This window comes from Tasmannia lanceolata, unplaced genomic scaffold (genome assembly GCF_043159265.1).
Source record: "Tasmannia lanceolata isolate RefF3 unplaced genomic scaffold, GAP_Taslan_0.1 ptg000013l, whole genome shotgun sequence".
Taxonomy (NCBI): domain Eukaryota; kingdom Viridiplantae; phylum Streptophyta; class Magnoliopsida; order Canellales; family Winteraceae; genus Tasmannia; species Tasmannia lanceolata.
The window spans coordinates 11,469,415-11,530,362 of NW_027518690.1; the positions used below are offsets into that span (position 1 = coordinate 11,469,415).

At 38.9% G+C, this 60,948-nt stretch overlaps 3 protein-coding genes across 4 annotated transcripts; 1 reads left to right on the top strand and 2 right to left on the bottom strand.

The window, feature by feature from the left end:
- Positions 1 to 34,738: 34,738 nt before the first annotated feature.
- Positions 34,739 to 37,270, bottom strand: LOC143889784 (uncharacterized). The gene is made up of 2 exons (XM_077394134.1): positions 36,680 to 37,270; positions 34,739 to 35,783 (listed from the first exon to the last, which is right to left on the bottom strand). The coding sequence occupies exons 1-2, from the start codon at positions 37,238 to 37,240 to the stop codon at positions 34,965 to 34,967; spliced, it is 1,380 nt and encodes a 459-aa protein (XP_077250249.1). The 5' UTR covers positions 37,241 to 37,270; the 3' UTR covers positions 34,739 to 34,964.
- Positions 37,271 to 46,795: 9,525 nt separating this feature from the next.
- LOC143890806 (serine hydroxymethyltransferase 4-like) lies at positions 46,796 to 52,682 on the bottom strand. 2 transcript variants are annotated; one of them, XM_077395485.1, is made up of 7 exons: positions 52,270 to 52,682; positions 51,388 to 51,652; positions 48,200 to 48,590; positions 47,995 to 48,096; positions 47,772 to 47,788; positions 47,331 to 47,356; positions 46,796 to 47,042 (listed from the first exon to the last, which is right to left on the bottom strand). In XM_077395485.1, exons 1-7 carry the CDS (start codon positions 52,680 to 52,682, stop codon positions 46,820 to 46,822), a joined length of 1,437 nt encoding a protein of 478 aa, XP_077251600.1. In that variant the 3' UTR covers positions 46,796 to 46,819. The 2 variants fall into 2 exon arrangements, with proteins under 2 accessions (XP_077251600.1, XP_077251599.1); XM_077395484.1 differs by lacking the exons at positions 47,331 to 47,356; positions 47,772 to 47,788 and having other exon boundaries at positions 46,796 to 47,058.
- Positions 52,683 to 53,434: 752 nt separating this feature from the next.
- LOC143890965 (uncharacterized) lies at positions 53,435 to 53,827 on the top strand. Its single transcript, XM_077395630.1, has one exon. The coding sequence runs from the start codon at positions 53,435 to 53,437 to the stop codon at positions 53,825 to 53,827; it is 393 nt and encodes a 130-aa protein (XP_077251745.1).
- The last annotated feature ends 7,121 nt before the right edge of the window (positions 53,828 to 60,948 follow it).

Here is a 60,948-nt window from a genome sequence, read left to right on the forward strand (position 1 = left end):
ATATATATATATATATATATATATATGAGGAATAAGATTGTGCGGTCGACTGCACCAAGCTTAGGTGCGGTCGAGGGCCCCAAACTCATGTGGGCCCACTTTGTTAGGATGATCCAAAGCATTCATTTGAAAGGTCTTTACATAGATGGGGTATGTACAAAAAATCAGCTTCATAGGATCATCCTAACCCATCCATTTGTGGATGTCAAAATGGATAGACACCGTTTGCAACAAATCTGCCCATTTTGCCCCCCACTTTTGGAGGGGTTAGGATGATCCAATGGACCTGATTTTTTGTACACACCCTATCTATGATGGGGCCTCGCAAATGAATGGTTTTGATCAACACAAAAAATCTAGGACCCATGTGTTTGGGCCCTCGACCGCAACTAAGCGTAGGTGCGCTCGACTGCACACTCCTTTTCCTACATATATATATATATATATATATATATATATATATATATACTAGTAAAAAAAAACCGTGCGATGCACGGGCCAACAAAGAACTGTACGGACCACATCATAGGTTGATCCAAACCGTCCATGTGATGGAACACAACATAAATAGGTTATGCCCCAAAAATCATTTCTATAGGCTGATCCTAGCCCTCCAATCTATAGAGGTTTCCATAATTCGTCTTAAATCGAATGGTAAAAGATCACCCTATAGATTTTTTATTAGAAAAGCTTAAAGGAGGAGGGTAAGATTGAAATTATGTGGCTTTAATGGGTGCCTTTGTTAAAAAACATAAAGGAGAGGGTAGGATTGAAAATATGTGGTTTGAATGGGTGCTTTTGTTAAAAAAATTCAAAAAAAAGTGATGTGTAATTCTCATAGAATTTTTAAAAAATTCTCTTCTTTTCTCTTCTGCTATATAGTATACTAGCAAAAAACCCCATGCGATGCACGGCTGACAAAGAATTGTACAGACCACATCATAGGATCTAAACCGTCCATGTGATGGAACACAACATAAATAAGTTGTGCCTGTAAAATAATTTCCATAGGCTGATCCTAGCCCTCCAATTGATAGAGGTTTCCATAATTGTTGTTCATCTTCAGGTGCCCGGAATCCGTCAATATTTTGCAAGTGTCATGCATGAGTATTATATAGTGGTTCTTTCCTCATTGTCATATTTCTTTACCTCTTCTTGGTAGTTTTTTTTCGTAATTGTCATAGACAGGTACCGGGTCGGTACTTTTCGTATGTAGATTACGATTTTACCCTCGAATAATTTCTCATAGAGATAGATGTTAGATAACAGCAAAGGGGTTAATAGTAAAAGAGTAATGCTGATGTGTAAATCTCACAGAAAAAGAAAAGAAATTTCTCTCTCTCTCTCTCTCTCTCTCTCTATATATATATATATATATATATATATATATATATATATATATATATATATATATAGCAAAAGATAAAAGGAGAGAATTTTGTCCATTTAACACGTCAATGTGATGATTTTTACTGTTTTTTGCCCTCCCCACATATCTCTATATCCTATCGATGTGAGGGTAAAAAATGTATGAATGTTCTCTAGCCACCTTCTCCAAACGCTATGTCTCGCCCATCCTTTGCAATTATATGTATTCAGAGATTTGTCTCATTAGATGTCATGAAAAACTGCACGGAAATACTATTTCTTGAAAGGTTACTAGCAATAATACCTAGAGAAAGAAGCTAGCAATAATAATCATTACGTAGTAAAGTTTGGGAGGGAAATTACGGACAATGGGTACCTGGATATGACAATTACAGAAAAAACTACAAAGAAGAGGTATCAAAATATGACAATTAAGAAAAAACTATTTTTCCTTATTGGATATTACGAATTCCGCACACCTGTAAAAATATTTACAAATTCCGGGCACCTTCAGACGAACAACAGATTATGGAAACCTCTATAGATTGGAGGGCTAGGATCAGCCTATGAAAATGATTTTACAGGCACAACCTATTGATGTTGTGTTCCATCACATGGACGATTTGGATCAACCTATGACGTGGTCCATACAGTTCTTTGTCGGCCCATAAATCGCACGGGGGTTTTTACTAGTATATAGGTAATATATATGAGAAAACGGTTCCTACACATATGTGTAGATAAGTTATCTACACACTAGCTTAAAATACAGTGGGGACCACATTATTTGGGTGATCCAAACCACTCATTTTTAAGGCCCTCACATAGATAGGGTGTCCATAAAAAATCAGATCCATTGGATCATCCTAACCATTCGAACTGTAGAGGCAAAAAATGGACTAATTTGTAAAGGTTTAAAGACATCCATTTTATCTCCACAAATCGTAGGGTTGGGATGATCCTATGGATCTGACTTTTTGTAGACACCCTATCTATGTGAGGGCCTTTAAAATGGATGGCTTGGATCACCCAAACAATGTGGGCCCCCACTGTATTTTAAGCTAGTGTGTAGAGAACTCTCTACACATATGTGTAGGAACCGTTTTCTCAATATATATATATATTACCTAATGATATTTATTTGATGTGTTTACTAAACAAGTTGAACTCGAACAAAACCAAGCTCAATCAAGTCTAGCTCGGATTGGCTCATTAAAATCTCGACTAGTAAACGAGCCGAGCTCGAGCTTTGTTAAATTTTGGTGAGCCGAATATATAGGAGCCCATAGCATAAACCTCGTCCCGAACACGAGCCGAGCCCGAACACACCAAAGTTCGGCTTGGCCCGGCTCATTTGCAGCCCTTTTAGCATGTGTGGGGGCAACCTTTGAGTTGGCCATCGTTAAGCAGCTTATGTTTTCATGGTTGGGCCCACCATTTAAGGTTCTTCAATTCCTAAAATTGAGGACCCTCACGTGAAAAACGCCAAGTTTCCTAAAATGGAAATGTTATCAGAACTAATATATTTTGATGAGGGCACTCCTCACTTTATTAAAAGTACGGTATGGCCCTCACCATAAGATGTTCCAAACCGTCCATTAGATGGGCCACAGTCTAAATAGGTTGTGCCCCAAAAATCATTTCCATAGGTTGATCTTAACCCTTCGATCTATAAAGGGTTAGGATCAACACTCTAACATTCAGATCAGAGGGTTAGGATCAACCTATGGTTTGGGGCACAACCTATTTAGGCTGTGGCTCATTTAATTGAAGGTTTGGATCATCCTATGGTGCGGGCCATATCGTACTTCTAAAAAAGTGAGGAGTGCCCTCATCAAATACAGTAGCTGATAACATTTCCCTTCCTAAAATGTAAAATGGTACTTGTCTGAGAAAAAAATGCCTCCGCTATCTACTTTTTAACAAAATTTCTTTCCCGAAAGCTCACTCCACTTCAATAACTTTTTCAGAATGACATCATCGGGTGCCCCATATTTGCTTTAGCTTGCCTTGTCATTGTCATTTGCTTTAGGTACTATGGCTATGCCGACTTTAATACAAGGTTTAAAATTTCGGTTTCGGTACCGTTTTCGGACCTTGAAATTTCGAAATTGAGGACCCTCTTTTCACGTGTAGAGCTGTCTTTTCCACGAATATCAATTCCCAAAGACCCACCCCACTTTAATAACTCCTTGGTGTGACATCATCCTGTGCCGTCATTGTAATCTGCTTTAGCTTGCCCAATACTCTTATTGTAAATTTGCTTTAGCTTCTCACGGAATTGATTGGTCTTTCTTTTGCCATACATGCTTTTCACCCTTTAACAAAAGTTAGGGGCCATTTGGATAACGCATTTTAGAATTTAGGTTTTTAGTTTGAAAACAGTGTAAAAGAGGGTTAATGATGAAGCTGTCCTGACAACGTTTCTTGGATTTTAACTGATAAAACCAGGTTTTAGAAATCTCTCCCGCATCCTGAGATTTATAAAACCTAGAAACATGGGATGATCTGCTACTCTCTTACTGACAGAAAGAAGGGTGAAAAGTCAAAAAACGAAGGCTGGTCCGCTTCTCTTGTCTTTTATCTACAACTTTAAAGAAATCCTGGATTCTAAAATCCGCGTATCCAAACGGTCCCTTAAATGATGAAGAAATTGCTCTGATTTTTTTCTAAATGAAGTGACACGTGAATGGCAATTATTTTAAATGATGAAGAAATTGTGATATTTTTCTCAAGTGATGCGTGAATGGCAATTTATTATAAATAATGAAGAAATTGTGCTATTTATCTGAAGGGAAGCGTGAATGGCAATTTATATTATTTGAGGCTGAGAAAAGTATGGAATGAGGGTATTAATTACCGAAAAATATGGATTTCGAGTACCATTTAAAGTAAGTATGAAACTCAGGCGATTCTTCAGAACGGGTGGAAAAAAAGACCCCAATACCCTTTTGACATGATCACACTCCAACGTCAATCATTATCTTTAAAGTTAGATTTGAATATTTTATTATTTCTCACGTCAATTTGTAATCACCTTTTTTTATATTTTAGTATTATCTTTGAGAGAAAATAGAGTAGCATTTAATGCATTTGACCTTAGCTGGTTCGTTTGAACATGTGTTTGAACCAAAAAAAGCTTAGGTTCATTTTAATCTTTGTAGTCTGCAATAAGCAGAGACCGTTGGATCCTTGACAAGTGCAAATATTTTTATGTACTTCAGATATTCCTCCGGCGGCGTACTCGATAAGTTTGGAACACTTGTTTGAACCCAGAAAATCATCAGGCAGCGTACTTGATATTCTGGTGGTGTCCTTGATATTCCGGCGGCGTATTCGAGATTCTGGCGGCGTACTCGATACGTTTGGAACACATGTTTGAATCCAGAAAATCTGGCAGCGTACTCTAGAATCCGACAGCGTATTCAAGATTCTGGTCGCGTACTCGATACATTTGGAACACATGTTTGACCCAGAAAATCCGGCAACGTACTTGATATTCCGGTGGCGTACTCTATATTCCTGCGGCGTACTCAATAATCCGGCAACGTTCTCAGCCAAATGAAACGTGAGAAATAATAAAATATTCAAGAACGTAGTCGTTCTAAGCAAAAAAGAGAAGTGAGAAATAATAAAATATTCAATAACGTAGCCGTTTTCAGCCAAAAGAGATGTTTGAAATAATAAAATATTCAATAACGTAGCCGTTCTCAACCAAAAGATATGTGTAAATAATAAAATATTCAATAACGTAGCCGTTCTCAACCAAAAGAGATGTGTAAATAATAAAATATTCAATAACGTAGTCGTTCTCAACCAAAAGAGATGTGTAAATAATAAAATATTCAATAACGTAGTTGTTCTCAGCCAAAAGAGAAGTGAGAAATAATAAAATATTACTTTAAAGATAATGATTGACGTTGGACTGTGAATGTGTCAGGAAGGACAACATACGAGGACTCTGATCATGTCAGAAGGGTACTGAGGTCTTTTTTCCACCCGTTTTTGAAGAATCAGCCGAGTTTCATATTTTAATTAATACCCAAAATCCGTATTTTTCAGAAATTAATACCCGCATTCCGTACTTTTCTCTTTGAGGCTTGCCTGGCGTTGTACGGGATAAAAGACCAAAATACCATCTTCTTCTGCTCTTACATTTTTTGTTTCTTCATCTCCGCGACCGCCAACTGCCAACGACCGTCATTGCAACTCAAAAGAGGTAGAAGGTAAAGAAAAATAAGAAGAAGAATAGAAATATAAAGAAAAGAGGCAGGAAAAAGAACAATTAGCGCAGGAAAATAATGGAAGACACTCGAAGAATAGAAAAGAGGAAGAAGAAGAAAAAAAAGGAAGAATCAACGTTGAAAAAAATAGAAGACATTGGAAAAATACAAAAGATGTAGGAAAAATTAAGAATCAACGCCCAAAATCATGAGAAATGTTTATCTTGCAATCCAAACAGATGATTTAAAGATCAAGGGCCCAAAATCATCCGATATAGGTGTACTTATCACAATTGACCCCCCTTGGATCAACGGATTTGATCACCAAGCTTAGAAGATGTGGTGCCTAATAAGACAAAATCAGTTAAAACTGAACCTATGTGGGGCTGATCTCATTCAAAAGTCAGATGTGAAATGGCTTTCCATGAAATTCCCTAGCAACTCCCAAAGGCTCTGTTCGGTTGCTTTTCGAGAAGCGGAGTTCGTTCTCTCCTCACCCATCTCTAACCCCAAGCGTTGTGGCTGGTGGCGGGCTCTTTCTTTCAAGATGGGCAATCGTTCACCAGAAAAAAAAAATGAAAGGATGGGCTGGCCAGCAATTTTTAAGAACCTGAAATGTCGAGGGTTACATAATAAGAATAATCGATGAAGAAGAATTTCTTTTAAGGCGGAAGGGATATGAATGTCTTTAAAAATTTATATGGATATGAATGTTTTTAAAAATTTGTTTTCACTTTTTTTATTTTTCTATTTTTTATTGGATTTGCTAGGCAATTTCACAGAAATTCACCTCACAGGAATTAAGGCCACGGTTGGATACCCACAAGATTTAGATTTGGATTTCTCACATTTGCAGTTGAGATTTGGAACTGGATCAGATCCTTAGATTTCCAAATCAGCTACAACAGTAAAAAAAACTCCGATTTTCAAATCTGTCCCGCAAGACATTATTTGGAAATCAATATTTGTGACAATTACCTTCACCCTAGCTGCTCCTCGACCTTGCTGTTGCAGCAGACGTGAGACGTCCCTCCCTCCCTCTCTTTCGTACAACATGAGCATGAGGATGACTGATGTATTTTGTATCCAAAACTCAAATCCAAATCCAAATCCAAATACAAAAGCATGACGTATCCAAACGCGGCCTAAATGAAAAAGGCAAAAACTGTCAAAATCAACCTGTGTGGCCATTCTCACATGCAAAAAGCCGGTCGCAAAATGGCTTTTCGTGAAATTGCCCAGCAAATCCCTTGTTGATTAGTTTATACTTTCTTTGAGTCTTTTTTGCCACATCAGTTTCTCAGATTTCCACAGAAACCCAAAATATATGATTTGGATTTTAAGAAATACTAAGGGGCCATTTGGATAAGCCGATTTTAGAATCCGGGATTTCTTCAAAATTGTAGCTAAGAGACAAGAGAAGAAGCGGACCAGCCGTCGTTCTTGACTTCTCGCCCTTCTTTCCGACAGCAAGAGAGTAGCAGATCCTCCCATTTTTCCAGGTTTTAGAAATCTTAGGATGCAGGAGAGATTTCTAAAACCTGGTTTTCTTACTTAAAATCCAAGAAACGCTGCCAGGACAACGGGAGCTGCTTACCATGAACCCTCTTTTACACTGTTTTCAAACTAAAAACCTGGATTCTAAAATCCGCGTATCCAAACGGCCCCTAAGTGTAAATGGGTTTCGGTCATTTCTTTGAAACCTTTTTTGGAAAAAGGGACACATTCGATGGAGATTCATGGGGGTGCAGTGGTAGTTGGAGTTGAAGAAGACGTATTCGTTTGTAGCTCTCTTGTTGATATGTATGCAAAATGTGGGTTCATACTCAAAGCTGTGCAGTTGTTCAATCAAATGAGAGAAGGAATACAGCTACTAGGAATTCTACTATCTTTAAATAAGCAATTCATGGATATCGCAATGAAGCAAATGATCTTTTCAGTCGGATGATGAGAAGTGAAGCCGGGTCATCTGACATTCACAACTGTTATTATGACTAGTTCTCATGTTGGAATGGTTGATCTTGGACAGAACTTATTCATTTTGATGCAAAATGTACATGGGATCAAACAGAGATTAGATCATTATGGTTGCATCTATACAAGCTCGAGTCAGAGAGTGCTGGGAGTCGTGTACTGCTATCAAATGGTGTCTAAGGCACGAGTCTACCATGCCTCTTTATGACAATCATTTTTCTTGTGTCTATGGTTGCAGTTTTCTCAATCTGAATTTATGATTGTAAAACATATATTGGGCCCACTTGTTTTCATCAAAGTGGTATGTATATATGTGAGCACTATATTATGTGCCTGAATACAACAATTGGTTCAGATGATGGTTGGAATCTAGTTACTTAAGTTTCTGTTGAGTTTTCATGCAATTGAATGCATCATTTACATTTTTTGTTTAGTTTCTGTGGGTTTTCGGAAGCTATCCAAGGATAGCTATATCACCAGGCTACGGGTGATTATATGCAATAATCTTTCTCAGAAGAGTCCCAACTGCATTCTACTTTCCTTGTTTTTGTCCTGCATTTGCTACGGTAGTCTTTGAGCCCACCATTCTGCTTAGTTGAATTATCAAATATAGTTTAGCAAAAAAAAAAAGTCCATCATACATTGAATAGGAAGAAACCCAAATCTGAAAAATTACTCCAAACAAAGGAGAATTTTACATAGAAAAGGATTCAAAGAATAACATGAATACCTAATAAAAATGAAGAGAAATAGATAAAATAATGGGATGCAGATATGACTAAGGATAGTATACTTAATCCTGGTACTTCATTGCAGACATTTGGAAGCCGGGCATGTCGAATGAAGCAGAGAATTTCTCGACTGTGGCTTTGAGGTTTTCAATGTCCTTGTTGTTAACTAGAACCTTGTTGAAGTCCGCCAAAGGCTTCCCATGTTCCTTTTGGATGCTCAGAGTGATGGTCACTGCCTGGTGAAGGAACTCTGCAATCTGTTCAAAATCCTTCTCAAGCAAACCCCTCGAAGTCATGGCACCTGGATAGCCAAACCCAAGCAATCAATTCACAACCCTACCGAAAATTTAGAATCTTCCATGATTGAATTGACCGATCGAATCGATCACTGGAAAAAACAGTTGGGCTCAATTGCACAAATTAGACTTCGAGAAATTGGAAGCATCAATTATAGTCGGGTATCAATATTCTGACCACAAATCCTTTTTTTTTCTTTTTTTTTGAAAACCAACCAAAAATTCCAATAGAAGAACAGGAGTGCCAAGTGCAATGATACCCGAATTCAAAGAAAACAAAGAAACATATAAAGAACAATGGAGCTTAGCAGAAAATAGTTCAATTTTATGTAGAAGTGTAACTCTTCCTAGATGGAGCTTCTAAGAGAGATGGTCAGTAAGTGTCGATGTTGACAGAGAGGTGGCTGTTAATCTTACAATTGAATGGCTAGGATCTTGGTACTTGTTAGATGAATGGTTCAGATTTCATATATCTTACAATTAGAATGGTTAGGATCTTCTAATAGGTATACTATTTGGCCTTGGCCAATCTGGTACGTATTGGATGAATGGTTTAGACTCTAGATATTATACAAATAGGATTGGATTCATTAGATGGGAGAGAAAACGGAGCAAGTATCAGACACTGCATCACATGTACAACCCAATTGTAGGGCCATGTCATTGATCCAAACTGGCCAATCTAACCCAAAAATTGAATTGGTGAGATGATGCTAACCATCTGATAAATCGCATCTTTTGATGGCCGTTTTGGTTTGGCCATCCAAAAGAAAGCAATAATTAATTGGATGATCTTAACTATCCAATAAATCGCCCCATGCATTGCATGAATTTCTTACTAGTATAAAGTACAATACAGAATAGCAGAAAATAGTGCAATTCAAAGAAAACAGATGAAACGTATGAAGTACAATGGTGCATAGCAGAAAACAGTTCCTTACCAATTCGAACGCCTCGAGGAGCCAACGCACTGCTGTCCCCGAGAACAGCATTCTTGTTCACTGTAATGTTGCATAGATCACAAAGCTTCTCAACTTTATTACCTGAAAATCAAGTAATCCATAGAAGGAAAAAAGAAGGGTTTAGCATATCAATGCCAATTTCCAACCAAAACAACTCAAGCGTTTGCATAAACAGAGCCATTACCTGTCAAGCCAAGAGGTCGGAGATCCCATAGAACAAGATGGTTCTCTGTCCCATCAGTGACAATCTTGTATCCCTTATTCATCAGGTAGTTCCCAAGGGCAACTGCATTGGCCTTGACCTGTTTGGCATAGGCCTTGAACCCAGGAGATGTGGCTTGTTTCAGGGCTACGGCCAATGCAGCTATCTGGTGATTGTGAGGCCCCCCTTGAAGAGCTGGGAATACTGCAAAGTTGATATTGTCTTCGTGATCATATACGGCATCCTCTGGTTGGCCCTTCTTGGGTGGCTTAGGCCCCTTCCTGTAGAAGATCATACCAGCCCTTGGACCCCTCAAGCTCTTATGAGTCGTGGTTGTGACCACATCGCAGTACTCAAACGGGTCTGCAGCTTCCTACATTACAAAGCCAGAATAATAAGGATTAGCAAATTTACAGGATCAACACAGAAAATTGAAGAATCCAAAAAGTAGCATTTATTGATTTATATGTCTCAATAAGCATTGAAAAGATCTAGAATTGAGATGTAGATGGAGTGGATCTGGACCAAGTATCCAAAGACCTAATAGCAGAAAATAGTTCAATTCAAAGAAAACACATATAAATGCTACTTATTAAGACATATGCAGCATTTATACAAAGAAATATATAAAGAACAATGCTGAATAGCAGAAAAAATAAATAAACATATAAAGAACAATTCAAAGAAAACAGAGAAACATATAAATGCTACTTATTAAGACATGCAGCATGTATACAAAGAAATATATATAGAACAATGCTGAATAGCAGAAAAAATAAATAAACATATAAAGAACAATGCTGATATTAGGTTTTTGGATGTAGAAAATTATAAAAATATACATATCTCAATAAGCCTTGAATTGAGATCTAAAATTGAGATGTAGATGCAGTGGAGCTGGACCAACCCCAATTATCTGGAAGACATTAAAAGGTAGATTGAAAGAAAAAACAAGCATAACACATTAAAAGATCTAAAACTCAGAAGCAAATCTTCATAATTCATGAAAAGAATCAAAACCCTTTTTTTTTTTTTTTTTGAAATGGCAATAATAATATATAGCAAATTTAGGAGGCCGAGATGGACCACCCATATCTACAATAGGAAGCAAGAAAGACACAGGAACAAAGAAAAAACAAAATACAGAGAAAACCCTTATCAGGGAGGAAGGTGGTCGAACCACAGAATAGAACCACCGGAGACACCACGCTTAGCTAGCGCATCCGCTTTTTCATTTGCTGATCTTCTAACATGTTGAAAGCCGATAGCGGACCCCGCAGTTAAGTCCTCAATCTCATCAAAAATGGAAAGAAATCTCCACGGAGGAGCCACCTCACCTTTCAGCCAACGAATCACATTTAGCGAATCACCCTCAACAATGGTCTGATCCATCAACCTTCTATCAATATTCAAAATGCCACAATGTGCCGCCCTTACTTCCGCATCTGAGGAATCAGACACACCAATAGAGCCGTAGTATGCCCACATAACATCCCCCTTATCATTGTGACAAACCCCTCCCACTCCTGCCGGACCCGGATTGCCGGAACTTGCACCATCGAAATTAACCTTATACATGTTTTGAGCAGGGGGCTTCCACCTATGCAAAATAAGATCTCTGCGCTCAACACTAAAGCACACCTCCCGCCAACCTTCCCAAAGATCAAAAGCCGATACAAACCGAAAGGATGGGAGGCATCTCACCCAAGATATAACCAAGGTGATGATCTTCAAGTAAATCCAATGAGGATTCATGGCTTTCCCCTCAAAGACTCTAGAGTTCCTCTCCTTCCATATAGACCACCACGTAGCAAGTAAACAAAAATTCCACAAGGTTTTTCCTTTTTCCTTCCAAGGAACCCCTCCCCATTGGTGCAATAGCGACGGAATAGATTTTGGAAAAACCCAACAAATCCCAAATCGCATGAAGATGAAATGCCATATGAGCCTAGTGAACGAACAATGCATAAACAAGTGATCCACAGATTCCCCATCATGCAGACATAGTGGGCAATGATCAATAAGCCACATACCACGGTTTCTCAGAAAATTGATAGTTTGTATTCTATCACGACAAACCGCCCAACCAAAGATACAAACTCTAGGTGGGCAATTAAATTTCCATACCTTTGCCGAACATGAAGGGTTAGAAATGGGCATAATACTTTTATAGAAAGATTTAACTGAGAAAGTCCCAGAAGGTTCCTCAATCCAAAGCCTTTTATCCTCCCCATTCCTTTTAATGTAACAACCCGCAAGAAGGGCCCGCAGGCTAGAGACCAATTCCACCTCCCACTCAAAAAATGATCTTCTAAACCCAGGGTTCCACACAAGAACACCCTCATTCCACTCAAAGCAATCGCTAACAAAGGCCTCCCTATTTGAAGCCATATTGAATAATCTCGGAAATCGACACTTAAAGGACACATCCCCACACCACACATCCTGCCAGAAAGATATTCTATCACCCCTATACACTCTAAATCTAACCTTTAACTTGAAAAGAGAAGAGATTTTTAGAATGTCTCTCCAAACCGACAACCCTTTTTTTTCAAACAAGTCCAAGGATTCCCATCTCCCCATATCACATCCATACTTACTTCTAATGACCTTGACCCACCAACGATCATGCTCATCCCCAAATCTCCATAACCATTTACCCAAGAGCGCATGATTAAAATCTCTAATTCTCCTGATACCCAAACCACCCAACTTGATGGGAATACAAACCTCCTCCCATTTGACCAAAGCAATTCCTCTCTTATCCTCATTCCCACCCCACAAAAATCTCCTCTGAATCTGTTCAATCCTGAGGGAGACACTAACAGGGCATTTAAATAAAGACATGAAGTATATAGGTATATTGGACAATACTGCCTTAACCAGCACAAGCCTACCACCACGAGAAACAAGATTCCTTTTCCATGAACCTAATCTTCTCTCGATCCTCTCAACTATAGGAACCCACATGTCTTTATTCGGTCTACCAACCCCTAAAGGAAGGCCCAAATATGAGGAAGGCAATGTGTCCAGCTGACATCCCAGAATCACAGCAATTTCCAGAGCCCTCTCCTCAGGAATATTCAAAGCAAAAATTTTAGACTTGTGGAAATTAGATTTTTGGCCTGAAATAAGCTCATAGCATCTCAAAATGGCTTTTAAGTTTCTCACTTGCCCAATCTCCGGCTCACAAAATAATAATGTATCATCAGCAAATTGCAAGTGGGAGACCTCCACCTCCTCCAAGCCGATCCTGAATCCTCTAAAAAGATCAAGACCGCTTCCCTTCGCCAGTAACCTACTAAGGGTTTCCGCCACAATGATAAACAAGAAAGGGGATAAAGGATCCCCTTGTCTAAGCCCTCTAGACGACTTGAAGAAACCCTTTGGAGATCCATTAATGAGAATAGAAAACCAAGCAGATGACACACAATTCTTCATCCACGAACGCCATAGACATCCGAATCCCATACGCTGAAGAGAGTAATCCATACATCCCCAATCCACTCTATCATAAGCTTTCTCCATGTCCAACTTACACAAGATGCCTTGCTTACGAAGTTTGCGATATGAGTCAATAGCCTCATTTGCAATCAAGGAGCAATCTAAAATTTGTCTTTTTTCTACGAAAGCACATTGATAATCCGATATGATTGATGGAAGTACCCTTTTTAAGCGATCCGCTAAAACTTTAGCCAAAACCTTATAAAGGCATCCCACAAGACTGATAGGCCTAAACTCTGATATCCTGCTAGCACCTTCCACCTTAGGAATTAGAGTAATGAAAGTAGCCCCCGAACCTCTATCCAACTCCATTCCTTGATGGAACTCATGAAAAAATACCACTAGGTCACCCTTGACATATTCCCAACAAGATTGGAAAAATGCCAAACAAAAGCCATCCGGCCCGGGAGCCTTATCTCTACTCAAAGAGAAAACAGCCCTCTCAATCTCGTCGACCTCAAACGGATCCTCCAATTTCCTACTCTGATCACATTCTAAATGATTAAAATCCACCCCCTCCGGAATAGGCTTCAATATACCATCTGATGTATATAAGGCATTATAAAAGCTCAATATAGCACTCGAAATATCTTCCTTTCCGGAAACCACCGCCCCGTCCACCATCAATGAGACAATCCTATTACCCCTTCTTCTAGCACTAGCCATAGCATGAAAGTAAGCTGTATTTTTATCACCTTCCTTCAGCCACTTGACCCTCGACTTTTGCCTCCAGGATATCTCTTCATGTAGAAGAATACTTTTATGTTCTTCAAAACCCTGATCCTAAAATCAATAAAAAAGAACGGATTTCGAATAGTCCCACCCTTCCCCATACAAATCCAACAACACTACCTTTTATGATTTGATTTAGTTTCTCATGCATCTTTTGTGATTTGATGTTATTTCCTTTATGTTTCAGACTAAGTAATAGACTTTCTTACTTAGCAGTTAGTAATTATGGGATGGTTGCCATCTTTCTCACGACAGAGGGAGGAAAGTTAATTTGTATTTATTCTCATAATTCAAGAAACAAAGGAATCTCTTCATTTTTGTCAAAATTTGGGTTACCAAGAGGGCACCCTTTCGCTCTCTCTATGGGAATTGCCATCTGATAGGTCTAGAACCTACCATTTGGTATCAACCTATCATTCGAAATCAGAGCAATCAATTCTTGGGCATGCCGCATGCCTAGGAAGAAACAAGGTGCCATCGATCCGGAAAAGATGGAGGCTCTTATTGATCGCATTGAAGTACAAGTGATTGAGTTGAAGGAGCAACTTGATGATAAGTTTAATCTCCTTCTACAGGCGATGGAGTGATTAACATTACGGATGCCTACTATTGTCGGAGACGGCGAGTTGAATGTTGCGAGTGAATGCGGATCAATTGTCAGTAGTCATGTTCACAATGTGCAAGGAGATGGGCGGATCGAAACGAGCTTCGCACGAATAGACTTTCCTAGATTTGATAGACATGATCCCCTTGAATTTATATACAAGGCGGAAAAATTCTTTAATTATCACAGGACAGCGGATCATGAAAGGGTTCTATTGGCGTCATTCCACACGGACGAGGTGGCTTCACATGGTTCCAATGGATGCATAAAACAACATCCATTTGCTCTTGGAAAAAAACTTACAAAAGCACTATTATTAGGGTTTGGTCTGACTATAGTTGGGTTGTTGTCCTAAAGAAACACACGGTCGGATACTGTCCAAGGTTATCAAGAAGAATTTGAACAGATTGCAAATTGGGTTGAGGGGTGGACAGACAAGGCGCTCATGGGAACATTGATACAAGGCTTGCAAGACAAGATCAGACAAGAGGTATTAATGTTCCAACTTTTTTTCCTTAAAGCATGAGATGAGTCTAGCTCGATGTTAAGAGAAGATGGAACGTTTACGGAAGTCAACACGCCAAGGTAAAAAATGTTGGGTCGAGTGTTAGAACCACCCCACCCCACCCAACTCAAAGAGTGGGTCCGGAATGATTACCGCCCCAGTAAAAAAGATCTCATCAGAGGAGATGCATAGTAGGCGCGCACAAGGTCTTTGATATTATTGTGATGAGCAATTCACACCCGGTCATTGATGAAAGAGAATGTAGATTTTTATGATTGGAACTTGGAGGAACCCGACATGCCATTGGCTGAAACTGAAAACAATGCAGCGGTGAAAGTTACACATTTTCCTTCATTCACGCCATGAGGACACGGCTTGGCTCAGGGGGATCATGATCACATAGACGTTATTATTATTGAGATGTGGGGCCCATTTTCCCTGGAGCAGGGTGAGATCCATACCATAACCACATCTAATAATTCACTGGTATTTTATTATTTTTGGGATTGGGGTTCTGTTACATGCTTATATGGTTCCCGTTTAGAGTGGAATAAATTAATTTCGATTTCAGCATTTTTTAGGATATGCTTTCTAGTTGTTGGCATGGATAGTAGTCTTAGAGGGTTATCCAGATTGGTTTGATAATACTTTTAGAGAAAGTGGTAAGTGGGGGATTTGCTAGGGTCCATCGCAAAAGGCATTTCACAGCTGGTCTGTCGAACATCAGACAAGCCACCTCGTGAATGGAGACAATTTCAAGAGGCCGATCTTCCTTCTAAGAATATCAATTTCGTTGTGAATTGAATCGGGGTCGTAATAGGTTCAGTTGTTGATCAGTGTAACTAACCGTGTTGAAAAATCTGATGACAGACACAAGTATGAGATATATGTGGTTCGGCAACGATACATACATGATACATCCACAGGGGAAGATTCAATATTCCACTATGAGAAAGAAGTAATACAAGAATTACGACATTGTTAACCCAAAACTCATAAACCATTATCCTTTCCCTTCTCTCAGTAAGACTGTACACTCTCAATTTCACATAACATGAGAAATCCAAAGAAGAATTTCTCTTTTTCTCTCACCACCACCAAATATCAGGGTCATGTGCGCCCACCTCGATCAGAATTTTGAGCACAAGCCTGACCACAGCGGTTGATCCCACCTCGATCAGATTATCCCAGCCCCACAATGCATATTTGATTTTATTTTCTGCCAAGAAAAGCTAAGCCTCATGACGATCTACAATTCCAATGGTCCAAATTTTCCCATCTTTGCATTTTTCCATTGAACTCTCACCATCACCTTAGATTATAACACTATTTTTTATTTTTTCAGTCAATGATAAAATAGTAAATAGACCAAAATAGAATTATTCTGGTACCATTAGCAAAAAAATAGAAGATTAAACCGTTAATTTTCTAACTAAACAGCCCAAAAATAGAGAGTCAACCCACTAATTATAGTTTTTCTCTCTCTTTTCCTTCTTTAGACAGTACCCCAAAGCTATATAAACAAGAGGGTGAGAGAGAGGGAGGAGACAGAGAGAGAGAGAGAGAGATAGCAATGGCATATGGAAAAATGAACTTGCGTTTCGTGGGCCTTTCTCTGATGGGCTTTCTTTTGCTGGCCCATCTGTGTTTATCTGTAGAAGTAGACCCAAAACACCATCTTGACCCATGTGCCCTCACTGGCGGAGTCTGTGACCCAAATCTCCAGGAAGAAAACAAACGGCGGACCCAAGTGAACAAATATAACCGTGGATGTAATTCAATGTACGGTTGCCGTAGCAACCATGGAGGATCCAAATAACTTTCTTCTGGGCTGGTGGGCCGAACAAGGATCCGAATAGCTTTCATCTGGGCTTGTGGGCCGAAGTGTCTATGTTTCGGTGTCAATGATTTTTATATTGCAAAATTGATCAATTTATTTTGTATATTTTTTTTACCTCATCATCATTAAGAAAGAAGTAATGTTTTTTCTTATGGAATTAATAAAATTTTACTCTGAGCCTTTCTTTGGATCTCCTGTGGCTGAGAAATCCAATGTTGTACTTTTCTTTAGGCTACCGATATTGGCACTGCCATGTTTTTTATGATTGCACTAACTCACCTTGTCCTTTATTAAATCGGCTCTCTAGAGAGAGAGAGCCTTTTGGGTATTGTAATAACATTTGATAGCTGATTAAGTAACAAAAAGACAAGGTGAGTTGGTGCAATTATCAAAACATGGTAGTGCGAATACCAGCAGCCTTTTTTAAAATTTGTGCTTCTTGTACTTTTTTTACTGTCCATATTTGACTCGACTATAAAATACAGATTATTAGATGTTAATAATGGATGGTTAGGATGATTTTTGAGCTCTGGGATCCAAAGGAAGGCCCATCAGGTGGATGGTTCAGATTAATTTAAAGTGGGAGCCACTGCTGATACATTATATATGCTTAAAAGAAAGTTTAAAGGGGTGAATTTATCCTCAAGCAGTGAACCATTCTAGTAAACTTGAATATCGTATGCTAGTATTAATATCAACGGTCTAGATCAGATTGATTTGTGTCGTGATTTAGACCTAACAGGCCTAATAGAGATCTCAATTCTGCATCAAAACAAGATCATCAAGATCTTAAAAGAACACTAATCACCATAATTTAGACCAAATAGAGATCTTAATTCTGATAAATATTTCTACCCTAGATAAGTTGTTCCCGAAATTGGCTACCCTTATCTTTGAGTAAACCCCTAGGATTGGCTATCCTGCTTGTATAGTTATACCCTACGCCATTAGGGCTGTTCTCGATGTGACGGATAGCACTCTCTTTCCAAAAGATTTTTAAATTTCTATCTCATTGTAGGAAAAACCTCAAAAGTATAGGAAGGAAGGGCCATTTGTTCAATCATCCAATAAAGCCATTGGTGGGTAATCTATGCCCCCAAATCTCAACTCAAGAGATTTCAATATTCCCCCTTCTTTCGGCACTCCTCCTTGTTTAGTTATCCTTGGATGCTATCACCGTGCCGGACATGCATACAAGGAAGGTGTTTGCTAGAAAGACCCGGCCAGAGTTACAATAGAAGAAATTTAAAGTTAAGGTGAATTACCAAAAACCCTCTTTACTAGAGTTTATTAATAAGAAAAAACCTAATTTTGGATGATTACAGTATTGTTCTGGGCCTTTCATGTGGCTGGCATAGCATGCAGTAGTCATATCAGAATTCTTGCTTACCCAAAAGAAGAGTCCATGCTTAAGCAAGCGTAAAATAGGTAGAATCAATTTTAATGACAGGTTATTCAAGTAATTATCCAAATTCAAGGGATTTCCAGACTGAGAAACTTTATTCAAGGGGCTTCTGGTAATTTCCCCTTAAATCTATGGATGAAGCATTACCATACCTGTTAGGAATTTAACCGGGTAGAACTCACGCCTAAAAGCTAGCCATTAGAGGGAGGGTAACCCATCCCCATCCCCATCGCTTTACTGATGTGGTTTGCTTTTGCGTGGAACTCCAACAATCTCCCCCTCCACGCGGAAGCAACGTGGACCATCTCGCCCCTCCACGCGGTGGCTACGTGGGAACCACAAGATCTTCTCTGAGGGAATTCCACCGTCCTCGGACGCATACTGGGGTTACCGAGATCTTCCCGGGAGTTACCACTCCCCAGCTTTGATACCATTTGTTAGGAATTTAACCGGGTAGAACTCACCCCTAAAAGCTAGCCATTAGACGAAGGGTGCCTGTTCCCTCATTACCCAACCCCATCCCCATCAGTTTACCGATGTGGGACTATTTGCCTTTGCGTGGAACTCCAACAATCTCCCCCTCCACGTAGAAGCAATGTGGACCATCTCGCCCCTCCATACGGCGGCTACGTGGGAACCACGAGATCTTCTCCGAGGGAATTCCACCGTCCTCGGAGGCATACTGGGGTTACCGAGATCTTCCCGGGAGTTACCACGCTCCAGCTTTAATACCATTTTTTATGAATTTAACTGGGTAGAACTCACCCCTAAAAGCTAGCCATTAGAGGGAGGTTGCACATTCCCTTATAACCTAGCCCCATCCCCATCACTTTAGCGATGTGGGACTATTTGCTTTTGCGTGGAACTCCAACAATACCAATTTGCCAAAAGCTCCAAAGTTGATGGAACGCGTTAGGTAAGGCCCTTTAAACCTGTCCCATACCAGGCTGGGTCCCGCCCAGTCCTATACCTAGGCGAGCCCCCATTTAGGACCGTAATATACCACCCTTTCTTCCGAATCCGCCGTCCTCGACGGCCCACTCTGTGACGGCTTTCACTCTGGCCTTTTTCTCGACGTAGTCCTCTCCACAGGTCGCCCTTTCCGTGACTCGACATGAGACATATGGCTGCTCTGATACCAAATGTTACCATACAAATACGCCAATAGCTCTAGAGCTGATGGAACACATTAGGCAAGGGCCTTTAAACATGTCCCATACTAGGCTGGATCCCACATATTTTTGAATCAAAGATATGTGGATCTACAGAAGAGAAACAAAAATCCGAAACCCTAACCCAATAATAGAATACCAAAATAGAATGGGAAAAAAAACAAAAAACGAAACCCTAACCCAGTGAATCCTAATCCCTACCCAAACCCCTTATTTGAAACCCTATACAAACCCCATAAATCCAGCAAAAAAAATAATCAGACAGATATTAGAGATAAAGAGAAATAGAGAGAGAGGGGGGGGGTAAAGAGAGAGAGGGGAGACTTACCGGAAGGTGATACTTGTCAACAATGGAGGTCTTGCGAGAGAGAGAGAGAGAGAGAGAGAGAGAGAGAGAGACTAAAAGAACACGCTTTCCACAGTTTTCCGCGGAAAAAAATTGGACTTTCCGCAGAAAAGAGGGGGAAAGGAAACAAAAAGAACACAGCATTTGAAAACGGTATTCCGTGTTGAAAATAAAAAAAAGGGGATGGAAATGACCGTTGATTTGACCTTTTTATAGGTTCCTTCTTTTGTCTTTCAGTGGACGTGGCTCCATTGATTAATATGCGATAGCAGGGTGAGCATTTATCATCTCGCGATATATCATTTTAGCAATTTATCATCACTTGATGAATCCACCAAACAGTCAACATCTGTGGTTGTTATGTATGGTGTAAGCCCGTATTTTTCTAATAGTACTGTACGGACCAGATGATACTCGTCAACAATGGAGGTCTTGAGAGAGAGAGAGAGAGAGAGAGAGAGAGAGAGAGAGAGAGAGGCAGAAACTAAAAGAACATGCTTTCTACAGTTTTCCGCAGAAAAAAGCGGACTTTCCTCAGAAAAGAGGGGGAAAGGAAACTAAAAGAACACAGCATTTGAAAACGGTATTCCGTGTTGGAAATAAAAAAAGGGGATGGAAATGACCGTTGATTTGACCTTTTCATAGGTTCCTTCTTTTGTCTTTTAGTGGACATGGCTCCATTGATTAATATCCGATAGCAGGGTGAGTATTTATCATCTCGCAATATATCATTTTAGCAATTTATCATCACTCGGTGAATCCACCAAACAGTCAACATCTGTGGTTGTTATATATGGTGTAAGCTCGTATTTTTCCAATAGTACTATACGGACCAGACTATAAGATGATCCAAACAGTCCATGTGATGGGCTACAACGTAAATAAGTTGTGCCCCAAAAATCATTTTCATAGGATGATCCTAGCCATCCGATCTATATAGATTTCTATAATATGCAGTTCCTCTATAGATCGGAGGGTTGGGATGATCATGTAGAAATGATTTTTTGGGCACAACCTACTTATGTTGTGGCCCATCACATGGACGGTTTGGATCATCTGAAAAAAAAATACGAGACTATAGGGGCTTACATCGTATTAAAACGCTTAGATTTCAACCGAAGAAATTTTCGATTTCGGTCAATACTGAAACCGAAACATACCCCAAACATTACATAATTTTGAAATTATAGGAAATTCAACCAAAAATCTCAATTTTTTATTTTTTATTATTTTCCGGAATAGTGAAATCTTACAGTGTGATTTGTGAATTGTGTAATCACAAATCATGTTTTTAATTATTTAATATTTTCCCATTCGGAAATCAGTGTGATTAGTTATTACCAAGGTTTTAAATCACACAATGTTTTTAATTATTTAAATATGATTTTTAATGGTTTCGTAGATTTCAGCCGAAACGACGGTTTAGTGAGGTCTGAAACACATTCCAAAACTGAAATTGTCCTCACCGGAATTTGAAACCATGGTTATCACATGGAGACAAAAGTTTGGCTCCAAATGGCTTTCCTCGAGAGTGGCTAGCAACTCCCTTTCAATTTGGGATTTGCTAGCCACTTCCGTGAAAGCCAATTCGCACCCGGCTTTTGCATGTGGCTTTTGCATGTGATGAGAGACATGTCAGACGAATTAAATGAGTAAGACAAAATCTCAACATGTGTGGTCTCATCACATGCAAAAGTTGGGCGCGAAATGGCTTTACACGAGAGTGGCTAGCAACTCCCTTTCATTTTAACTGCCCTAGGTCGATGCAAAAGTTCGTATCTTGTATATTGATTTGACAAATTTTCTCATTTTCATTGGTTTCTGTGTCGAATGTGATGTTAATTCCATCATTCTCTCCTAATCTGTAGCATTTTTTTCCAAGCCTTATCAACATACAACCTTAAAGCTTTTAAAAACGATAACTAGATTCATTAGTATTTGTTGTGAAAACCCCCTAATACAATTTGTGATTTCAATGGCAAGATAGAATGAAAGAACAAACACGAGCAACCATACAAAAGACACAAAGATTTACGTGGTTTGAACATCCTACTCCACGGTGGAGGCGATGAGATAATCCACTACGAGAACAAGAGATTACAAGAGAAGATCGGTGTCTTTTTCACCAAAACCCACAAGAAAACCCTAGCACAATATTTTCACCTTTCTTAGAGCTCTCAACCCTTTTTGAGACAAGAGTTATAAAAGTATGCCCTAAAATCCCCATTTATAAGGTGGGCCCAACTTACGCTTATTGGGCAATTCATTGATAAACATCTTTGCCTCTGTATTGAGAATACAAAACAGAGAATTGTATTCTAAAGGTGGTAAACCTATAGCAATCAAGTCCTTCTCAAGCAAATTGTTTCTTCTCTATCACACAAAATTAGTGGCATTTTTCAAATCCAGTCATGTATCCCAAAATTCTCCACCGTACACGTGGCATGCTTATATGCTGATCGGCTCCATTCATTAGGTAGCCAACCAGCTGCTTTTCCGGTCTAGATTAGACAATTCTAAGCAATTGATCTCAAAATTGCGTCCTTTTGATCAAAGTCATGATCATGAGCGAGCAGGATTAGTTGGGGATTAATAGACGACCATCGTGAAGCATGTGCGCCATGTGTACGGTAGAGATGTTTGTGTTTTTTTTTTATAAAAGGACAAAATCCCAAAATTTTGATAAAATCATGATTTTATATGTTTTTCTAATTTCGTTTTTAAATTTTATATATTTTTATATATTATATGTTTAGTATATTTTACATGATATTCCAAATTTTTTCCCAATATAAACTCAAAAATAACAAAATATTAAAATATCTCGAGATACACCCTTCATAAGAAATTCCCTAGCCATATATTTTGTGACTGTGAACTTGATTAATTTCGGGCTAGGCTTCCTCTTGAATAATTTTTTTTTTAGTCCCAACAGGATAAAAAGGTCGGACCCAATTTGAGCCAGGTTCGAATTGTACGTTATAGGCACAATCAGGCCGGGCATAATTTGGGTTAGGTTTGATAATGCATTCTATGCCCAACCAGGTATTGGACCATATTTTGGTTGATGTGGCCCGTCCCAATTAGGGTCAGGTCCGATAAAACCTGCTAGGCCCAATCAAGTATCAGTCCACATTTTGTTGGATTTGGCCCGGTCCAATTTGGGTCAGGTTTGATTATACCTTCTAGGCCCAATTTCTTTTAACTTATAGACTTTATCTGCTTGTCCCTCAATTTCACATTCTTCAGGTTTGATTGTATAAATCTCTTCTTTAAGTTCTTCATTTTGGAATGTTGTTTTAACACCCATTTGGTGGAGATCAAGATATGCCGGATGTATGTAAATTTGGCTACTAGAGAATATGTCTCCTCATAATCTATTCCTTTTTGCTTTTTGTTTGATCCTAGCTTTAAGATGATCCTGGCTTCTTGATCGATCAACTAGCCTGATCTTAGAGATGGAATGACCATTCATCATTATACCAATACCTTAACAATCAATTAATTAAAGATGTCACTCTCAATATGTGAGACCCAATATTATTCACTAGGATTACTTAACGATAATCATTTGAATTTTGACATGACCACCTTTTCTCCTCCTCACTTCGTTTGAGGTCTGCACCAAATCGAGTTCTTAATGGAAAGATTTAAGTCATGTAAAAATCTTAATGTAAGTATGTGTGTCATCGTGCTGTCTCTAAGGTTTAAAATCATCCAATGAGGTGGGGCCCAAGGAAATAAAACAAAATTTTAGCGGCGAACAATTTTCATTGTGAAACAACCAGTAACACCGAAAGCTTAACCTGTTGGAGAAGGCTTTATTTAATCTTTTATATTTTAACACTCCTCACATGTGGCCATTGCGTGTGGAGCATCTATTAAATCCCATGCAAAATTAATATGGTTGAAATCTGTTTTAAGATCTATACCATCTTCACACCATTCCAAACTCTATAAATAAACACCCACTTTGTAGTTTTCAATCACCCAAGTCATTCCGCGGTAACCAATTAAGGAGGAGAGGAATAGAAGAGGAGAATGATGAGGAACGGGATTCAGTTGGCTGGGTTCCTGTTGATTCCTTTACTCATCACATGGGCGAAACCGGGGGCTCGCACGTGAGCTGTTTGAGGAAAATGAAGATTTTTTGTCAACTTCACCTAAATCGGAGATCATAAGCACACTTCCACCATCACCACTTCCATAATTACATCGATCCATGTTGGGGTGATCTTGAAAAAGCAGCACCCGTTTGCACTTTAGCAATCCTTTACCCACTTGAATTCCATAAGCCCTACTTGTCATTTGAACCCCAATGTTGCCAGGCAATCGGAGAGTTTAGCAAGAAATCTTGCTGGAGCAAGATGTTCCTCGGTGTCCATCAGACTCTCTCATATGCAAATGAAGTCGCTAAGAGTTGCAACTGGTTCCACCGACTCTTATCTAGGTTATTCAATAATGCACCCCTTCCTCATCAATTAGTAGAAAGAGGAGGGTTTATTATGTATTAGAGAAAGATGGATCTAATTTAATGCTCATAATATAAATAATATTTAGAAATTAAAATGTGATGCATGAACACAATAAAATTGATCCTATATTTTTTAGTAGATTCTTTTTTTTCCTTGATTTTTAGCCATTTTCATCAGGTGGAGACACTAGTTTCCTGCTTTTTCATCACGTTGAGACAGTACCGATTTATCATGAAAAAGAATTCATGGTATACAAACGTGCCCTTAATTGCCCATTTATTATGGGATGCTAATTAAATTTTTAACAATAACATTAATGGGCCCGTTTGGATACCTCATATTTTGTATTTGGATTTGGAATTGAGTTTTGAATACAAAATGAATAGATCCGCAAGCTCATGTTGAGGTAGATAGAGAGGGAAGGGGGTACTTCCTACTGGAACGGAGAGGTTGAGGAGCAAAGAGGGTGAAGGAAACTGCTAGATCTGTGGATTTCCAATTACTTATTTCCACAGCATATTTGGAAATCTGATTTTTTTCACTGTCAGTTGCTGATTTGGAAATCAAAGGATTTGATCGATTTGGATCCAAATCACAACACAAAAAGGGCGGCAAATGTGAGAAATCCAAATCAAAATCTTCTCTTCTCGGTATCCAAACGGGCCCTAAGGGTGGTGATAAATTTGCTTCACAACTGGTACAACACTTTTGTACAACCAGTACTTAAATCTCTCTCTCTCTCTCTCTCTCAGCCTACTCATGCCATGATCCAAACCATCCATTTGTTGATCCACAACGTAAATGGGCTGATTCTAACCCTACGATCTATAGAGGTACTACAGATTATCGAAACCTATATAGATCGTGGGGTCGGGATCATTCTATGGAAACGATTTGAAAAACAATGGACTAAAAACTCCGGTTACATGCATGAAATCATTGTCACTAAAACTGTAACTGCTTTGAAGAAGTGAATGGTTTGTTGGGAACCAAATAAATCGTGGTCCACGGCCTACTTTAGATCTCCTTTGGTGCAAACAACACGAATCAACTTCAATAATGTAAGAAAAGCACGCGTATGTAATGGCCCACATTAACAAAAAATAAACATCATTTGATGGTAGGATGGCTCAATAGTGTGGCATGGTAGATCCAAAGTAATGTCTATCAAGTGAACGGTTCAGAACAATAGAGGTTGGAACCAGCTATGCCCTAGTGAAATTGAAGCATTGTTAAATACTTAAATGTAGCTTATTAAGGCCTTCTTTTCAGATTTTGACAGGTGATTGTCGGTCCAAAATGGCCTGTTTGGGATTACAAGAAAAACAATTCGGATGGAAACCTTTTTCCTTAAAAAAATGTTTTCTTCCCATAATTTAGTGGGAAACGGAATGACCATGGTTAATTTAGAGGGATATCAGTAAAAAATGTAAAGCGGTTGTTCAAATGATCCTTCTTTTAGGTCCTGTTCGTTTCAGATTATGACAACCGATTGACAGCCCTAAGCCTATTATTGGACTCAAATTTAAATGTAATTTTGAGTCCAATAATAGGTTTTGGACTTTAATCGGTTTCATACTCTGAAACAACAGGGCCTTAGTGTGTAAAAAGAAGTAGGAACCTTTAGGAATATTTTTCCTTTTCAATTTTTTCCAGTAAATTCCTTGAAAAAAAAAAAAAAAACGGCCTAAGGGTGTGTTTGGATCACGAGAATCAGGAATCGGTATGTACATGAAATTCCATTCCTATTCCAATTCCAATGGGAAAGGGAATGAAATGCATAGAGATTATCACGTCATTTTATCTAGCTTGAATTTAAAGGCTAATTGTTTTCCTGTGTACTTTTGCTGGCAACTTATAAATGAATGGGTAGTTTTGCGTGCTTTCTTTTTCTTTGAAAAGTAAGGTTATTGTTTTCTTAAACACATCAAATATCTACAATTGAAATACTCTCAACATTTCTGGAATGTGGGCTATTGAATATTAGGGCTGCAAACAAGCCGAGCCGAGCTTTGGGATGTTCGGGCTCGGCTCGTTTAGTTTTTATAAAGACTCGTGTTCAGCTCGGCTCGTTTAGTTTTCGAAAAAGCTCGGCTCGGCTCATGAAATATTCGATAAAGTTTGGCTCGGCTCGTTAATTGAAACAAGAATAATAAAAACATACATATGTGGGATTTGATCCCAAGCCCCCTCTAAATCCAGGGCCTTAACCATTCGGCCAAACTTTCATTTGTGATAAACAACCCACATTCTTTTATTTTATATATAAAAAACAAATATAATCCAAGCTTTAAAGCTCGGCTCGGCTCGTTTATGAACCGAGCCTAAAAAGCTCGCGAGCTTTTCTGGGCCGAACTATACAAAGCTCAAGTTCAGCTCGTTTATTTGGCGAGCCAAAACAATGCCTCAGCTGTCTACTTTTTCACAAAATTTCCTTCCCGAAGACTCGCTCTACTCTAAAGTCTCTAATATATAATTTGCTTTCGCTTGCCTTGTCATTGTCATTTGCTCGCGTGCCCAATTCTCTCCTTGTAATTTGCTTTAACTTGCCTTGTCATTGTCATTTGCTTTAGTTTTGTTTTACTATGGCTATGCCTCACGTGAAAAACTCTAGAGCTGTCTTTCCCACGAATATTAGTTCCCAAAAGACATTGTAATCTGCTTTAGCTTGCCCAATACTCTTAGGGCCCGTTTGGATACCTCATGCATTTGTATTTTGATTTGGATTTGAGTTTTGGATACAAAATACATCAATCATCTTCATGATCATGTTTTGAGAGAGAGAGAGAGAGAGAGAGAGAGAGAGAGAGAGGGAGGGAGGGATGCCTCGCTGTTGCCGGAGCAACGTCGAGGAGTAGTGTAGACACCCCATTTTGACCGTACCCTAAACCTTCCATTTTTGTGCAAAAATCCCATCAAATCAGTGAGGTAGGTCCTCAAAATCCACCCTAAGGTAGGTTAAGGTCTCATCTAGGCCCCTGCAAAATTTCGTCAAAATCCAAGCGCATTTGCCTAGCGATCGAGCCGAGGCGGTGTCGTAGTGTAAACCAGAAAAGGGGGTGAATTTATCCTGAAGGGGGGGCGAATTTATCCTGGAAAGGACGCGGCCTGGGGCAGAAAAGACACGATTTCTTCGTGCGCCCATCAAATTTTTGCGTGAACCGCGCGCCTATCAAAATGGTAGTGCCAATATCCACACCCCTTGTTTTGTTATAAAAGGCTGATAATTTCGTTTTAAAAGGGGGATCTCATTTTTGTGAAGAAAAATTCCAGAGAGTGAAAGAGAGAGGGAGATGAAGAGCTTCTTCTCCAGCTAGCTTTTGGCCGGAATCTGGCCATTTTCTACCGGAGAAAATCAATCCTAGTTGTTTTCTTTTACATTGTTCTTTTAGCTTTTTCCTTTTACATCATTTTCACCTTATAAACCTTAGAAACTCTAATCTCTTCTCCCTTCTCATCTTCGATCTTCTTCCCTCTCTTCTCCGGCTGAAATTCTCCTTCTCCGACTAGATGATCTTACCTTCTCCAATTTGTTTTTCTGATCTTACTCTTATTTTAAACCCTAGCTTGACATTTTCTCAACCTAAAACCCTAAAATTTTCATTTCTAACCCTTAAACTTAGATCCATAGTCAAAATCGTCATGTCCTTCAATTTACCTTTGTTCTAACCTCTATTGAACCTTAGACCTGTGTTTCTGTTTCACAAATTCTACATCCGAGCTTCGAAACTCTTAGATTTGTGGCTGCTAGTTTAGAAACTCTTAAATCTGCAAGATCAAGGAAGAAAGACCGGTTTGGAATATTAATCTCAAAAGGATAGCAAATCTCTGCAATTTCAAAGAGGTAAATTAAAAGGATCATCTCTTCAGGCAGCTCCAATCACTGTACGGAGGTAATTCTCGGCGAAAATACAGAGAAAGATCAACATATTTGTGGATGTTATGTTCATTGATTGAGGTTTGAAGTTTCTTCTTTTGTTTCTATGGAATATATGATAATCTGTTCAGCTTACTTATCATTCACAAATTCATGAGCATTATGTTCCAAAAGAATCAATTTGAGTGTACCTGTAGTGCAACAGGGGCATGATCATGTCAAATTAAATGTCAGATAGGGAAGATGTCATAATTCATAGGCAAGGCCATCAATAAAACATTATAATGAGAGTGTTGAGAGTTTGCACAAGCAGTTAAGTTGGGAACCAATCCCAAGTTTACCTTGTAAAAAGTTGGATCATTTCCTTGTTCCCCTGTTTCAAAATGACACTTGACTTGTTAAAAAAAATGTTTGTTTTAGTAACTGTTTTGAAATTATAAGGAGAAGCCAATAATTTAAGCTGGAAATTTTAGTGTCTTTCAAAGTTGTAAAGATCATCATATGAACCTAAAATTATCTTCAGCCCCAAAACTGAGGTAATTACTTCTATTTCATCTTTAATGGCATGTTGATTAGTTCTTTTTTCATATGCTAAATTATGTGTTAGAGATTTCAGCTCCCCTTGGACTGTTTGATGTATTTTTCATAGCCTAAGAGTATGTTGTTATCTTTGTCTTGGATTGAGTTTGCCCATACTATTACTATATTCTTAATATAGTAGATGTTGAAAATGCCTTTTGACAAGTTGACGATTGAATCTTGGTGTGGGTCTGTGTTCCTAAAAAATGTGGCATTATGATAGGGAAGTGATGAATTAGCTTTATTCTTTAATATTGGCAGCCATCACCCTTGTGATTAGTAGCAGCCCTCACATTCTTAATATTGGCAACCCCCACACCTTTTTGATAATAGCATCCTTTATCCCTTTTAATATGGACAGCCCCTACTCTCACTTAATAATGGCAGCCACTTTCTTTTGATATTGGCAGCCCACTCTCATAGGAATTGGTATTTACACCTCTTTGCTTCAATAAACCACCCCCTTATGTTTTAAATGAAGGGAAGTGATGTTGACTCAACTGTGGCTTGTCAATTGCAATAATTCAACTCAAATTTTCTTCTTTGATTAGCTGTTAGGTTGATATTAACACTCCATGGTTTAGACAGTGCAGTCCCCTCCCACTATGTCCATGTTCAAAGTCTCTACCCCCACTTGAATGTAATTTCTTCATTTTGGACCTATGGCTCACGATCATGTTAGTAGGACCAATGACATTTTTGTTTTTTGGGTGTATGTACCATAGCCATAATGTAAATAAGTCTCTTTCTCTCTCTCTCTCTCTCCATATATATATATATATATATATATATATATATATATATATATATATATATATATATATATATATATATTTTTTTTTTTTTTTTAAATTCAGTGAAAGTTTTTCATGTGTAAATTGTTTCTTGTATGGATAAATTCATAATTGGATTCTCAAGGTTTTACATGGTATGGACTTCTTGTTTCAATCTTTGAATTCCAAAAAGATTTTGATAGAAATAAATCAGTCTTTACTTTTCTTTTAAACTAGGTGTTAAGGATATTTCTTATACTGATTTCATATCACGTTGCAATCTTTCCTTCATTTTCCTTTTGTATTCATTTGATTCCACTTTGATTCTTGCCTTGTAAGCTTTAACCTTCTTTCATCTTAGAATAATTTTTCCACCATGGTGCTTTATATTACTTAAGTATATAGGGTTAACAGGGTTGAAATTCGAGTACAAGAGAAATGTTAAATCAATTTCTGTAGCTATTTTGATTTTAGGTCATGTGGTTATTACTGGTTCTAATTTGGATTTGTGTAATAATCTGGGTAGTTGAGTAGAGGTCGAAGCATAAGGATATTAATGTTATACATTGTGGTAATGGAGCAATTTTTTTTTCGTACAAGTACATTCCGGTACATGAAATAATATGTCATTGCGAGGGTTAACGTTTAAGCAGGATGGTATTATTATTATTTTCCTATTCGGTTCAGCCTTGTTTTTTTTTATATATAACTGCATGATCTCATTTTTCTTGTACCTCACTTGCATAAAAGGGCAGAAAGAAGATTTTTTTTTAAGTAATATTATTATTTTATTTCAAAAGAATGTATTCAATTGATTTATTCTAACTAGGATATCAATGACTCAATACTTTGTTCCCTCATTTTCTCTAATTAAGTCTGTTACTTAATTGTACAATGGTTTATGTATTTAGATATATCCTTATTTTTACTCAAGCGTTTGGTCTTTTGTTTCATGAATTTCAACTTGGATATTTTGGGTGTTTCTTCGCTTAGGCTACAAGCCAAGAGGATTGTTAAACCCAATTATTTCTTCTTTTGAGTATCATTTTCAAGCTTAGAAGCTTATCATTGCGAGGGCGATGAAGGCGATAGCCCAAGCCCATTATTAGGAGACTCACCTAGTCTTGATAGTATTCCTCTCTCATTTAGAAAGCTTGCCCAGTCTTTTAGATGTACAACCTTGAACATTAGAATCGCTTCTCATTGCAAGGGTAATGATAGTGCTAGCTAGAGCTTACCCCTTTTAGGGAGACAAGCTATGTCCCAATATGAATGTCAAACTCGTTTAGAGACATGCTTTGTCTCATTAGAGGTCAAACCTTTTGGAGACAGGCTTTGTCTCATTGGCCCTACTTATTATTTTGTTTTAGGAGACATGTTATGTCTCATTAGAGCCCTTCTCAGAGTCAGTCCGTCTTTCAGGAGTCAGTCCTATCATCATCAGGGGTTAAGATTCTTTCCAACCTTTCATCAGATCATGTTCTTCTATCCGCTCTTGCAAGGTATAGGATGTTGTCCAACCCTTGCAGAGCTGTGTTTCTGTTCTTTTCCCCCGCAAAGCATAGGATGCTGTCTAACCTTTGTGGGATATCAGGAGTCAGTCCTGCCCTTATGATGATAAGATTCTGTCCTCTTGTGTCAAAAATTCCAAAAACATCAAAAACATTTCAAAAACCAAAAATCTTGAGTCATTTAGGAGTAGTTAGGAAAATCATTTCCGAACTACGTTGGCCTGATCCCTTTCCATAGGGTACGTAGTGCAGCTTGGGATCCACATCCCAAGTCCAGCCAAACCTTTAAAAATAAACATTTCAAATATTTCAAAAATACAAAAATTCTTCAAAACCTTTTCAAAAAGATCTTCCCCTAGAGTTAGGAGTCTGTCCCAGCTATTTGGGTGTTATAGAGTTAGGAGTCTGTCTTGATTTGTTGATATGGTGTGTCCCGTCGCGTGAGTGTCCTTAGAGTTAGGAGGCCTCAAGTTGATCGGTTAGACACTTAGTCGAACCGATGGCTAGACTATGAAACATATAGTCATCCCATGGTTTTCATTAGGTTGCACAGCCTAGATACACATAGGATGTAGGGCCTACCTGCATTAGCTTAAGGCTAATCAACTTGCATTAGTTAGGACATATAGAGAGTCCTAAAAATCACAACTCACATGAATTTAAGCAATTGTACAAAAAAGCTTTAAAAATCAGTCGAGTCTAGTGGAATCGAGTCTAGGATAGCAGTTCTAGATGGTTAGGCATAGTAGTTTAGAATAGAGCATCGAACTACGTTGACTCCGATTCTTCCCGAGGCCGGGATACGTAGAGCAGTTGGGATGGACGGTCATCTTGGTCCGAGTCAGGTCGCATTAGAGTTAGGACTCATTTTGTCCAGTCATGTATAGAATTGAATCGTGTTGTGTGTTTTGCTGTGTTTTCTTACTTTCATGTACAGATCCTATACATTTAGCTGTAACCTGCATGTGTTTGCACACCAGAACTTAGACACCCATTAGGCATGTCACTTATAACCTAGTTTTGCTTAGGTGACACATCTTTCATTTATTTTGTGTATGTGTTTAATTTTCATATCTGAGACATGCATGATTAGGTAGACGTCTTCTCAGAGATATATGTTCCCACTTCATATGACTTTCGCTCAAAACTCTTCAAAATCAATAACAAATGGCATAAGAGACCAGGTGCTTGCACTTGGGCGGATGAGGTGCTCTTCAAACCTTCCGAATTTGTAACCAGGCACGAACCCTCTTTTATATCTCTGGTTATCCGTTGCAACAGAGCATAGTATGGGATCCTTGGCCCACTTCCTTGGATGGCGACTCTTCTTTGTTTAAGGTACGCCTCGAATCTGGGCTAGTCCCCGAATCGAGAGGTATCTCCCTTTGTATCGCCACTCATGCTGTGAGAGGCATTTCTTCTTTCGAGAGTTCCTTGGTAGAGCTCTCCATTCACGTGGATGATCCTGAGACTGCGCGTGGGGGCACGTCCCCCGCCTCTCTCTCGGATCGGGGTCCACAAGTAGCGACGATTAAGGAAGTTGTCACAAATATTGATTTCCAAATAATGTCTCGCAGAACAGATTTGAAAATCGGAATTTTTTTACACTGTTGTAGCTGATTTGGAAATCTAAGGATCTGATCCAGTTCAAAATATCAACTAAAGCCAAATCTAAATCTTGTGGGTATCCAAACGTGGCCTTATTGTAATTTGCTTGAGCTTTTAACAGAATTTATTGGTCTTTCTTTTGCCATACATGCTTTTTACCCTTTAACAAAAGTTAGGGACCATTTGGATACGCGCATTTTAGAATTCAAGTTTTTAGTATGAAAACAGTGTAAAAGAGGATTCATGATGAAGCTGTCCTGACAGTGTTTCTTTGATTTTAAGTGAGAAAACGAGGTTTTAGAAATCTCTCCCGCATCCTAAGATTTCTAAAACCTGAAAACATGGGATGATCTGCTACTCTCTTGCTGACAGAAAGAAAGGTGAGAAGTGAGAAAACGACGGATGGTCCGCTTCTTCTCGTCTTTTATTTACAACTTTGAAGAAATCCTGGATTCTAAAATCCGCGTATCCAAACGGTCCCTTAAATGACGAAGAAATTGCTCTAATTTTTTTAACTGAAGTGACACGTGAATGGCAATTTATTTTAAATGATGAAGAAATTTTGATATTTTCTCAAGTGATGCGTGAATGGCAATTTATTGTAAATTATGAAGAAATTGTGCTATTTATCTGAAGGGACGCTTGAAAGGCTTTAGATTATTTGAGGTTGAGAAAAGTACGGAATGTGGGTATCAATTACAGAAAAATACGGATTTCGAGTGCCATTTAAAGTAAGTATGAAACTCGGGTGGTTCTTCAAAAAGGATAGAAAAAGACCCTAATACCCTTTTGACACGATCACAGTCCAACGTCAATCATTATCTTTAAAGTTAGATTTGAATATTTTATTATTCCACACGTCAATTTGTAACCACCTTTTTCGTATTTTAGTATTATCTTTGAGAGAAACTAGGGTAGTATTTAATGCATTTGACCTTAGCTGTCATCATTTGGTTTGTTTGAACATGTTTTTTAATCCAAAAAAAGCCTTGGGTTCGTTTTAATCTTTGCCGTCTACAATAAACAGAGACCGTTGGATCCTTGACAAGTGAAAATATGTTTATGTACTTCAGATATTCCTCCTGCGGCGTACTCCAGAATCCGGCAGCAAACTCGATAAGTTAGGAACACATGTTTGATCCTAGAAAATCTGGCAGCGTACTTGATATTCCGGCGGTGTACTTGATATTCCGGTGGCGTTCTTGATATTTCGGCAGCGTACTTTAGAATCTTGTGGCGTACTCTAGAATCCGGTGGTGTATTCGAGATTCTAGAGGCGTACTCGATACGTTGGAACACATGTTTGAACCAAGAAAATCCAGCAACGTACTTGATATTCCGGTGGCGTACTCTAGAATCCAGCGGCATATTCAAGATTCTGGTCGCGTACTCCATGATTTGGAACACATGTTTGAACCCAGAAAATCCGGCAGAGTACTTGATACTACGGCGGCATACTCTATATTCCGACGGCGTACTCTATATTCCTGCGGCATACTCGATAATCCGGCGATGTTCTCAACCAAAAGAAACGTTAGAAATAATAAAATATTCAAGAACGTAGCCGTTCTAGGCCAAAAGAGATGTGAGAAATAATAAAATATTCAAAAACGTAGCCGTTTTCAGCCAAAAGAGACTTGAGAAATAATAAAATATTCAATAACGTAGCCGTTCTCAACCAAAAGTGATATGTAAATAATAAAATATTCAATAACATAGTTGGTCTCAACCAAAAGAGAAGTGAGAAATAATAAAATATTACTTTAAAGATAATGATTGATTTTGAACTGTGAATGCGTCAGGAAGGGCAACATACGAAGACTCTAATCATGTTAGAAGGGTACTAGGGTCTTTTTTCCACCCGTTTTTGAAGAATCAACCGAGCTTCATACTTACTTTAATTAATACCTGAAATCCGTATTGTTTGGGTATTAATAAAAAAATTATGATCCTAAACCCATTTCATAAGGACACCCATTTCCAAAGTAAAAATGAAAACTTGAAATTGATAAAGACATCCCACTTCAATTCTTTTTTCTTTTTTCTTTTTGCGCTCGTGAGTCTCGATGGGCCGGGTATTACAGTTAATATATTGATAAAATTTATTTTCTTGAATCACAAGAGAGGAAACAAGTGAGGTGCCATACATTGAAGATAAATGCATAGGCATCCTACAATAACAAAAGCTAAATAGAACTAATATATTAGAGATCTAGCAAAGACAGAGATAATAGCCACATCACACCTTACATATATTCTTGAAATTAAACACGCCCTTCAGGCTAAGCAACATCCTGGACGATCAACTTCTCTCTGCTCATTTTTTCTTCCTTTCCTAGGTTTACATTTTTTTATTATCAGCTTCACCAGACAGACGATAAGCATGATGCCATGGCCGAGAATAAATATGAACATTATTCCCATCCAACATAAGAGGACATGAAAAGAATAGTCCGACGCTTGCGAATGAGGTTTCATGATTATAAATGTGCCCAAGGCGAATGCCACCGCCACAGAGGAGACAGTGAGCCACGTGGCAATTACCAAAATCCATGTCACAAATCGGTTCATAACCGGAAAACCGCTTATTAGAGTGATAATTATGGTAAGAGACGAGACGAATCCGATCATGTCAAAGAACATGAACAGGTTGAATATGTCTTCATCAATGTAATCCTTAATTGATGTCCCTGCCTCAACTTTGTGTATGGAAGGAGCAGGCATCGGAGATGGAGGACTCATGGACTCCTGCCAGAAGCCCCCAGGAGGATTGAGTCCGGCCTGGAAGGTTAAGGTTGCGATAATTGTGGCAGCTAACAGTAGCGTATTGTGCATGTCCTTCAACGATGCGTCATCTCTCTTTTGCCATAGGTTACAAACATTTTTCAATCTGGTCTTCTTTGTCCGTGGATCCTTGCTTTCAATCAGTGCAGTGGGTTCTTTGCCGCTTTTACAGCCTGCCTTTAAAAGCATTTCAACTATGTGCATGTCCCCAGTTTCGCTTGGAGTCAGTATTAAGACATCAAAGGCTGTTAAGTCATATGTATTTGTGGTGTTCACGTCGATGCTGGTTTCCTTGAGCAGAAGATTTAGCATCTGTAAATTAAGCAAAAAAGAAAAAAAAATTATTGAGAAAGATCATTATTTTTTTTTTTAAGTTTTTAGTAGATGAACTCGATTAACCTTGATTAAGGCAAATCCCATAATATATACTTTATTGTAAGAAGAGTAGAGATATTAGGATTGTCAACTTTTTTCAAAATGTGTATAAAATACACATGCTTTTACAATTTTATTGAAAAAGAGAATTATCTTACAGTTTAAATGAAAGAAAGAGAGAGAGAGGAGCATAAACATATTGAATCTACTGCTACTGAGCTAACTACCCATAAAAGACACAAGCAGATACTTTTTACGAGCTTTTATATGGTGTAAGGCGGTAGAGGTACCACCTTGATATTTAATCCAACAGTCGCTCAGGGCGCGTTTGGCAAGGCTTCTCTTTCTTGCTCGATTAAACGGGCGAGAAGCGGAGTGATGAGAATCTTTAGAAACAGTTAATTATTGCTTTGTAAAATCTTATTTTTTAGTCGAAAAAGTAGGTACAATTTAAAAAACGGACCTTAGCGGGTCAAGCAGCTGAACAAGAATTTTGTGATTTTTTTGGCTTTATTTCCTCATTCGCTACTCGTTAAAAAAGGAGAAATCACTTTTTGAGTAGATGTTGTTGGATCAAATATCAAGGATGGAACCTCCACCGTACAAGGGCCTTATTGTCGTAAGGCCTTACACCATATAATTTCTCACTTTTCACATGCCTTCAACATGTCTCTCTCTCTCTCTCTCTCTCTCTCTCTCTCTCTCTCTATATATATATATATATATATATATATATATATATATATATATATATATATATATATATATATATATAGGCTTTCTTAACTATAAAAGCTAAAACAGTAGATCAATTATCAGTAGGAACTCGTTACCTGAATTTGTTTTCTTGCTGTGGCTAGGTGCAAGGCAGTGTTGCCACTTTGGTCTTTCATGTTCAGGTGCTCCTTATCTCTTTCTAAAAACAATGCAGCAGCCTCAACTTGGTTATGTTTCACGCAAAGGTGTAGAGTCGTCTCACCTCGATCATTCACAGCTTGGGCAGATGTGGGATCACTCAAAAGCAATTCCTTGGCCATGTTCACATGGCCATTTATAGCAGCCAAATGGAGAGGAATTCTCCCATCCTTGTCGTGGAGTTGAGTCGTAGAAGAGTCGACCCTCAACAACTCCTTTGCAATTTGGACATGCCCTCTAGCCGAAGCTAAGTGCAAAGGGTAAGATCCTCTTTCATTGCTGATTCGGGCTAGGCCCGGCTCATGTTTGAGAATCTCCTCTGTGAAACTGACGTGCCCTAGCAGTGATGCTATGTGTAGTGGTGTCTCTGCAAGGTCTCCCAGTGATAATTTGTGCAGAAGGAGACGGTCTTCTTTGAGAAGCTGATGGAGGGCCGCTACATCTCCATTAAGAGCTGCTTCATGAAGCCTAGGATCCATTCTTCAAAGAGTACTTGGTTCACACGTGATACAAACACACATGTAAAGAAAGATATATATATAGCCAGCTTAGAGAGAGAGATAAGATTCTATTAGAAACAATAATTTAGGAGAGAGAAACAGACCGTACAAAAACTTGCAATAATTTAGTGGGATTTGCTAGATGGTACGATCGCAGAAGTCATTTCGCAGCAGATTTTGTCTTCATTAATTTAATACATCTGAGATGGCTGCTCTCACAAGCAGCAGCCCATCCGCAAAGGGCATTTTGTGATTGTCGATAGCAATTCCCTACTTTAGTAGATAAAAAGTGTGCACATCAACGTATATCGAGACTTGCGAATTGACAACGTAAGTAAGTACGACAAATAGTCGGGAAAGGTCTCTTCAATTGCGCAGTACTGGAAAAGAAAAAGGAAAGAAAATGATGTGTCATCAAATTTAAGCCATAGAGGATCCATACCAACTGAATGGGATCAATTTTAATGAGGCATGCCTTATCCACATCCATAGCATGTAGGGCCCTTCAAGATTACAAACTCGAGCCCCAAAATTAAGTTCGAGCTCAAGCTTTGTATAGTTCGGCTTGGACAAGCTCGTGAATCTTTTAGGCTCGGTTCATAAAGATGAGCCGAGCTTTAAAGCTCGGATTATGTTCGTTATATATATATATATATATATATATATATATATATATATATATATATATATATATATATATATATATATATATATATATATGAGGAAAGTATTCATGCGCAGGGAGCTTCCCTGCGCTTAAGTGGCTTAAAAAGCCACCAATTGGTTCGTATGGCAGGTCCACCTTTGCGGGGTCCACAAAAAGCAACCAATCGGTGGCTTTTTAAGCCACTCAAGTGCAAGGAGCTCCCTGCGCAGCTGCGTAGGAACACTTCTCTCTCTCTCTCTCTCTATATATATATATATATATACATATATATATATATATATATATAGAGAGAGAGAGAGAGAGATATATATATATATATAGAGAGAGAGAGAGATTTGCTAGCGTCCATCGCATAAGGGTTTTCGTGGCTGGTTTGTCGCACATCAGACCAGCCACCTCGTTAATAAAGACAACAGCTTTTGTCTCCATTCACAAGGTGGCTAGTTTGATGTGCAACAGACCAGCCGCAAAAGGCCTTTTGCAATGGAGGTTAGCAAATCCCATATATATATATATATATATATATATATATATATATATATATATATGAGGAATAAGATTGTGCGGTCGACTGCACCAAGCTTAGGTGCGGTCGAGGGCCCCAAACTCATGTGGGCCCACTTTGTTAGGATGATCCAAAGCATTCATTTGGAAGGCCTTTACATAGATGGGGTATGTACAAAAAATCAGCTCCATAGGATCATCCTAACCCATCCATTTGTGGATGTCAAAATGGATAGACACCGTTTGCAACAAATCTGCCCATTTTTGCCCTCCACTTTTGGAGGGGTTAGGATGATCCAATGGACCTGATTTTTTGTACACACCCTATCTATGATGGGGCCTCTCAAATGAATGGTTTTGATCAACACAAAAATCTAGGACCCATGTGTTTGGGCCCTCGACCGCACCTAAGCGTAGGTGCGCTCGACTGCACACTCCTTTTCCTACATATATATATATATATATATATATATATATATATATATATATATATATATATATATACTAGTAAAAAATACCGTGCGATGCACAGGCCAACAAAGAACTGTACGGACCACATCATAGGTTGATCCAAACCGTCCATGTGATGGAACACAACATAAATAGGTTATGCCCCAAAAATCATTTCTATAGGCTGATCCTAGCCCTCCAATCTATAGAGGTTTCCATAATTCGTCTTAAATCGAATGGTAAAAGATCACCCTATAGATTTTTTATTAAAAAAGCTTAAAGGAGGAGGGTAAGATTGAAATTATGTGGCTTTAATGGGTGCCTTTGTTAAAAAACATAAAGGAGAGGGTAGGATTGAAAATATGTGGTTTGAATGGGTGCTTTTGTTAAAAAAAGTCAAAAAAAAGTGATGTGTAATTCTCATAGAATTTTTAAAAAATTCTCTTCTTTTCTCTTCTGCTATATAGTATACTAGCAAAAAACCCCGTGCGATGCATGGCTGACAAAGAATTGTACAGACCACATCATAGGATCTAAACCGTCCATGTGATGGAACACAACATAAATAAGTTGTGCCTGTAAAATAATTTCCATAGGCTGATCCTAGCCCTCCAATTGATAGAGGTTTCCATAATTGTTGTTCCTCTTCAGGTGCCCGGAATCCGTCAATATTTTGCAAGTGTCATGCATGAGTATTATATAGTGGTTCTTTCCTCATTGTCATATTTCTTTACCTCTTCTTGGTAGTTTTTTTTCGTAATTGTCATAGACAGGTACCGGGTCTGTACTTTTCGTATGTAGATTACGATTTTACCCTCGAATAATTTCTCATAGAGATAGATGTTAGATAACAGCAAAGGGGTTAATAGTAAAAGAGTAATGCTGATGTGTAAATCTCACAGAAAAAGAAAAGAAATTTCTCTCTCTCTCTCTCTCTCTCTCTCTCTATATATATATATATATATATATATATATATATATATATATATATATATATATATATATAGCAAAAGATAAAAGGAGAGAATTTTGTCCATTTAACACGTCAATGTGATGATTTTTACTGTTTTTTGCCCTCCCCACATATCTCTACATCCTATCGATGTGAGGGTAAAAAATGTATGAATGTTCTCTAGCCACCTTCTCCAAACGCTATGTCTCGCCCATCCTTTGCAATTATATGTATTCAGAGATTTGTCTCATTAGATGTCATGAAAAACTGCACGGAAATACTATTTCTTGAAAGGTTACTAGCAATAATACCTAGAGAAAGAAGCTAGCAATAATAATCATTACGTAGTAAAGTTTGGGAGGGAAATTACGGACAATGGGTATCTGGATATGACAATTACAGAAAAAACTACAAAGAAGAGGTATCAAAATATGACAATTACGAAAAAACTATTTTTCCTTATTGGATATTACGAATTCCGCACACCTGTAAAAATATTTACAAATTCCGGGCACCTTCAGACGAACAACAGATTATGGAAACCTCTATAGATTGGAGGGCTAGGATCAGCCTATGGAAATGATTTTACGGGCACAACCTATTGATGTTGTGTTCCATCACATGGACGATTTGGATCAACCTATGACGTGGTCCATACAGTTCTTTGTCGGCCCGCACGGGGATTTTTACTAGTATATAGGTAATATATATGAGAAAACGGTTCCTACACATATGTGTAGATAAGTTATCTACACACTAGCTTAAAATACAGTGGGAGCCACATTATTTGGGTGATCCAAACCACTCATTTTTAAGGCCCTCACATAGATAGGGTGTCCATAAAAAATCAGATCCATTGGATTATCCTAACCATTCGAACTGTAGAGGCAAAAAATGGACTAATTTGTAAAGGTTTAAAGACATCCATTTTACCTCCACAAATCGTAGGGTTGGGATGATCCTATGGATCTGACTTTTTGTAGACACCCTATCTATGTGAGGGCCTTTAAAATGGATGGCTTGGATCACCCAAACAATGTGGGCCCCCACTGTATTTTAAGCTAGTGTGTAGAGAACTCTCTACACATATGTGTAGGAACCGTTTTCTCAATATATATATATATATATATATATATATATATATATATATATATATATATATATTACCTAATGATATTTATTTGATGTGTTTACTAAACAAGTTGAACTCGAACCAAACCAAGCTCAATCAAGTCTAGCTCGGATTGGCTCATTAAAATCTCGACTAGTAAACGAGCCGAGCTCGAGCTTTGTTAAATTTTGGTGAGCCGAATATATAGGAGCCCATAGCATAAACCTCGTCCCGAACACGAGCCGAGCCCGAACACACCAAAGTTCGGCTTGGCCCGGCTCATTTGCAGCCCTTTTAGCATGTGTGGGGGCAAGCTTTTGAGTTGGCCATCGTTAAGCAGCTTATGTTTTCATGGTTGGGCCCACCATTTAAGGTTCTTCAATTCCTAAAATTGAGGACCCTCACGTGAAAAATGCCAAGTTTCCTAAAATGGAAATGTTATCAGAACTAATATATTTTGATGAGGGCACTCCTCACTTTATTAAAAGTACGGTATGGCCCTCACCATAAGATGATCCAAACCGTCCATTAGATGGGCCACAGTCTAAATAGGTTGTGCCCCAAAAATCATTTCCATAGGTTGATCTTAACCCTTCGATCTATAAAGGGTTAGGATCAACACTCTAACATTCAGATCAGAGGGTTAGGATCAACCTATGGTTTGGGGCACAACCTATTTAGGCTGTGGCCCATCTAATTGAAGGTTTGGATCATCCTATGGTGCGGGCCATATCGTACTTCTAAAAAAGTGAGGAGTGCCCTCATCAAATACAGTAGCTGATAACATTTCCCTTCCTAAAATGTAAAATGGTACTTTTATGAGAAAAAAATGCCTCCGCTATCTACTTTTTAACAAAATTTCTTTCCCGAAAGCTCACTCCACTTCAATAACTTTTTCAGAATGACATCATCGGGTGCCCCATATTTGCTTTAGCTTGCCTTGTCATTGTCATTTGCTTTAGGTACTATGGCTATGCCGACTTTAATACAAGGTTTAAAATTTCGGTTTCGGTACCGTTTTCGGACCTTGAAATTTCGAAATTGAGGACCCTCTTTTCACGTGTAGAGCTGTCTTTTCCACGAATATCAGTTCCCAAAGACCCACCCCACTTTAATAACTCCTTGGTGTGACATCATCCTGTGCCGTCATTGTAATCTGCTTTAGCTTGCCCAATACTCTTATTGTAAATTTGCTTTAGCTTCTCACGGAATTGATTGGTCTTTCTTTTGCCATACATGCTTTTCACCCTTTAACAAAAGTTAGGGGCCATTTGGATAACGCATTTTAGAATTTAGGTTTTTAGTTTGAAAACAGTGTAAAAGAGGGTTCATGATGAAGCTGTCCTGACAACGTTTCTTGGATTTTAACTGATAAAACCAGGTTTTAGAAATCTCTCCCGCATTCTGAGATTTATAAAACCTAGAAACATGGGATGATCTGCTACTCTCTTACTGACAGAAAGAAGGGTGAAAAGTCAAAAAACGAAGGCTGGTCCGCTTCTCTTGTCTTTTATCTACAACTTTAAAGAAATCCTGGATTCTAAAATCCGCGTATCCAAACGGTCCCTTAAATGATGAAGAAATTGCTCTGATTTTTTTCTAAATGAAGTGACACGTGAATGGCAATTATTTTAAATGATGAAGAAATTGTGATATTTTTCTCAAGTGATGCGTGAATGGCAATTTATTATAAATAATGAAGAAATTGTGCTATTTATCTGAAGGGAAGCGTGAATGGCAATTTATATTATTTGAGGCTGAGAAAAGTACGGAATGAGGGTATTAATTACCGAAAAATATGGATTTCGAGTACCATTTAAAGTAAGTATGAAACTCAGGCGATTCTTCAGAACGGGTGGAAAAAAAGACCCCAATACCCTTTTGACATGATCACACTCCAACGTCAATCATTATCTTTAAAGTTAGATTTGAATATTTTATTATTTCTCACGTCAATTTGTAATCACCTTTTTTTATATTTTAGTATTATCTTTGAGAGAAAATAGAGTAGCATTTAATGCATTTGACCTTAGCTGGTTCGTTTGAACATGTGTTTGAACAAAAAAAAGCTTAGGTTCATTTTAATCTTTGTAGTCTGCAATAAGCAGAGACCGTTGGATCCTTGACAAGTGCAAATATTTTTATGTACTTCAGATATTCCTCCGGCGGCGTACTCGATAAGTTTGGAACACTTGTTTGAACCCAGAAAATCATCAGGCAGCGTACTTGATATTCTGGTGGTGTCCTTGATATTCCGGCGGCGTATTCGAGATTCTGGCGGCGTACTCGATACGTTTGGAACACATGTTTGAATCCAGAAAATCTGGCAGCGTACTCTAGAATCCGACGGCATATTCAAGATTCTGGTCGCGTACTCGATACATTTGGAACACATGTTTGACCCAGAAAATCCGGCAACGTACTTGATATTCCGGTGGTGTACTCTATATTCTTGCGGCGTACTCAATAATCCGGCAACGTTCTCAGCCAAATGAAACGTGAGAAATAATAAAATATTCAAGAACGTAGTCGTTCTAAGCAAAAAAGAGAAGTGAGAAATAATAAAATATTCAATAACGTAGCCGTTTTCAGCCAAAAGAGATGTTTGAAATAATAAAATATTCAATAACGTAGCCGTTCTCAACCAAAAGAGATGTGTAAATAATAAAATATTCAATAACGTAGCCGTTCTCAACCAAAAGAGATGTGTAAATAATAAAATATTCAATAACGTAGTTGTTCTCAGCCAAAAGAGAAGTGAGAAATAATAAAATATTACTTTAAAGATAATGATTGACGTTGGACTGTGAATGTGTCAGGAAGGACAACATACGAGGACTCTGATCATGTCAGAAGGGTACTGGGGTCTTTTTTCCACCCGTTTTTGAAGAATCAGCCGAGTTTCATATTTTAATTAATACCCAAAATCCGTATTTTTCAGAAATTAATACCCGCATTCCGTACTTTTCTCTTTGAGGCTTGCCTGGCGTTGTACGGGATAAAAGACCAAAATACCATCTTCTTCTGCTCTTACATTTTTTGTTTCTTCATCTCCGCGACCGCCAACTGCCAACGACCATCATTGCAACTCAAAAGAGGTAGAAGGTAAAGAAAAATAAGAAGAAGAATAGAAATATAAAGAAAAGAGGCAGGAAAAAGAACAATTAGCGCAGGAAAATAATGGAAGACACTCGAAGAATAGAAAAGAGGAAGAAGAAGAAAAAAAAGGAAGAATCAACGTTGAAAAAATAGAAGACATTGGAAAAATACAAAAGAAGTAGGAAAAATTAAGAATCAACGCCCAAAATCATGAGAAATGTTTATCTTGCAATCCAAACAGATGATTTAAAGATCAAGGGCCCAAAATCATCCGATATAGGTGTACTTATCACAATTGACCCCCCTCGGATCAACGGATTTGATCACATAAGCTTAGAAGATGTGCTGCCTAATAAGACAAAATCAGTTAAAACTGAACCTATGTGGGGCTGATCTCATTCAAAAGTCAGATGTGAAATGGCTTTCCATGAAATTCCCTAGCAACTCCCATTCGGTTGCTTTTCGAGAAGCGGAGTTCGTTCTCTCCTCACCCATCTCTAACCCCAAGCGTTGTGGCTGGTGGCGGGATCTTTCTTTCAAGATGGGCAATCGTTCACCAGAAAAAAAAAATGAAAGGATGGGCTGGCCAGCAATTTTTAAGAACCTGAAATGTCGAGGGTTACATAATAAGAATAATCGATGAAGAAGAATTTCTTTTAAGGCGGAAGGGATATGAATGTCTTTAAAAATTTATATGGATATGAATGTTTTTAAAAATTTGTTTTCACTTTTTTTATTTTTCTATTTTTTATTGGATTTGCTAGGCAATTTCACAGAAATTCACCTCACAGGAATTAAGGCCACGGTTGGATACCCACAAGATTTAGATTTGGATTTCTCACATTTGCAGTTGAGATTTGGAACTGGATCAGATCCTTAGATTTCCAAATCAGCTACAACAGTAAAAAAAAACTCCGATTTTCAAATCTGTCCCGCAAGACATTATTTGGAAATCAATATTTGTGACAATTACCTTCACCCTAGCTGCTCCTCGACCTTGCTGTTGCAGCAGACGTGAGACGTCCCTCCCTCCCTCTCTTTCGTACAACATGAGCATGAGGATGACTGATGTATTTTGTATCCAAAACTCAAATCCAAATCCAAATCCAAATACAAAAGCATGACGTATCCAAACGCGGCCTAAATGAAAAAGGCAAAAACTGTCAAAATCAACCTGTGTGGCCATTCTCACATGCAAAAAGCCGGTCGCAAAATGGCTTTTCGTGAAATTGCCCAGCAAATCCCTTGTTGATTAGTTTATACTTTCTTTGAGTCTTTTTTGCCACATCAGTTTCTCAGATTTCCACAGAAACCCAAAATATATGATTTGGATTTTAAGAAATACTAAGGGGCCATTTGGATAAGCCGATTTTAGAATCCGGGATTTCTTCAAAATTGTAGCTAAGAGACAAGAGAAGAAGCGGACCAGCCGTCGTTCTTGACTTCTTGCCCTTCTTTCCGACAGCAAGAGAGTAGCAGATCCTCCCATTTTTCCAAGTTTTAGAAATCTTAGGATGCAGGAGAGATTTCTAAAACCTGGTTTTCTTACTTAAAATCCAAGAAACGCTGCCAGGACAACGGGAGCTGCTTACCATGAACCCTCTTTTACACTGTTTTCAAACTAAAAACCTGGATTCTAAAATCCGCGTATCCAAACGGCCCCTAAGTGTAAATGGGTTTCGGTCATTTCTTTGAAACCTTTTTCGGAAAAAGGGACACATTCGATGGAGATTCATGGGGGTGCAGTGGTAGTTGGAGTTGAAGAAGACGTATTCGTTTGTAGCTCTCTTGTTGATATGTATGCAAAATGTGGGTTCATACTCAAAGCTGTGCAGTTGTTCAATCAAATGAGAGAAGGAATACAGCTACTAGGAATTCTACTATCTTTAAATAAGCAATTCATGGATATCGCAATGAAGCAATTGATCTTTTCAGTCGGATGATGAGAAGTGAAACCGGGTCATCTGACATTCACAACTGTTATTATGACTGGTTCTCATGTTGGAATGGTTGATCTTGGACAGAACTTATTCATTTTGATGCAAAATGTACATGGGATCAAACAGAGATTAGATCATTATGATTGCATCTATACAAGCTCGAGCCAGAGAGTGCTGGGAGCCGTGTACTGCTATCAAATGGGGTCTAAGGCACGAGTCTACCATGCCTCTTTATGACAATCATTTTTCTTGTGTCTATGGTTGCAGTTTTCTCAATCTGAATTTATGATTGTAAAACATATATTGGGCCCACTTGTTTTCATCAAAGTGGTATGTATATATGTGAGCACTATATTATGTGCCTGAATACAACAATTGGTTCAGATGATGGTTGGAATCTAGTTACTTAAGTTTCTGTTGAGTTTTCATGCAATTGAATGCATCATTTACATTTTTTGTTTAGTTTCTGTGGGTTTTCGGAAGCTATCCAAGGATAGCTATATCACCAGGCTGAACAGCCCCAATACGGGTGGTTATATGCAATAATCTTTCTCAGAAGAGTCCCAACTGCATTCTACTTTCCTTGTTTTTGTCCTGCATTTGCTACGGTAGTCTTTGAGCCCACCATTCTGCTTAGTTGAATTATCAAATATAGTTTAGCAAAAAAAAAAAGTCCATCATACATTGAATAGGAAGAAACCCAAATCTGAAAAATTACTCCAAACAAAGGAGAATTTTACATAGAAAAGGATTCAAAGAATAACATGAATACCTAATAAAAATGAAGAGAAATAGATAAAATAATGGGATGCAGATATGACTAAGGATAGTATACTTAATCCTGGTACTTCATTGCAGACATTTGGAAGCCGGGCATGTCGAATGAAGCAGAGAATTTCTCGACTGTGGCTTTGAGGTTTTCAATGTCCTTGTTGTTAACTAGAACCTTGTTGAAGTCCGCCAAAGGCTTCCCATGTTCCTTTTGGATGCTCAGAGTGATGGTCACTGCCTGGTGAAGGAACTCTGCAATCTGTTCAAAATCCTTCTCAAGCAAACCCCTCGAAGTCATGGCACCTGGATAGCCAAACCCAAGCAATCAATTCACAACCCTACCGAAAATTTAGAATCTTCCATGATTGAATTGACCGATCGAATCGATCACTGGAAAAAACAGTTGGGCTCAATTGCACAAATTAGACTTCGAGAAATTGGAAGCATCAATTATAGTCGGGTATCAATATTCTGACCACAAATCCTTTTTTTTTCTTTTTTTTTGAAAACCAACCAAAAATTCCAATAGAAGAACAGGAGTGCCAAGTGCAATGATACCCGAATTCAAAGAAAACAAAGAAACATATAAAGAACAATGGAGCTTAGCAGAAAATAGTTCAATTTTATGTAGAAGTGTAACTCTTCCTAGATGGAGCTTCTAAGAGAGATGGTCAGTAAGTGTCGATGTTGACAGAGAGGTGGCTGTTAATCTTACAATTGAATGGGTAGGATCGTGGTACTTGTTTGATGAATGGTTCAGATTTCATATATCTTACAATTAGAATGGTTAGGATCTTCTAATAGGTATACTATTTGGGCCTGGCCAATCTGGTACGTATTGGATGAATGGTTTAGACTCTAGATATTATACAAATAGGATTGGATTCATTAGATGGGAGAGAAAACGGAGCAAGTATCATACACTGCATCACATGTACAATCCAATTGTAGGGCCATGTCATTGATCCAAACTGGCCAATCTAACCCAAAAATTGAATTGGTGAGATGATGCTAACCATCTGATAAATCGCATCTTTTGATGGCCGTTTTGGTTTGGCCATCCAAAAGAAAGCAATAATTAATTGGATGATCTTAACTATCCAATAAATCGCCCCATGCATTGCATGAATTTCTTACTAGTATAAAGTACAATACTGAATAGCAGAAAATAGTGCAATTCAAAGAAAACAGACGAAACGTATAAAGTACAATGGTGCATAGCAGAAAACAGTTCCTTACCAATTCGAACGCCTCCAGGAGCCAATGCACTGCTGTCCCCGAGAACAGCATTCTTGTTCACTGTAATGTTGCATAGATCACAAAGCTTCTCAACTTTATTACCTGAAAATCAAGTAATCCATAGAAGGAAAAAAGAAGGGTTTAGCATATCAATGCCAATTTCCAACCAAAACAACTCAAGCGTTTGCATAAACAGAACCATTACCTGTCAAGCCAAGAGGTCGGAGATCCCATAGAACAAGATGGTTCTCTGTCCCATCAGTGACAATCTTGTATCCCTTATTCATTAGGTAGTTCCCAAGGGCAACTGCATTGGTCTTGACCTGTTTGGCATAGGCCTTGAACCCAGGAGATGTGGCTTGTTTCAGGGCTACGGCCAATGCAGCTATCTGGTGATTGTGAGGCCCCCCTTGAAGAGCTGGGAATACTGCAAAGTTGATATTGTCTTCGTGATCATATACGGCATCCTCTGGTTGGCCCTTCTTGGGTGGCTTAGGCCCCTTCCTGTAGAAGATCATACCAGCCCTTGGACCCCTCAAGCTCTTATGAGTCGTGGTTGTGACCACATCGCAGTACTCAAACGGGTCTGCAGCTTCCTACATTACAAAGCCAGAATAATAAGGATTAGCAAATTTACAGGATCAACACAGAAAATTGAAGAATCCAAAAAGTAGCATTTATTGATTTATATGTCTCAATAAGCATTGAAAAGATCTAGAATTGAGATGTAGATGGAGTGGATCTGGACCAAGTATCCAAAGACCTAATAGCAGAAAATAGTTCAATTCAAAGAAAACACATATAAATGCTACTTATTAAGACATATGCAGCCTTTATACATAGAAATATATAAAGAACAATGCTGAATAGCAGAAAAAATAAATAAACATACAAAGAACAATTCAAAGAAAACAGAGAAACATATAAATGCTACTTATTAAGACATGCAGCATTTATACAAAGAAATATATAAAGAACAATGCTGAATAGCAGAAAAAATAAATAAACATATAAAGAACAATGCTGATATTAGGTTTTTGGATGCAGAAAATTATAAAAATATACATATCTCAATAAGCCTTGAATTGAGATCTAAAATTGAGATGTAGATGCAGTGGAGCTGGACCAACCCCAATTATCTAGAAGACATTAAAAGGTAGATTGAAAGAAAAAACAAGCATAACACATTAAAAGATTTAAAACCCAGAAGCAAATCTTCATAATTCATGAAAAGAATCAAAACCCTGATCCTAAAATCAATCAAAAAGAACGGATTTCAAATAGTCCCACCCTTCCCCATACAAATCTAACAACACTACCTTTTATGATTTGATTTGGTTCCTCATGCATCTTTTGTGATTTGATGTTATTTCCTTTATGTTTCAGACTAAGTAATAGACTTTCTTACTTAGCAGGTAGTAATTATGGGATGGTTGCCATCTTTCTCACGACAGAGGGAGGAAAGTTAATTTGTATTTATTCTCATAATTCAAGAAACAAAGGAATCTCTTCATTTTTGTCAAAATTTGGGTTACCAAGAGGGCACCCTTTCGCTCTCTCTATGGGAATTGCCATCTGATAGGTCTAGAACCTACCATTTGGTATCAACCTATCATTCGAAATCAGAGCAATCAATTCTTGGGCATGCCGCATGCCTAGGAAGAAACAAGGTGCCATCGATCCGGAAAAGATGGAGGCTCTTATTGATCGCATTGAAGTACAAGTGATTGAGTTGAAGGAGCAACTTGATGATAAGTTTAATCTCCTTCTACAGGCGATGGAGTGATTAACATTACGGATGCCTACTATTGTCGGAGACGGCGAGTTGAATGTTGCGAGTGAATGCGGATCAATTGTCAGTAGTCATGTTCACAATGTGCAAGGAGATGGGCGGATCGAAACGAGCTTCGCACGAATAGACTTTCCTAGATTTGATAGACATGATCCCCTTGAATTTATATACAAGGCGGAAAAATTCTTTAATTATCACAGGACAGCGGATCATGAAAGGGTTCTATTGGCGTCATTCCACATGGACGAGGTGGCTTTCACATGGTTCCAATGGATGCATAAAACAACATCCATTTGCTCTTTGAAAAAAACTTACAAAAGCACTATTATTAGGGTTTGGTCTGACTATAGTTGGGTTGTTGTCCTAAAGAAACACACGGTCGGATACTGTCCAAGGTTATCAAGAAGAATTTGAACAGATTGCAAATTGGGTTGAGGGGTGGACAGACAAGGCGCTCATGGGAACATTGATACAAGGCTTGCAAGACAAGATCAGACAAGAGGTATTAATGTTCCAACCTTTTTTCCTTAAAGCATGAGATGAGTCTAGCTCGATGTTAAGAGAAGATGGAACGTTTACGGAAGTCAACACGCCAAGGTAAAAAATGTTGGGTCGAGTGTTAGAACCACCCCACCCCACCCAATTCAAAGAGTGGGTCCGGAATGATTACCGCCCCAGTAAAAAAGATCTCATCAGAGGAGATGCATAGTAGGCGCGCACAAGGTCTTTGTTATTATTGTGATGAGCAATTCACACCCGGTCATTGATGAAAGAGAATGTAGATTTTTATGATTGGAACTTGGAGGAACCCGACATGCCATTGGCTGAAACTGAAAACAATGCAGCGGTGAAAGTTACACATTTTCCTTCATTCACGCCATGAGGACACGGCTTGGCTTAGGAGGAGGCAATGTTACAAATCAGGCAACATTGTCTTTTATGATTTGATTAAGTTTCTCATACATCATTTGTGATTTGATTTTATTTCCTTTTTGTTTTAGACTAAGTTACTTAGTTAATAGACTTTCTTATTTAGTAGGTACTAATTAGGGATAGTTGCCATCTTTCTCAGGATGGAGTGAGGAAAGTTAATTTGTGTTTATTCTCATAATTCAAGGAATAAAGGAATCTCTGCATTTTGGTTAAAATTTGGTTTTACCAGGAGGACTCTCTCTCTCTCTCTCTGGGTAATTGACATCTGATAAGTCTAGAACCTTTCACAATAAGACATTAAAAGGTTGATCAAAAGAAAAAAGAAAAACAAAACATTAAAAGATTCAAAACCCAGATGCAGATCTTTCAAAACTCAGATTGGCCTTACCCAATCCAAGGACGATAGTTCTTCCTTAATATTATTTTGATATGTGAAGATATATTTTAGATTAGTTTTGGGTCCCGTCTAGATGGGTTCTTCAAAACAAATGTATCATTCTTTTAAGTATTAATAAAATTTTCAGGTCCGCCCGGTGCCTTAGTGCACAATTCCAGGTTCATTAAAAAAAACAGATGCAGATCTTCATAACCCATTGAAAGAATCAAAACCCAAATCCCAAAAACAATTAACAATAAAGAATTTCAAACAGACCCCCCTCCCCCAATACCTGTGCTGCCACAAGTCCGCTAATGTGTGCCATGTCACAGAGCAAAAGCGCGCCACACTCATCTGCAATTGACCTGAACCTAGCATAATCCCAGTCCCGAGGATACGAGCTACCGTCGCAGATTATGAGCTTTGGCCGGAAATCCATCCCCTTTTCCTCCAACTTATCATAATCAATATACCCAGTCGTAGAACTCACCTTGTACGGCAAGCTCTCAAAGTAGATGGACGTGGCCGAGATCTTCTTCCCGCCCGAGGTGTAATACCTATTAGAATATGTAAGATCTCATAAGATCTCATTGTTGGATTGTGTCGAGATCTCACCATCGGTTCATCATGTTATATTACAAAAGTTGGTTAGTAGAAGTTATTGCATTAGAGAAGCACTTTTCTCTTTCCATAGTTATTAGGATTCCATACCATGTTTACCTCTAAGTGCCTTATATAAGCACATGTTGATAGGCTACTGATATTGGTACTAGTACTACTATGTTTTGATAATTGCACTAACTGATCTTATCTTTTGTTTTTTTAAAGAGCTTTTTTGTTAAGGGGAATGATAAATTCGCCCCTTTCCTTTACATGGGACAGCCAGCTCTAGCGTACGCGCGTCAATCACTGCTGTTCCCTTTTGGAACTGCATTGACATTTGACAGCTGGTGAAATAATAAAAGACAAGTTGAATAAGTGCAATTATCAAAACATAGTAGATCAGTAGCCTAAACTGTTTAGCTCGATTCTTTATGGCCACTAATATTAGCACTACCATGTTTTAATAATTGGAGAAACTCAGCTTTTTTAATTTGCTTATGAGCAACTGCATTATCAAAAATAGTAGTGCCAATATCAGCATCCTAATAGAAATCTTTGATTTTGTCAATACCCGTGAGTGAGGTGTCCACCAGAAGGGAGATCGAGGCCCATGATCCGATCATGAGGGTTGAGAAGGGCCGTATAGGCCGCGAAATTGGCGGGACTACCCGAATAAGGTTGAACGTTGACACCCCATTTGGTGGGGTCCACGTGGAAGACTTTTAGGGCACGTCTACGGCAGATATTTTCTATCTCGTCGATGAATTCGTTCCCGCCGTAGTAACGATTTCCGGGCATTCCTTCCAAGTATTTGTTGGTTAAAGGGCTGCCGAGGGCTTCCATCACGGCAAATGAGGTGAAGTTTTCCGAGGTGATTAGTTCAATTCCTCGGCATTGTCGACGTTTTTCTTTTTCGATGAGGGAGAAGATTTCTGAGTCGAGGGTTTGGAGTGGCATGTTGCCCCATTTGTTGACGGAATCCATTGCAAGGGGGGTGGATTGGGAAAAAAAAGGAAGGGGAAATTAGTGGAGGAGAGAGTTTTTTTTGGCTTTCTTCTCTTTTTTTGGGGTTTGGGAAGGGCTGGGTGTAGGGCTGCAAATGAACCGAGCCGGCTCGCTAACATGTTTGGGTTCGGCTCGTTAAAAGCTCCGCTCGGGCTCGTTCGTTTACTAAACGAGCCGAATCCGAGCCCAAAAATTAGGCTCGCCAGATAAACGAGCCGAACTTGAGCTTTGTATAGTTCGGCTCAGAAAAGCTCGTGAGCTTTTTAGGCAACATTAGAGGGACCTGCTCGGCGAGTAAGAAAGGTGAAGTGTACAACCTGATTATGAACTCAAATGCTCCTATCTGCTGTCTTTAGTAAACTAAAGCCAGAAGATAGATGATGAGAGATCATGTCTATGATATCTGTAGCTCCTGGGAATTTTTTGGCAACTACAATCATGTTATTAAAGGGCGTGTTTGGACTCTCTGGGATCCGGATCATGTGTAATTAGATATCCTTAATGATTCTAGTCAATTCATTCATGCTAGAGTCACTCTGCTTCAAACTCACCAGACATTCCTTCTCACTAATGTCTACGGTAGGAATTATGGGGGAGTTCGTAAAATCCTCTGGCAAGACATGGAGACCTTAAGCAGTACTATTCAAGAACCTTAGATTGTGATAGGGGACTTCAATGCGGCCTGTTACCACTCTGAGAAATCTGAAGGGATGATTATCAATCAGAGTGACATGGACGACTTTAATTGTTGCATCAACAATTGCTCTTTGGCCGATCTCCGCTCTATTGGACATCCCTTGTCTTGGAGTAATAGAGCCTCCCTCTCTGAAAGGAAGTATGCTAGACTTGATAGAGCTCTCATCAATGATATATGGCTTCAGGATTATCCCCTTGCATCTGCAGAATACAGAGCTCCTGGAATTTCAGATCACAGCCCTATCGTTATTAGCCTCAAGGAACAAAGCGGCCTTGGGCCTAAGCCCTTCCGATTTATGGACATGTGGTTCGCTGATTCTTCCTTATACCCTGAAGTTGAGAGAGCTTGGGCTATCAAAATTGTGGGCAACCCCATGTATAGAATAGTTCATAAACTTAAAGAAGTTAGAAGAGCTATTGGCATCTAGAATAAAGAGATATTCGGCCGTGTTGATATCATGCTTCCTATTGCGAGAAGAAATCTTCAGGATGTGCAAAGCATACTGGCTATTAATCCTGCGGATCAAGATATCAGAAATGAAGAAATTGCGGTGAGGGAGGAATTCCTGAATGTTTCTCGAAAAGAGGAATCTATGATGCGGCAAAAATCAAGAGTAGACTGGCTATGTGAAGGGGATACTAATTCTAAATTCTTTCATGCGGCAGTTAAGGCGAGATATCATCGGAATCAAATCATGGCGATGGAACGTGAAGATGGCACTATCACTTATGATCCAAATGAGATTTCGAGTATTCTTGTTAATTTTTATCAGAACCTACTGAACAAAAGACTCCCCCCTGAATTCACTGTTCCGAATCCTGATAAAAAGCTACTCCGGAGGAAGCTGAGTTCTTGACCAGAGAGGTCTCTCAGGAGGAAATTAGGCAAGCAGTCTTCTTTGTTGATGAGAATAAAGCTCCTGGTCCTGACGGCTTCAATGGAAACTTTTTCAAAAAAAATTGGTATCTGGTAGGTGATGACTTCATTGCTGCCATCCAAAACTTCTTCTCAAGAGGTAAGCTACTTAAGGAGGTTAACATCACCTTCATATCTCTCATTCCGAAGGGACCCGATGCTTCTACCCCCAGCAAATTCAGGCCAATTTCGCTCTGCTCTTATCTACAAAACCATTACAACAATTTTGGCAGCAAGACTTAAAACTGTGATCAATAAAATAGTAAATCCGGCGCAATCTGCCTTCATTTTAGGGAGATTAATCCAAGACAATATTCTTCTTTCGCATGAAATCCTGCATAATTTCCATCATAAGTCAGCTCCACCTTCCATGTGCCACAAAATTGACCTTGCCAAGGCATTTGATAATGTCAATAGAAGTGCTTTAATCTCTTTTATGCAGAAACAAGGGTTTAATCTAAAACTGAGCAACTGGATCGCTGAGTGTATTAAAACTCTAACATTTTCAGTCCTTGTCAACGGGACTCCTCAAGGCCACTTCTCATCCTCCAATGGTATTAGGCAAGGGGACCCGATCTCTCCTCTTCTATTCTGTTTGGCAATGGAAATGTTGTCCAGAATTTTTGATAGAGCTTTGCAGAAAGATAAAATTAAAACCCCTTTTAAACATAGAGGTGTTGAAATCACTCATCTTCTATTTGCTGATGACCTTATGGTCTACACTGAAGCAAGTCTCTCATCTGCTAAAGGAATTGTTTCCTATCTTAAAAGATTCCATCGATGCACTGGTCTCCAGGCTAATTTGGCCAAATGCGATTTTTTTTTCTGGAAAGAAGCCAGTTGATAGGAGAAGAATTCTTGAGAAGCTGAAAATTGCTGAAGGATCTCTCCCCATAAAATATCTTGGGCTCCCTCTCACATCCTCCAGGCTCACCTTGAACGACTGTTCTCCTATCATTTCCAAGGTGAATAAGAGAATCAGCACCTGGAACAATCGTTTCCTTTCAATGGCTGGCAGAATCGAACTAGTGAAATCGGTTATTCATGCTTATCAGATTTATTGGTCATCATCCTTCAATATTCCTAAAGGCACTTTGGAAAAAATTGAAAGGTTGTATAGAGATTTCAACTGGGTTGGATCTGTTAATAAAAAGAAGCTGCATACAGTGGCCTGGGATACCATCTGCAGATCAAAAAGAAAAGGAGGTCTGGGTATCCGCAATCTTAGCGACATTAACAATGCACTCCAATGTAAGCTCATTTGGAGGCTCCTTCTACCGAATGATTCTCTGGGCTTCTTGGGTTTGTGCTAAGTATTTGAAAAAATAAGAATATTTGGACCATACCCATTCCGTCTAAACCATCATGGGCTTTCAGAAGTATTCTCAAAGCCAGCGAGATGATCAGAGGAAATATATGCTACATTATTGGTGCCGATGCTGAGATTGATGTGTGGGGTCAGCCTTGGCACCCTGAGGGTCCTTTTGACAAACTGATCTCAAAATCGAGGGTGGAGTACTACTCCCTGGCACCCATCAAAACTCTAAATGAAACCCGCCTCAGGGACTCCTGGCACCCCATCCTCGACAAGCCTTCTTTCCGTGATGTAAAAATTATCTTGCAAAAAGCATTGTCCCATGATGAACCAATGAACTCTATGGATGCCCTCTGTGGATGGCAAATTTACTGTCAAAAGTGCCTGGAATTTTCGTAGTGCTAAGTATCTTGTTAAACCTTTGGTCCTCCACTGTCTGGTTTCCTGGGCATGTTCCAAGACATGCGATCATGGTATGGAAAGTTCTTCACAGCAAACTCCTCACCAGAGATCACCCAATATTCATCAACTCTTCAATTGATGATAGATGCCCACTAAGTAAATCTGGTAAGGAATATATAAATCATTTATTTTTCTGCTGTGGATTTTCTGTTTGGATTTGGAAATCTATTCTTTGGCGTTGTGGAACTCGAAGATCCCTCAAACGTTCTCTCTGCCGAAGAAGAATGGATAAGGAACAATTGGAAGGGAAAGAGAGAGTACTGTTGCCATTAAGGTAGCATTTGCTGCCTCTATTTACAGAATAGGGAAAGAGCGGAATCTCAGAATTTTTGAAGGAAAGGCTTCGCACAAAAGACAGGTCCTCAGTCAAATTCTGGATGATATCAAGATAAAATTGAGAAATCTCAATATCTTGGAAGATCATGCTGACAAAAATATTCTAATGGCTAACAATTTCGGGTACAAATTTCTCCTTAATTGTAAAACAGACAGATTCTGCAGATGGATTCCGCCAATCCTGGGAGAATTTAAGCTCAATTATGATGCGTTTCTGTCCGACAAAGGAGGTGGTGTAGGAGGAATCATCAGGGACTCAGATGGGGATGCGATCTACTGTTTCTCCCTGTCAATTCCAAAAGGCGAAATTTATTTTCTGGAAATTCATGCTATCTGTACTGGGGTCACTGCTGCTATGGCTTTGGGGATCACAAAACTGTGGATTGAAGCTGACTCCACCTTTGTTGTTGCTTCTATGGATAAATCATCCCATCCACCTTGGAAAAATCTCCCGGATATCAAGAAAGCATGGAGCTATCTCGATAGTATTGATTGGAGGATCCCGCACATTTGGAGAGAAGCAAACTCCATTGCCAACTATCTATCAAAAAGAGTTGTCCATGCAAAGGCGAAAATATTCCCATCCATTCCATCCCTTTGCCTCTGATGGATATTCTATCCAGAGATCAAGCCGGCGAGATTTATCAAAGGCTGTAGTTTATCAGGGTATTCTTAGAATTGACTGATTTATTATTGTATTTTGCTTTTTTCCGTCTCTGTAATCTCTCCGAGCCCATCCCCGGGGTTTAAGTCTGTGCCCTGGGGACCTCTTGTACTTATTGGTTCCTACTTCTTTAATATATCTGGTGGGGGTTTTGCCTAACCCCAGCTTAATCATAAAAAAAATAAAAATGAAATGGCACGTTTTGCCGGTTCTGTACATTTTTCCTCTTCTGAAAAAAAATGATATTTGTACTGCAGTGTTTTAGATCGCCAAGATCTGACACTTCATTTTCTGTATTTTATTCCGATTCCTTAATCTGATTAGAAGAAGTTCCGGATCTGAAGCAACTACATTCTGATTTCCAGATCTCGACTGTGTCATCAACTTTAGTAATTGCACTAACTCACCTTGTCTTTTCTTTTTTAATTTGCTTATCAGAGCTTTTTGGGAACCGTAATAACCTTTGACTGCTGAGTTTGTGCAATTATTAAAAGATGGTTTTGCTCATCATTTTCTTTTTTATGAGATGAACTCACCTCGTCCTTTCCTTGTTATATCGGCTTCTGTGAGTGTTTTTTGGAATTGTAATAGCTTTTGACACCTGGTTAAATAATAAATGACAAGATTACTTTGTCTCATTATCAAAACATGGAAGTGGGAATATCCGTAGCCTCATTAAACTCCAGAACTAAGTCTTCTCCGACGTTTTCAAGTTCATTTTGTTAGGCTACAGATGTTGGGACAACCATGTTTTGATTATTGCACTAACTCAGCTTGTCTTTTCTTATTTAAACTGATGTCAATGGTAATTACATTTCCCAAAAAGCTCTGGGAAGCCAATTAAAAAAGCACTACCATGTTTTGATGATTGCACTACTTCGGCTCGTCTTTCTTATTTAAACTGATGTCGATGGTAATTACATTTCCCAAAAACCTTCTAGAAGCCAATTAAAAAAGAAAAAGACAAGCTGAGTTTCTGTACCTATTAAAACATGGTAGAGCCAATATCAACAGCCTTTTGTTATAGACGTTTTCTATCTGTGCATCTGATCCATTCTGTGCTTTTCGACAACCTGTACGGATGTGGTCACTCTCTCCCTGACGGTCTGATGAGAGAGCCACCGATGTCATGATCGCGGGCAAAGTTGCAGTAGTTTGCGGGTATGGAGACGTAGGTAAGGGTTGCGCTGCCGCCCTAGAACAGGCTGGAGCTCGCATGATTGTTACTGACATAGACCCCATATGTGCCCTCCAACTCCTCAGCCTGGAGGACGTGGCCTCTCAGGCCGACATCTTCGTGACTAACCATAAACAAGGACATCATAATGGTCAACCTAATGGAGCCTACATGTATAGCAGACCCCATGTAGAAGGCCAGATAGTGAATATATGGACCCTGTAGTCAGATGTGTTGCCTCTAGATCATTAAGAGCTTCACATTCGTCTAATATTAGAAGGCGACTCAGCTAAAAGTTATAAGGTCACTGAGCAGAGGTAGTCTCTTCTTGTGAAGATTTATAATTTATTAATGTGATTATAAGTTAGGGAGTGGAGTAACAGTGAGACAGATCGTCTTGCCTCACCTGCTCTGATGTTAATGGGCTCAATTTAGCAATATTTTTTTTCATCTTTCCCCTTGAGCAAACACCTACAAAGATAGACAAGTGCATGTCTTGGATGGAGTGATGTGTGAATTATCACAACCGAAATTGACTCTCTCCAATGCTCACTTTCTCCATAATATTATCTCACAATGGGGCCATGTCCATTTGCATACAAGAGGCACATTCCAAGACAATATGCAAAAACATGCAGGCTACTGATGTTGGCACTACTATGTTTTCATAACTGCACAAACTCATCTCGTCTTTTATTATTTAAACAGCCATCAAAGGTTATTACAGTTCCCAAAAACCTCACTGTTGTGACTACCTGGATGATGGCCAGTGCGGTTAGTGCGGAGTATGATGTGTTAAATGCCTGGGCACGTGCCAATTAGTAAGATGTGTCCAAAATTCAATTTTTGGGGGGTGTTGCTTGTTTTGTGTAGCTATTTGCTGGAGTTTGATGATGATGAAGAAGATGGATCTTGTGATGCTCGCAACCATTGATCTAGTGGGTCTCTATGTTGATTGCAAGCAATTCTAGCTATTTTATTAAAAAAAAAAAAATTGTCTTGGCCACAGAGAATTTCTTCTTTACAACAAAGGGATGAAGGGAGATTGGATATGCACTGACTGTAGATACTTTAATTTCAGATGGCGAAGTAAATGCAGGCAGTGCAATTTTGGAAAAGGGAAAGGTAAGTTCTGGCGACCTAGAAAGTCATCGGAGGAAAGATCCGAAGGGGTTTGGCCGTATTCTGGAAATATCATATCTAGTTCCATTAATGGGATCCCAACCCTCACTATCTCTGGAAGGAAGAGGAGGATCGTAGCACCCTTCTCAAATCTTGTTTGGTTGGCAGGCCAAAAGGGGTTTATTGAAACCTGATGGATATTTGGAACCGAGCTAAAACCCATTGGAATATTCCATCTCTTCCTAGGCCGGGTTCTTTCAGTCCAAATATGATCTTATTTATGTTTACCAGTGAAGCAATGGCCACCAGGGTCATGGAGATGGAAGCCAAAGCATGTGGAAACTTTCTCTCCTCCCTATCTGCATGGAGCCCGATTATCAAACAGGAGGAAAAGGCGATCTGGATCAATTTTACAGGGATCCCTCTTCATGTTTGGGTGACATCAACGGTTGAGGCTTTGGGCCGGATTTTTGGAAAAGTATCAAGTGTTAAATTGGAAGGAATGACTCTTGCCTCAGATTTGGTCCTTTGCTCGAAAACGGATGAGATTGTGCCTTTCGTACACATTCGGGTCCAGGACACCATCTTCAAAATTGACATTGACCTTCGTTCTCCTAAGCAAATGGATTCACTTAATAGGGTTTCTCCTTCCCAGTTTGATCCATTGGATTCGGATCTTTTGATCAAGCCTTATGACTGTCAGCCTGCGGTGCTTTCCGAGAAGCAGAGCCCTTTGGGTAAGAGCGAACATTTTAATCTACAGACAGTTGATGGTGGAGGGACTCGGCAAAAGAACTCGGCACCGACTCAGTTGGGTCAACCGGGTGGCTCTGATCAAGGCGAGTTGAAATTTAAATTTGCAAAAGAACTCGGCACCTTTAGGCTACCATTGAAATTTAAATTTCAAAATCAGCCGCCTAAACAAGGTGGTTTCAACACTCTTGTCATGGACAAACCCAAGGAAATCAGCATGGATACTTCTATAATCATGAAAGGCCAACAGAGGGGATGTCAAGGTTAATATTAAAAAATTCCGTAAATCAAAAGCACTCAAAGTAAAGGGAGCTTTTTGAGCAACTCTCACATATCCGCTCCAAAATATGGGCTGATCCGGATGTGTCAGGCTTTGCATCACCTGATAGGTCATCAGGCCCGGAAAAAAGCCCTATCCTCTCTTCAAGTGTAACTTTAGGGATAATGATCATAATAGGTACTAATGGGTTCCGCAATACAAAATTTCCAGGGAAGACTGACTGCGATAAAGTCTCAAATAGTCTTATCACCGCCGTATTAAGCAGAGGACCGTGGCTTTGCTTTCGAAAGTCAGATAGCTGAAGGATAGTGTGGAATTTTTCCTGGGCAAATTGAGTAAGTGTTCTTTGATTTGATTTGCTTGGGGGTGTAAGCAGCAGTTTTTTGGGAATTTTACTTTGGATCTTGGGTAAGGAAGCCTTTTGTGGAAGTCTGAACGTTGGACCCTTCGGTAAGGAAGTTTTCTTTTTGGATTTCCAGGGAGCAGGTGATCGATCTGATAGTGGTTGTGAAATAGGTTTTAGT

What these genes read in the sequence shown, in the direction of transcription:
- LOC143889784 (XM_077394134.1), bottom strand. Translation starts at nt 37,240, where the DNA reads ATGGATCCTAGGCTTCATGAAGCAGCTCTTAATGGAGATGTAGCGGCC. An exon ending in CAGCAAGAAAACAAATTCAG is followed by an intron (nt 35,784 to 36,679) that starts GTAACGAGTTCC and finishes CTTAATTTACAG; the next exon opens with ATGCTAAATCTTCTGCTCAA.
- LOC143890806 (XM_077395485.1), bottom strand. Translation starts at nt 52,682, where the DNA reads ATGGATTCCGTCAACAAATGGGGCAACATGCCACTCCAAACCCTCGAC. An exon ending in GGTGGACACCTCACTCACGG is followed by an intron (nt 51,653 to 52,269) that starts GTATTGACAAAA and finishes ATATTCTAATAG; the next exon opens with GTATTACACCTCGGGCGGGA. An exon ending in TGTTCTTTATATGTTTCTTT is followed by an intron (nt 47,043 to 47,330) that starts GTTTTCTTTGAA and finishes CATGACTTCGAG; the next exon opens with GGGTTTGCTTGAGAAGGATT.
- LOC143890965 (XM_077395630.1), top strand. Translation starts at nt 53,435, where the DNA reads ATGGACGACTTTAATTGTTGCATCAACAATTGCTCTTTGGCCGATCTC.